Source organism: Ambystoma mexicanum, chromosome 4p (genome assembly GCF_040938575.1).
Source record: "Ambystoma mexicanum isolate Mex_15411 chromosome 4p, UKY_AmexF1_1, whole genome shotgun sequence".
Taxonomy (NCBI): Eukaryota; Metazoa; Chordata; class Amphibia; order Caudata; family Ambystomatidae; genus Ambystoma; species Ambystoma mexicanum.
Window position 1 is genome coordinate 69738130 of NC_090927.1, and position 72089 is coordinate 69810218.

The following is a 72089-nucleotide window of genomic DNA, read 5'->3' on the forward strand; positions in this document are numbered from 1 at the left end:
CGATAAGTGAAACAAAAATGATGAAACTGGTTAACATCATAAAACACATTACATTGAAATCAAGAAGTGAAACAGTAATATTAAAATTACTTGACATCATAAAAACACTACATTAATGAGTTCCTAAAATAATATAAAAAGCCATTTTCAATAAATAGCCCAGGTGGGTTATCAAACAGTTACAACGCCTAGATTGGAGTGCATTTACCTTAAAGAATATGCAAATCAATCAGTGGTAAAGTGCAATGTGCAAATTATCACAAAGAAAAATTTCAGACGGTGTGAACAAAGTCCATTGTGATAATATTGGTAATAAACACTACTAATCAATGGGCATGCATTGTGATAGTTTCAATTGTTAACACGGACAATCGCAGCATTCTATGTGCACTATGCTAATAACAGAAGACAAGAATCAACACATAGTAGGCTTTGGTTTTGTTTTTATTAAGATCGAGATAAAAACATGCCTATTTCATCTTTTCAGTATTTAGTCGGGTTGCAGTTCATGAAGATCAAATTGCAATTCCATAAAGCGAAGAAAATTTGCTAGGGCAAAAATCTGCGGTTTGTATGTCCCTGTCATCATTCTTAGCCATAAACCATCCATGCAATCTACAAAATCTGGATTTACAAATTTCAAAAATAGATCAGTGCGTTGTGCCTTAAAGTATGGGCATTCTAGGATTAAATGTTTGAGGGATTCCAGTTTCTCATTACAATTGGGAAATCTGCATTGGGTGATCCAACTGGAGTCCTTCTCAGTTGACCAATTTGAGACCCTTTCCCGAGTGTTAGTTGGTTTAGTTTAAATCTTAAATAAATGGTTCGCACAGCATGACATGGAAAAGAGAGGATGTATGGAAGGTGTGGAGTACGCTTCCTCGTATGTTTTGCATACTCCTTAAAAGTGTTATATTGACTGTGATTCAATTGTCGAAATCCTATCTTTTTCATATTTCTTTTTGACATAACCAGGTCGAATAAGCAAGTTTGATTGAGTTACCTCAAGCTCAGTAAGTAGAGTGTTCATCTGGTTTGTGTAAAGACTCAAGGATTTAACAGTTATTGAGAACCATAGATTTTAAATCGCAATACAGGGAATTTTTTGCAGGCTCCAAAGTTTTTGCGTAGATACATCGCCATTTGTAACAAGTAGATAAGGAAATCAGCCCAAATTCATGGCGGATAACCGTATTCGGGATAGACGTCGCCAGGCGTAGTGCCGATTTCAATAGTCGACCTTGGAGAGTATTCAGACATGCGTATATGTTACATAAACACATATCTGTGCAATATAGGATAACTGCTTCCACCTTCTTTGTTAAGAATTCAATTAGGGGCAGCATAGAATATTTGCAATATTTCTTAAAAATGACCTTCATTTGTAAAGGCAACGGACGGGCCTTTTCATTAAAAATGTCCGACCAATGTTTAAGAGACCTACCATTGCTTAATGTATACCCAAGATAGGTGAGCGTAGCACACTGTTTAATAGGAATATCATCTATCAGCCAGATAAAAGGTCTCAGTTTCTTTCCTGCTGTGAAAGTGAGGATCTTGGTTTTCTCGATGTTAGGGCTTAAATTGTGTGCAGCATCAAATTTTGTGAAGATTTGCAATTTCTTTTGGAGGCCATATGGTGTAGGATCGAGGAGGATGATATCATCTGCGAATGCAAGCCAGAGAAGGCGGATGATACCCACTTGTACAGCATATCTGTCTAGAGCGGCCCATAGAGGCCGTGTTTCAAACCTACATGCGTGGGAATTGTAGCAGTGGTCAAACCTTCTTTAGTAATTTTATCTGATAGGACGTACCAGTATGCAGTTTTTGTATCCAGAGAATGAACTCCCTTGGAATCCCAAATCTGTCCATTTTATGCCATAAGATGTCCCTGATGACTGTGTCGAATGCCGCCGACATGTCGACAAAGGCCATGTAGACTGGACTATGTGGGGTACTTTGACCCACTCAGCAGAATTCCCATCCATAACCAAACTGCGCTTCTGCAGTCAACCGCAAAATGGCTGCGCTGGCTCCTTGGAGCAATATTGCATAAAAACTGCGTTTTGCAGCAACAAAAGGATGGTTGCATCATCTTGCCAAACACCTATTGGGCGAGTTGGAACAGGGAGCACACCGTGAAAGGTGCCAGCATGTGTTCTTGGGTGTACCCAAAAGAAGCGAATCAAAGCAACGCTGCTCTGCTGCTTGCAAAAAGTTCCCATTGAAAAGGGAATGTTTTACACTAAAAAGGATGCTGTCCTGACGCTATTCTCATCTATTCCACATCACATTGCTTTTATCAAAAAGACCCTGCCATGCCCATCCATATTCACATTGTGCTCTAGCAGAAGAGAGCTTTATCCCTGCATGACCGGCTGTATCAGCCAAATGGAACGAAACTTCACTTACAGCTGCATGGGGAAAACACTTGACTTTTTTACAAAATGGCAAAAAACAATGCTTTAAAGAAGCCTTAGCTCTCTGTGCACATGTCAATTTCAGGGGGGACCTTTGCCTTGTACAGACTGTTTTGTAAAAGCAGCTGGCTAGGGCTACAGAACAATGTGGGAATTCAGATGGAAGAGAAAAACCGAATTTGAGAGAGAAATCCCAGTCAGCATTGACCATGTGTCAAAATGGGCTTTTGCAAAGCAAAAACAAAATGGCCTGTTTTAAAAGTACAATGTTGAATAAAAACTTGTCCTTGCCTAGCAATGTAAAGGGGTTTGTGCTGGGAAACAAATGAGAGGTTTTATTCAACAGGCTTTCTTCTGATTCAGGACAAAATAAAATAAACTTGAGAATTAAATGCATTAGCTGGCTGCTTTGGGATCTCCAGAACATGTTTTCCTACTTGCTAAACTGAGGCCTTCCCCCAAAACGAGCCACCATAAACTAAACTGGACACCGGGTTTGATTTTACCATTGAACACAGGTCAGGGTATAATCACCAAAATGCTGATGGTCTCTCCAGAAAGTAGGATCGACTAGAGGAAGGATATTCATCCAGGGGTGGATTAAATCCTCCTGTCCCTTAGTCTGGGGGGGACGATGGTTAGGGAGAATTCTTAGAAATGTGCCAATTCCCTCCACCTTAGAGACCCCAAGCAACTTTGCTGGATTTTGAGGACTTGAAGCTCTTTTTTCCCACTCTCTCATGTATTTTAATGTGATTTTGTACACTGTTTCTTTTGGTTATGGAGTCTGACAAACTCCATAGGCATCATCTTTTACATTGTGTCACACAGCACCTTCAGTGCACCCTATTCCGTGTTCCCCTGCCTCCCGCCCCAGCCACCCCCGCTCTGATTGGTCCCGAGGACTGTGTGTGCTAGGCCTAGCGGCCGTGTAGCTACACCAGGCTCCATTTGCCGTAAGGAAGCCCGGTGAGTGTGTGTGCCTTTTTCACCTGCCTGCAGCCCATTCCGGGCCTTTCCATCTCTGTTCAGGCCCCTTGGTGCCTTGGTTGCCACCCTGCTCCCACCCCGCACCCTCTTCCGTGTTCCCCTGCCTCCCACCTCCCGACCCGCCCACCCCCACTCTGATTGGTTCAGAGGACCGTGTGTGCCAGGCCTAGTGGCCGTGTAGCTGCACCAGGCTCCATTTGCCGTAAGGAAGCCTGGTGAGTGTGTGTGCCTTTTTCACCTGCCTGCAGCCCTTTCCGGGCCTTTCCATCTATGTTCAGGCCCCTTGGTGCCTTGGTTGCCACCCTGCTCCCACCCCGCACCCTCTTCCGTGTTCCCCTGCCTTCCACCTCCCGACCCGCCCACCCCCGCTCTGATTGGACCTCGAGCCCTTCATCACTGGTCCTCCCGGGGCAGCCCTCTACCCGTGCAGGCCTGTGGCTAAGGGTCCCAAGGCCAAGGGCAGCTCCAACAGAGGCGGCCCCAGTAAGTATCAGCAGGTGTCCGCAGGGGAAGCCAGTGGCCAGCCGTCAACCAGCAACAAGGACCAGTACGGTAGGGTGGCTTGGGTTGGGGATAGGTACAGCTCTACCCTAGATACCTGACCACTAGGCAAAACCAATGTTTATCAATGTGATCACCCCCGTTGCCCCAAACTGCATTGATAGCAGGACCTCTGTGCCCAAATTGCATTGTGTGATATCCAAACTGCATTGATAACAGGGCTTCTGTGCCCGAAATTGCATTATGTGATTTCCAAACTGCATTGATAGGCCTCTCTCCCACTATACAAGTGTCTCAAACTTAGCAGGGCCTCTGTACCCAAATTGCATTGTCTGATCTCCAAACTGCATTGATAGGCCTCTCTACCACTATACAGGTGTCTCAAACTTAGCAGGGCCTCTGTACCCAAATTGCATCGTGCGATCCCCAAACTACATTGATAGCAGGGCCTCTGTGCCCAATTTGCATTGTCTGATCCCCAAACTGCATTGATAGCAGGGCCTCTGGGCCAAACTGCATTGTGTGATCCCCAAACTGCATTGATAGCAGGGCCTCTGTGCTCAAATCACATTGTCTGATCTACAAACTGCATTGATAGCAGGGGCTCTGTACCCAAATTACATTGTTTGATCCCCAAACTGCATTGGTAGCAGGGCCTCTGTACCCAAATTGCATTGTCTGATCTCCAAACTGCATTGATAGGCCTCTCTACCACTATACAGGTGTCTCAAACTTAGCAGGGGCTCTGTACCCAAATTGCATCGTGTGATCCCCAAACTGCATTGATAGCAGGGCCTCTGTGCCCAAATTACATTGTGTGATCTACAAACTGCATTGATAGCCCTCCCTCCCACTATACAGGTGTCTCAAATGTAGTTCACTCTCAAATCTAGAACACTTGCAAATTTAGCTAACTCTCAAGTGAGACAGAAGCCACCAGTGAATTGCGGTGCTGGGTCACTCTGACTAGGGCCTCTCGCATCACAAGGCGAAAGTCCAAACTGCGCCCATCAAAGCCGCCCTCCAACCAGCAGAAACCCTCTCCAACCCCGACAGCCTGCTCACCACAGTGAACCGCGCTAAGGGAGACGGACAGTAAAGAGAGCCACCGATAACACCGAACTTAATTAACCCTTACCACCCCCCTTCCCCTCCTAGGACATCAACTGAACGAGTCGCAAACTTCAGCCGGAATACCACCTACAGACGGAGCCCAAACTAGTAGCGAACACTCCCTCACCCACCACTACACCACAAGACAACCAAACCAAAGCAGGACCAACTAGACGTCACCATACAAAGATTAAACAACTCTCAATCTTACAATGCAGCGCAAACGACCCATTCCAAGGAAAAGACAAAGAGATGAAAGAACAAACACTCCAGAACAGCAACTTGGAACAACCACCATAGACTGGACCCCCACAGACAGGAAGACAAACCGAAGCAACTCGGAGAGAAGAGAAAAATCCCTCTACCTAACTCCATACCTCGTAGACAACGGGCCACTACGGCAATCCAACCCAACATTAGAAGCAGCAACATCAAACAACCTAACACAAGCAAGTAGAAGAAGGAAGAACAAAACAAACAGACGACCCACGCAATAACCCCCTACATCACCAAAGCAAGAGGAACTTAAAATCAACAACCACAACTCCCGGAAGACGAACCAGATGTAAACACAAAAAACCCAAGACATAACCTAGAAGAACTCTTCGAAGATACTGACACCCTGAATCCCACAGCCCAACAAGTAACCGACCAAGAAGGAAACCTCAACACCAAGCGTAAAACGACCTCGACAAAGCCCAAACCAAACAACACCTCCAAACTTCACTGCAATCTAATAAATGCAAGATCCATATCAAAACACTCAACAGAGATCTTCGACCTACTCGACGACAACGCCATTGACATCCTGTTCACAGAAACATGGCTGGACAACAACTACAAAATTGCCTTCCGACCGACTTCAAATGCCTACAAATAAACAGAAAAAACAAAAAAGGAGGAGGCATCGCTATAGCATTCAAAGAACACCTGAAAATAAAAACTGACAAACCACTCGACATCCTCAACTGCGAAACCATGGTAATACTCCTAACAGCGAGCCCAAAAACCAACATCACATTCATCCTGGCATACAGACCACCGACATATGATGCAACATTCGTTGATAACTTCATATAAGCCATCACCAACTTAGCCATCAACCACAAACACCTAATCATCCTGGGGGACTTCAACATCTGGTTTGAAGACAGCCACGCCAACTCCTGAAACTCACTAATTGAACAACTCAGCACCATGAAACTACGACAACTAGTCAAAGGAGCAACGCACTCGGCAGGACATACCCTAGATGCAATTTTCGCCAAAGAAAAACTCATCACCACGGCACCTCCAAAACAAATACTGTGGAGCGACCATCTCATCATCCCATTCGTGATCACTCTGCCTACCCAAGCCTACATCCAACATCCAAAACTCACAACCACCACCAAAAGAAACTGAAAACACGTCAAAGAAAGCAACCTATTCGAACAACTGGAATTAACGAAGCCCTCAACTACAGAACTGGAGCTAGCTGACCTAGACGGGAAAGCAGAGATACTGCATAAATGGATCGCAGATACAATAGACAAGATCGCCCCAGAAAACCCGTTCACCCCATCAAAAAAAAGAGAAATGGCAAAGTGGTTCACCCCACTATTAAACGCCATGAAAAAGGAAAACAAAAAGATGGAATTGGAATGGAGGAAAGAATACAACCCAGGGAAAAAAACACTGTACCAGAAACAAATCCGTGCATACAAGAAGGAAATTCAAAAGGCAAAGAGAAGACATTACGACAACAGAATCAACAATGCCACCAACACACAAAAAGAAATGTTTAGCATCATTAAATAAATGAGAAACTCACCAGGCTGCGATAACACCCCAACCCCCTCAGAAAAACTATGCAACGACCTGGCAGACCACTTAAAAAAAAAAAAATCAATGCCATCTTACAAACCATACAAAAGCGACCAGCCAACCACAACATACAACCCAACCAACCTAACACAGAACCACAGCACAAACTCCAAAGCTTTCCTGAAATATCAGCAGAAGCATTCGCAATGCTGGTAAAACGTAGCAAGAAAGCGGGATCACCCATGGACCCCTGTCCCCCAGACATCTACAAATCAATCCTCGCGCAAGGATCGCCAGCAGAACACTACAGACACCTTCTAAATCTATCACTATCAACAGGGACTGTACCGAAGATCTTCAAATCAGCATACATCAAGCCACTCTTAAAAACACAAGTGGTGACGTAGATGACCCCTCCAACTACAGGTTGATCTCTAACATCCCCTACCCAGCAAAACTTCTAGAAACCTACGTATATAAACTAACCCAAGAACACGTTGAAAAATACCACCTGCTGGACCAAGCTCAAATCGGTTTCAGACCAGCGAGAGGAACGGAAACAGCGCTACTATCCATCTAGGACGACCTAAAAACTAACGCACACTCAAACACTACCTCATCCCTTATTCTGCTCGACCTCTCTGCAGCCTTTGGCACAGTTAGCCGCAACACCCTGACCGAAAGACTAGAAGACACAGGCATAACAGACATAGCACTATGCTGGACCAAATCATTCCTAACAGAACAGAAACCGTATGGATCAAGCCTTTCAAATCCAGTCCATGAGTTAACGACTGTGGAGTGCCACAAGGATCCTCACTATCTCCACTATATTTCAACATCTATCAGACTCCGGTCATCAGAATCTTCAAAAAATACAACATTACATGTTACAATTACACAGATGACACTCAGATCATATACAAAATCAAAGACACTGATGCCGACCATTCAACCCTAATCAACTGTCTAAAAGAAGTCTTCAACTGGATGGACGCCAACAACCTGAAAATCAACACAGGAAAGACAGAAATCATGATCGTATCCAAAGACCAAGAGAACAAAACCATCAGCCCGTGGTCTATGGAAATGGGAAACGCACCAACACCATCGAAGGTAGTAAAAAATGTGGGAGTCCTAATGGACAACACCCTAACCATGGAACCACAAATAAATGCAACAGTGAAGAAATGCTTTTTCCTCCTCCACATGGCAAAAAGAATTCTACCTTTCCTCTCCTTCACGCACAAAACACTCACTATCGTCGCCCTAATCATGTCAAAAATCAACTATGCAAACAGCCTTTACCTCGGAATACCAGAATACCTCCTGAAGAAACTGCAACGGATCCAAAATGCAGCAGCAAGACTACTCCTCAAACTATCCAGAAGAGACCACATCACTCCAGTCCTAAAAACACTACACTGGCTCCCAGTAAAACATTGCATCACCTTCAAAACCATGTGCATAACGCACTTGGCAATCAGCAGACAAGGAGCAGAATTCCTACATAAGAAAATAAGTCTACAAACCAACAAGACCCCTCCGATCAAGCAACGAAATCCGCCTGGAACTCAAACCATACCTTAAGAAAAAACTTGGAGGCACCTCCTTCTACCACTAAGCCGCAAAAACCTGGAACAACATCCCAAAAGAAATAAGAAACACTGAAGATCACCTAAAATTCAGGAAATCACTAAAAGCCTGGCTCTTCAACACCACAGACTTAGTCTGGAAACCAAAACCGGAAAAAGAATGGGATGACTAAATCGGAAAAGACACGGACATCACTGACCCGGGAGGGTAGCTCCCATGGCACCTGGACGGGTGACACCAGATAGACTGGAACACAGGCGGCACGCACGGAGACTGAGTCAACTACCCCAGACAATCCCACCAAAACTGTCGCCCACCCCTTAGTTATCGCCAGGTACCACAGTGGTGTGGAATTGTCGAGAATCTGGCAATCACCACACTACCTGAGAGGTTGACATTGGCAGGTGCACTAGCCACAGGAGTATGAAGGGAGGATAAGGGATCTAAGAGAGAGCATGTTAGAGGTGGGAGTCAGAGGAGTAAGGAACCTTGTATGCCAGTCGGATCCAGATCAGGACAGAGCCGCATCAGGGGAGACTACGCAAGCTGAGCTCCTCAACTAGGATAGAGACGCAAACTAACCAACCCTACTAACAATTTCCCTTTCTACATACACCTCTCAAACTCCAAACCAAACACAATCAAAACCTACAGCACAACAAACCGCACAAACTTCACTACATTGCAACAACAAAACAAAAGTACACATAGTCTTGCACAACAGTACATGACGACTACCAGCTGCAAACACCCCAGGCCCAGCCAACGGACCCACGGGGCTGAGGCCGCCAACAGCACATCACTGCTCTTTTGCACTTTTCCTGCTTCATCCCACTAACTCAACCTCCCCTCCTCTTTCAGAGCCGCCAGAGCGCCAGGGGACCACTCCGGTGGTGATAGTGCGTGGTACAAATGTCCTTTAACATTAACATTAACACATGCCTGCTAATCGCCACCTTTGAAAACTTTGAATGGACCCAAAAGCACTAAACAGCCCGGGCTCGGCAAACTTTTGTCAGGGCTGAGGCCTCTTACTATAGAGATTCTGGGACACGAACATGTGAAATGGGAAATCGCACTTCCCTGCAACTTCTACTGGGAGCTTCAAAGCTAACTCAAGAGCAGCCTTGTAAGCTATGCCCATTTATGGTGAACAATGCTGAACATTTGCCTCAAAACACGATTTGATTAATAAACTTTGAAGACTTTTATCTTTGCAACAGGGCTTCGCTGAAATGTAAAAGTTAACAGTGTAAATGTATATTTTATGGTTTTTAATTTAAGACGTGGTAGCCTTCACTGTCATATTGAGAACAGAATTGGCAGAGAATTGGACAGTCTGAGGAAAGTGTACATGATGCCACTATGAAATTCAATACTTGCATGATAATATGTACACATGTATAAAGTTATAGAATTTTAAGTAAAATATTTCCCACCAAAAATCGTGAATAACTATTAAAAAGGCGAAACAAAGTCCTACAACCGTGAGAATTGGACTGCCATGCTCTGCATAAAATATGTAATATGCCTATGTAATTTGTTAAGATGCCACAACTGTAAAAATGTACCATTTATGTCAAAACTGGGTTGTGGCAAAATTAACTGTGGGAGATTTTGGACATAGTAAACCCACATCATAAAGCTGATGTCAGGTCTCTAAAAGTCCAATAAGCTGAAAGGAAGACAATAACGATCACCCCTGTCCAATCCAGTTGTTAGGGGCGTACCCAGCCTAAGCCTGCCCCACCACATCATCCTATGATGTCACCATACCTTATAAATAAGGGTGGCTGACAGATCTCTAGACACACTCTCTCCTAAAATTCCAGAGCCTGCGTATCTGGACATCCCAGATCCACCTTTATAAGATTCCAGACTCCACTGCAAGGCCAAAGCATAGCTGACCTTATCCCAGCAAGGCCAAAGCATACCTGACCCTATCCCAGGAAGGCCTTGATCCAGAAATCCCACTAAAAAAAAAACAACCAGGGGAAAAGCTGTGGTACCCTTTTGGGGAGTATCCTTGACCAGACCAGCTTCTTGCCCACTACCTGCATGCCCGCTGTACCTTTAGTATCCGGTGACCGACCTGCCCAGCTGTTTGCTGCAAGGGGCGCCCGCTGTGCAGTGACCAGAACCCGGTTGATTGTTCCAAAATCTCAAACTCAAGTGTAGACTGTGAGTATTTCCTCATCCCATAGAAACACCTAGCTTGCCCCATCTTGACCCGTTGTCTTTGTTCCACTCTCTAAGCAACCCTATCCATCCCTTGGTAATTTGTCCAACTGTAAGAATTCTTTGTGCATCTTGTCTGTGATTTCCTAGTGTTGGCGCCATTCTTTCATTCACCCCATATTGTAACTCCTTGGCGATATTTGGAATAATTTAAATTAATGCCCACATAGATCTGAACGCGGGGGGGGGAAAGGCTTACGTTGCAAATTACCTTGGATGATCATACCGTGTCTTTCTTTAACCATCTAGTCTCAATAATATAGTTTAAGTAAAACCTGTCCTTTTTCTCAGACGATTTTCTCTTTCACTGCTTCATTTTACCAAAATTGAACCTCCTTTTTGTCATCCAGTTATTTAGCTAGAAACATCTTTTGCACCTCTATAATGTCACTGTGATGTGCATCTAGCCCCAGCCCAAAAACCACATTCCGATTTCAAGTATTTCACCCGTTATTCTTAAAAACCGTTTGTGTCATTTAAAACTGCATTAGTGTAAAATGCAACTTTTTCCAACGTGTGATTTCGCCTGCATTGTGCTCTTACTTTCACCTGTTTTTGAACTGTGTGCCTTTTATTGAGAACTTGCCTTGAGATTGCCAGTGTTTTTTTTATATATTCCTGCTATTGTGAGAAATCATATTTGCCTCATAGATTTAACCGCACATTAATTATTTATTTGTCAATTTCCGAGGGTCTTTTTATCACATTGCAAAGAGCTTTAAAATAAAATCCTTATTTTGTGAGGGAAGGTCGGATTTTGATCCTGTTTGCTGCACAATATCCCAGTCTCCCTGCTGCTTCTTTCTGTCCATTCCAAATTAGATTCACAGGGGTTTGGGAGGACATTGCAGGGGGAAATCTTAACTTAGGTGCTATCTACTTGAAGAAAAAAAGTGCTCCCATTTGTGCTTTGGATATGTTCTTGTAGAAGGTTAACCAAGTGTATTGCTTCAGTTTCCATTGTAATTATCACCCCGTTGGTGATTGCTGCCCAATATTAAAATTTGTATGATTTTGTTTGAATTTGAAAAATAAATATTGCATTCCCACCAACCAACCGGCCTGGTTCATGGTCCATTGTGACCCGGGGTATTTGAAAAAGGAGTTGTGAGACGGGTTGTGTGCCATCTCAAATTGAATTCATAGAAAGCATTCCAATTGTGCACTACATCCTGGGATAAGACCAAGGTGTGTTGCCCGATTGAAATCCTTAACAAACATGGGGGCTCGTAGCCGGGATTTGGGGTTTGTGTTGCCACCCTTGGCAGTTTAACACAGCAGACTAACCTTCAAGGTAGTAATACTTTGTGTGGTTGGAACACTGGGTTACACTGTAGAAGCGCCTCCCCAAAACAAATATTCTAAGTACCAGGCCTGTGTATAAAATGAAAGCTAAATCAACCCCAAAATAGACAAAAAGAAACAGAATACAGATTACCCTTGCATAAATAAATTAATAAAGAAAGAACATTTCCAAAATGACCAAAGTAGAGATCACTATGGCTACGGAGCACCTTCTGCATAGGTTATTTGTCAGAGGGGAATGGCCAGAGCAAGATGAAAAAGTCTGGCTATAAAAATGACACAACAGGTCACCGCCATGAACATGGATACGTGGCAGGGCGGGGGCCTATTGCATCAAGCTTTGAGCGAGTTATACATGACCCCAAAAATGAAAGAGGAGCATATTAAAATTGTCAGAGTCTCAGCCTACATGTATCTCCATATGGGAGTGATGCGGGAAAAGCATGAGGAAAATACAACTCTTGCGCAAAATCAATCTGAACTCTTAACTAAAATCCAGACGGAACAAAAATGGAGGCAGAATCTGATAATTACATTAAAACATTAAGAGGACTTGGCTGCCAACAGCAGAATAATGTAGACCAAGAGGCCCAATTAAATGCCTTAAGAATAGCGTGTCAAGAAAAGGTTGACTCTTTGGAAGAGATGCAACTGAAATTAAAACAAGTGAGCTACAATAACGTCAGTGCAGAGCAAATAGTCACTTTACAGGACCAGATAAAAAATTTGGAAGAGGAGAGTAAGGAATTAATAGATAGAGAGCTTCACCTCCAGGCAAACATTGATCAAGAACGTCAAAAACTAAATGCCATCAAGCAACAAAGGGATGACCTGGCTGAACAGAGAGGCACCCTAAATCAGGAGAAAGAGGGCACTATGTCAGGAAGTAAGCAATTTAAAAACTGATTTACAGAAAAGTGAGTTAGGCCTCCAGAAACTAAATGAACTCAAAACAGAGTATGGAAAGTTACTGGAGCCCGCCAGACGGGTAGAAGGTGCTCTGGAAGAGAATACCCAAACAAAAAATTCACAAACTCGGGAGGCGAGTCTCCTGCAACAAAAATTGGCTCAGGGTGCCCAAACTATACAGGCAGCACAAAGAGATAATGGGGCCCTCTGTGAGGTTAATGATGGGCTCCACAATCAAGTGGCAGGTCAAGGTGGGTCATAGAGGCCAGTATACCCCTGATAGCCGAGCAAAAGGCTCAGATCTTTCCCTATTACCAAGAGAGAGTGGCTGAGAAGGAAAAACTAGCGAGATTGGAGAAAGAATATCCTAGATCTAATACAAACTGGTAGAGAGGGACAGGGCAACACCTGATCATAGTATGATGACCTCTGTACTAAGGGACTCAAACCCATTCAATACTTTGTGCACTACTGACTTCATGGCTACCGGTTCACATGAGTCAGAAACCATGAGGCCATCAGAATTAAATAGGCCTACCATGATGGAGCTGACAGATCCGTACCCCCCAGAAATGGATAGAAGGGCATCCTTGGATAGATACAAAAATATAATGGCTGATGTCTCTGACCAGGAAACCTCCTATGAGGAGAAAGTTAGGGAATTCGATCTGCAGAATTACTACCTCCAAAGGGACCAGTTGGTTCGATTTGCACAAGAACAACAGGAAAATAGGCCCAAAAAGAGCATCCTGAAGACCTCCACCCAATCAGGGCAGTGGGGCGGGGGGATACTCTGCCAACCCTGGAAGCAGGGAGGAGTCAGAAGACTACTCTCCTGTGCGCCACAGGGGAGAAAAAACTAGGCCCTGCCATCCTGCGAGCCCCTCCCAAGCTCACAGAATCAGGGAGCGCCTAGAAGATCATGAGGGGACCTCAAACAGCATCGCCTCTGAGTCTGAGGGCGAATGGACTCAGGCGACGCAGCGAAAGAAGGCAGATAGTTGTGGCGAAAGACCCCATTAGGCAGATCAAGGCCATCAGGAATTTCATGACACTGTACAATAAAAACGCAAAATATTCTGTCTGGGAGCATTTGGAACTCTATGAGCAAATGATGGACACATTTCACATAAAAGATAGCCAGAACTGTATAGATTATGCCAAATGGACATTCTCTCCAGAGTACTCCAGCTTCTTTGCTGGACTGGAAGACCAAAAACATTCAAGATGGTCCACCTACAAGGCGGCCATCTTGAAGCACTTTTCCACCCATAGAAACCCCCAAGTGGCTCGCAAAGCATCCTACAATCTACAATGTGGAGAAGATCAGGCCCCACGAGAGTTTATGCAGGAATTAAAACGTGCCTTTGCCCAAACCACCAGGAGAGTGCACACGGATAGCAGAGAGTTTATTACTACCTACTTTCATGTGCTCCCAAAATACATTATGACCCAGAGGGATTTCCATGATAAAAGATCTCTGGACTGGGTGATAGAGCAGGCTACCCGGATATATGAAGTCCAAAAACCTGCAGAAAATAAAAATCTGGTTAAAAACTCCAAGCCAAGCAACACCCCTGCTGCGGCTAAGGTGGCGGAGGTGAAGGTTCCCACCATTTTGGATCTAGAAATGTGGGAGCCTAAAAATGCACCAATCCAAAACCAGCAAAACCAGAGGCCAAGAAAGCCTTCAGGCCAATCACAAACAGGTGGCAATCAGGGAGATAATCCCACCAATGGGACCCCTAACTCCCCTGATTATATAAGTCCCAGATACAAGAGCAACCGACCTATCATGGGGTATGTTTGGACTCCCCCAGTCCAAGGGGGGGATCCAACCAGGTAAGTACTGCCCCAGGAAACTTTCCTCCTAATTTCCCTCAGGAGGGCAGTAATCCCCCTAATCCTGGCCTAAATTTCTTTCCCCAGTATCCACAAAACCCTAACCTGCAGGACATCCCTCCTTTCTTTCCCCGCTTTCTGGAGCCCAGACAACCCAATCCGGGAGAGGAGAGGCCAAGGGTGGAGGGTTACCAAAATCAACAGTACCTAGGGTACTCCGGGAGAAGGGATAGTTACCCTTCCGGTGAACCCATGAGGTACGAACAAAGACCCCCGTACCAGCCGTAACGGGCGTCCCAACTGGAGCACTAAGTCCAGAACCTCACCCAGGATCTGGGTCGCGTGTTGAGGGCTCAGCAGAACCCTCAGAAGATCATGGCGGCTCAGAACCCCACAAACCAAGGGTCTGGCACACCAGAACAATGACGGGGCGAGAACCCTGACAACTCACTGGGTCCAGAGGAGTAGGCATGGGAGGAAGGAGGGGTAAAGCCCTAGTGGAAGCTTCCTTCCTCACCCGTGAAAAGCCCAGGGCACCCAGGAACCGGAACAAAAATCTCTTGCCCCCGGAAATCTGCAACCCAGGGAACAGAAGGTGGGTAGGAGAAACAGACAGTAAAAAGGCCCATTTTGTGGAGAAAGTTGGTGTCCTCCAGTTTATAGAGGAAGAATCCTTGGAGGATTCTGGGAAAAAAATCTTCTCCTTCAGGGATGGGGCAATTCCTCCCAAAGAAAAATGGCTCCCAAAAGGTCTAAATGAAGACTGGATGGGTGTGGAGACTGATTCAGCGTCACCCATCCCTGAACCCCAGAATTGTCATCCTGAGAAGAAAATAGTAATGGAGGGATCCTCCACACAAATTGGTTGTAGTGACTGCCACCCGGTAAGCAGGGGCAGCACAGAGCTAAGGGAAACGGGGGATTCAAAAATCTCTATTTCAGGATGCCACATTTCTATTACAGATTCCCAGACGCTGACACAGAAAATAGTCCAAAATGCCATAGGCAGGGTCCAAAATAAAGAAATTGAACACCCAGCTTGCCCAAAATGCACATTACCTTTGCCCACTTGAGGAAGAAGAGGGGATATTTGAAGCCCCTGTTCAAGTGCACGGGCAATGTGCAATATTTCAGCACTGGTGGACACTGGGTCCCAAGCCACTCTTCTGTCAAAAAGGGCCTTTGACCAGATAAATTCACCCCTCCTCCTGGACAACTCCAGAACTTTGACAAGAAGGAAATTCCTGTCGAGGGGACTGCCGATTTGGAAATAAAAATTGGGCGACCCAAAGTGACACCCGGTCATAGTCGTGACTCCAGAGGGAACACCCTGTCTACTAGGGAATGACATCCTGCGCAGGTTGTCCCCTCCTAATAGACTGTGTGAATAAGGTCCTCTGGACTCAGACTAACAGGCCAATAAAATTGAAGCAGAGTGTAAGCCATTTAAGTTTAAATGGCACATGCCACATGGTTGAACACAAATCTAATCATATTGAGTTTCATTTACAGAATAATCAAATACCTGATGTGAGAGTCATTGCTGTAAGACAACAAACTGGTGATGGGAACTCCTCTCCATTCCTGAAAATCAACCTTCCTTTCAGTTTTAAGTGGAATCCCACACTGGAAGGAAATACTTTGAAATGTTATCCTGCTTCACAATCTGAAAATCCAAATACTATAGTCAAAGGTGATGAGAAACTAGCTCAAAGTTTAGCTGATTTTCAGAAAATTAGACAACAGATGTTCATCCCTATTCAGTTAAATGAGGGGAAGGAGTCTGTTCTCGCCTGAGTGTATGTGAACAACGGAAAGAGCTTCATCAGCGAAGCCATGTTCTGAAAGCTCCCAAAAGATCCAGCCATTCCCACATTTAAATTGATGTATAAGTGGGAAATGGGCCTGGAAATTCCCCATTCCAAACATCTCCTGCCTAGCAGGTGTATGCTCAAAATTTCTATGGGTAACAAAAGCATAGAACATAATTGTTGGGTTGTGCGAGATGTCCCTGCTGCATTCTATTTAGGCGGTGACATTCTCAATTGGTTAGCCTTAATTTGGATCTGATAAATTACAACGCCTGGTCCCAACTACGCAGGCAACCCCATGGGCTCTGATGATTCTGAAAAAGCATTTTGGTCAGCTCAATTGCTGCTGTATGTAGTTGAAGTTCAAATTGGAGAGGAGGTCACCATCCCAGGACAGACCCGACAATTCCCACTTGAATTAAAATTAAAAGAGGACAGAAACACAAAGTCATGAAGCATATGTACACCTCATTGCCCATCTCCAACAGCAGGAGTTGGGGTTAAACCCAACACCATTAGTCAATGTAGAACGCAACATCATTCCAATAGTGGTGGATAACAGCGACCTCAGGAGTATCACTCTGGGCGCAGGCACCATTATTGGGATGGCGGTTGATGACCGACATTTTTCCATGGATCTAGGAAATGAATACTGATAGGACCAATCCCCAATGACTGTTTTGACAATGACAGTGACAATGACTTACCACCAGAAAGGATCTTCACCCGGCAAGGGGGGGGGGAATTTCCTGGTGTACTCTTCCTGCCCTTACAGGGAGGAAGAGGTGACCTGTGACATCAGGCAGGATGAGGTGATATTCAAGGTACACAATGACTGCCTCTTGTGCCTAAAACCCTCTGCCCAGGTCAATACTCTAACCAGAGACCTCTCCACCCAGCTGGAGGAGGCCGCTGAGATAGCAAAACCGGAAGTCTTTCCAGGCTTCAGGCAAATGGTTGAAGAGCGGGTCAACCTAGCTGATGCCTGTGAGACTCCGGAGCAAAAGTTGAAACAGGTGTTCTTAGATTTTTCAAGATCTCTTCGCTGTGGACTTGTACGACTGTGGTCGCACCGAAATCCATACTACAACAATTCCCACGGACTCGGGAATGACTCCAGTGTTTGTGAAGCAATATCGCTTGCCTCTCTGTTAGGGAGAATTCTCTTATAAGGCTTGTTTCCCAAACCTAGTGAGTCCCCCAGCAGCTTTGCTGGATTTTTGGGGTTTGTTTTTTTCTCCTGCTAAGAGTGAGACTCTTTTCCTCCCACTCTTAGACATGATTTGAGGTGTACTTTTGACTTGGTATGTGTTCATGGGGTATGGGGTAACTTCTTTCTTCTCCATAGGGCATCATCTCTTTTCTATGTGTGTGACACAGCACCTTAAATCCTCCTGTCCCTTAGTCTGGGGGGGGGACGATGGTTAGGGAGAATTCTTAGAAATGTGCCAATTCCCTCCACCTTAGAGACCCCCAGCAACTTTGCTGGATTTTGAGGACTTGATTTTTTTACCTGGAGAGAGTGAAGCTCTTTTTTCCCACTCTCTCATGTATTTTAATGTGATTTTGTACACTGTTTCTTTTGGTTATGGAGTCTGACAAACTACATAGGCATCATCTTTTACATTGTGTCACACAGCACCTTCAGTGCACCCTATTCCGTGTTCCCCTGCCTCCCGCCCCAGCCACCCCCGCTCTGATTGGTCCCGAGGACTGTGTGTGCTAGGCTTAGCGGCCGTGTAGCTACACCAGGCTCCATTTGCCGTAAGGAAGCCCGGTGAGTGTGTGTGCCTTTTTCACCTGCCTGCAGCCCATTCCGGGCCTTTCCATCTCTGTTCAGGCCCCTTGGTGCCTTGGTTGCCACCCTGCTCCCACCCCGCACCCTCTTCCGTGTTCCCCTGCCTCCCGCCTCCCGACCCGCCCACCCCCACTCTGATTGGTTCAGAGGGCCGTGTGTGCCAGGCCTAGCGGCCATGTAGCTGTACCAGGCTCCATTTGCCGTAAGGAAGCCCGGTGAGTGTGTGTGCCTTTTTCACCTGCCTGCAGCCCTTTCCGGGCCTTTCCATCTATGTTCAGGTGCCTTGGTTGCCACCCTGCTCCCACCCCGCACCCTCTTCCCCTGCCTCCCACCTCCCGACCCGCCCACCCCCGCTCTGATTGGACCTCGAGCCCTTCATCACTGGTCCTCCCGGGGCAGCCCTCTACCCGTGCAGGCCTGTGGCTAAGGGCCCCAAGGCCAAGGGCAGCTCCAAGAGAGGCGGCCCCAGTAAGTGTCAGCAGGTGTCCGCAGGGGAAGCCAGTGGCCAGCCGTCAACCAGCAACAAGGACCAATACGGTAGGGTGGCTTGGGTTGGGGAGAGGTACAGCTCTACCCTAGATACCTGACCACCAGGCAAAACTAATGTTTATCAATGTGATAACCCCCGTTGCCCCAAACTGCATTGATAGCAGGACCTCTGTGCCCAAATTGCATTGCGTGATATCCAAACTGCATTGATAACAGGGCTTCTGTGCCCGAAATTGCATTATGTGATTTCCAAACTGCATTGATAGGCCTCTCTCCCACTATACAAGTGTCTTAAACTTAGCAGGGCCTCTGTACCCAAATTGCATTGTCTGATCTCCAAACTGCATTGATAGGCCTCTCTACCAATATACAGGTGTCTCAAACTTAGCAGGGGCTCTGTACCCAAATTGCATTGTGTGATCCCCAAACTACATTGGTAGCAGGGCCTCTGTGCCCAAATTGCATTGTGTGATATCCCAACTGCATTGATAGACCTCTCTCCCATTATACAGGTGTCTCAAACGTAGCAGGGCCTCTGTACCCAAATTGCATAGTGCGATCCCCAAACTACATTGATAGCAGGGCCTCTGTGCCCAATTTGCATTGTCTGATCCCCAAACTGCATTGATAGCAGGGCCTCTGGGCCAAATTGCATTGTGTGATCCCCAAACGGCATTGATAGCAGGGCCTCTGTGCTCAAATCACATTGTCTGATCTACAAACTGCATTGATGGCAGGGGCTCTGTACCCAAATTACATTGTTTGATCCCCAAACTGCATTGGTAGCAGGGCCTCTGTACCCAAATTGCATTGTCTGATCTCCAAACTGCATTGATAGGCCTCTCTACCACTATACAGGTGTCTCAAACTTAGCAGGGGCTCTGTACCCAAATTGCATCGTGTGATCCCCAAACTGCATTGATAGCAGGGCCTCTGTGCCCAAATTACATTGTGTGATCTACAAACTGCATTGATAGCCCTCCCTCCCACTATACAGGTGTCTCAAATGTAGTTCACTCTCAAATCTAGAACACTCGCAAATTTAGCTAACTCTCAAGTGAGACAGAAGCCACCAGTGAATTGCGGTGCTGGGTCACTCTGACTAGGGCCTCTCGCATCACAAGGCGAAAGTCCAAACTGCGCCCATCAAAGCCGCCCTCCAACCAGCAGAAACCCTCCCGAACCCCGACAGCCTGCTCACCACAGTGAACCGTGCTAAGGGAGACGGACAGTAAAGAGAGCCACCGATAACACCGAACTTAATTAACCCTTACCACCCCCCTTCCCCTCCTAGGACATCAACTGAACGAGTCGCAAACTTCAGCCGGAATACCACCTACAGACAGAGCCCAAACTGGTAGCGAACACCCCCTCACCCACCACTACACCACAAGACAACCAAACCAAAGCAGGACCAACTAGACGTCACCATACAAAGACTAAACAACTCTCAATCTTACAATGCAGCGCAAACGACCCATTCCAAGGAAAAGACAAAGAGATGAAAGAACAAACACTCCAGAACAGCAACTTAGAAAAACCACCATAGACTGGACCCCCACAGACAGGAAGACAAACCGAAGCAACTCGGAGAGAAGAGAAAAATCCCTCTACCTAACTCCATACCTCGTAGACAACGGGCCACTACGGCAATCCAACCCAACATTAGAAGCAGCAACATCAAACAACCTAACGCAAGCAAGTAGAAGAAGGAAGAACAAAACAAACAGACGACCCACGCAATAACCCCCTACATCACCAAAGCAAGAGGAACTTAAAATCAACAACCACAACTCCCGGAAGACGAACCAGATGTAAACACAAAAAACCCAAGACATAACCTAGAAGAACTCTTCGAAGATACTGACACCCTGAATCCCACAGCCCAACAAGTAACCGACCAAGAAGGAAACCTCAACACCAAGCGTAAAACGACCTCGACAAAGCCCCAACCAAACAACACCTCCAAACTTCACTGCAATCTAATAAATGCAAGATCCATATCAAAACACTCAACAGAGATCTTCGACCTACTCGACGACAATGCCATTGACATCCTGTTCACAGAAACATGGCTGGACAACAACTACAAAATTGCCTTCCGACCGACTTCAAATGCCTGCAAATAAACAGAAAAAACAAAAAAGGAGGAGGCATTGCTATAGCATTCAAAGAACACCTGAAAATAAAAACTGACAAACCACTCGACATCCTCAACTGCAAAACCATGGTAATACACCTAACAGCGAGCCCAAAAACCAACATCACATTCATCCTGGCATACAGACCACCGACATATGATGCAACATTCATTGATAACTTCATAGAAGCCATCACCAACTTAGCCATCAACCACAAACACCTAATCATCCTGGGGGACTTCAACATCTGGTTTGAAGACAGCCACGCCAACTCCTGAAACTCACTAATTGAACAACTCAGCACCATGAAACTACGACAACTAGTCAAAGGAGCAACGCACTCGGCAGGACACACCCTAGATGCAATTTTTGCCAAAGAAAAACTCATCACCACGGCACCTCCAATACAAATACTGTGGAGCGACCATCCCATCATCCCATTCGTGATCACTCTGCCTACCCAAGCCTACATCCAACATCCGAAACTCACAACCACCACCAAAAGAAACTGGAAACACGTCAAAGAAAGCAACCTATTCGGACAACTGGAATTAACGAAGCCCTCAACTACAGAACTGGAGCTAGCTGACCTAGACGGGAAAGCAGAGATACTGCACAAATGGATCGCAGATACAATAGACAAGATCGCCCCAGAAAACCCGTTCACCCCATCAAAAAAAAAAGGAGCAATGGCAAAGTGGTTCACCCCACTATTAAACGCCATGAAAAAGGAAAACAAAAAGATGGAATTGGAATGGAGGAAAGAATACAACCCAGGGAAAAAAACACTGTACCAGAAACAAATCTGTGCATACAAGAAGGAAATTCAAAAGGCAAAGAGAAGACATTACGACAACAGAATCAACAATGCCACCAACACACAAAAAGAAATGTTTAGCATCATTAAATAAATGAGAAACCCACCAGGCTGCGATAACACCCCAACCCCCTCAGAAAAACTATGCAACGACCTGGCAGACCACTTAGAAAAAAAAAAATCAATGCCATCTGACAAACCATACAAAAGCGACCAGCCAACCACAACATACAACCCAACCAACCTAACACGGAACCACAGCACAAACTCCAAAGCTTTCCTGAAATATCAGCAGAGGCATTCGCAATGCTGTTAAAACGTAGCAAGAAAGCGGGATCACCCATGGACCCCTGTCCCCCAGACATCTACAAATCAATCCTCGCGCAAGGATCGCCAGCAGAACACTACAGAAACCTTCTAAATCTATCACTATCAACAGGGACTGTACCGAAGATCTTCAAATCAGCATACATCAAGCCACTCTTAAAAAACACAAGTGGTGACGTAGATGACCCCTCCAACTACAGGTTGATCTCTAACATCCCTTACCCAGCAAAACTTCTAGAAACCTATGTATATAAACTAACCCAAGAACACTTTGAAAAACACCACCTGCTGGACCAAGCTCAAATCGGTTTCAGACCAGCGAGAGGAACGGAAACAGCGCTACTATCCATCTGGGACGACCTAAAAACTAACGCACACTCAAACACTACCTCATCCCTTATTCTGCTCGAGCTCTCTGCAGCCTTTGGCACAGTTAGCCGCGACACCCTGACCGAAAGACTAGAAGACATAGGCATAACAGACACAGCACTATGCTGGACCAAATCATTCCTAACAGAACAGAAACCGTATGGATCAAGCCTTTCAAATCCAGTCCACGAGTTAACGACTGTGGAGTGCCACAAGGATCCTCACTATCTCCACTATATTTCAACATCTATCAGACTCCGGTCATCAGAATCTTCAAAAAATACAACATTACATGTTACAATTACACAGATGACACTCAGATCAAATACAAAATCAAAGACACTGATGCCGACCATTCAACCCTAATCGACTGTCTAAAAGAAGTCTTCAACTGGATGGACGCCAACAACCTGAAAATCAACCCAGGAAAGACAGAAATCATGATCGTATCCAAAGACCAAGAGAACGAAACCATCATCCTGTGGCCTATGGAAATGGGAAACGCACCAACACCATCGAAGGTAGTAAAAAATGTGGGAGTCCTAATGGACAACACCCTAACCATGGAACCACAAATAAATGCAACAGTGAAGAAATGCTTTTTCCTCCTCCACATGGCAAGAAGAATTCTACCTTTCCTCTCCTTCACACACAAAACACTCACTATCGTCGCCCTAATCATGTCAAAAATCGACTATGCAAACAGCCTTTACCTCGGAATACCAGAATACCTCCTGAAGAAACTGCAACGGATCCAAAATGCAGCAACAAGACTACTCCTCAAACTATCCAGAAGAGACCACATCACTCCAGTCCTAAAAACACTACACTGGCTCCCAGTAAAACATTGCATCACCTTCAAAACCATGTGCATAACGCACATGGCAATCAGCAGACAAGGAGCAGAATTCCTACATAAGAAAATAAGTCTACAAACCAACAAGACCCCTCCGATCAAGCAACGAAATCCGCCTGGAACTCAAACCATACCTTAAGAAAAAACTTGGAGGCACCTCCTTCTACCACTTGGCCGCAAAAACCTGGAACAACATCCCAAAAGAAATAAGAAACACTGAAGATCACCTAAAATTCAGGAAATCACTAAAAGCCTGGCTCCTCAACACCACAGACTAAATCTGGAAACCGAAAACCGGAAAAAGGATGGGATGACTAAACCGGAAAAGACATGGACATCACTGACCCGGAGGGTAGCTCCCATGGCACCTGGACGGGTGACACCAGATAGACTGGAACACAGGCGGCACGCACGGAGACTGAGTCAACTACCACAGACAATCCCACCAAAACTGTCGCCCACCCCTTAGTTATCGCCAGGTACCACAGTGGTGTGGAATTGTCGAGAATCGGGCAATCACCACACTACCTGAGAGGTTGACATTGGCAGGTGCACTAGCCACAGGAGTATGAAGGGAGGATAAGGGATCTAAGAAAGAGCATGTTAGAGGTGGGAGTCAGAGGAGTAAGGAACCTTGTATGCCAGTCGGACCCAGATCAGGACAGAGCCGCATCAGGGGAGACTACGCAAGCTGAGCTCCTCAACTAGGATAGAGACGCAAACTAACCAACCCTACTAACAATTTCCCTTTCTACATACACCTCTCAAACTCCAAACCAAACACAATCAAAACCTACAGCACAACAAACCGCACAAACTTCACTACATTGCAACAACAAAACAAAAGTACACATAGTCTTGCACAACAGTACACGACGACTACCGGCCGCAAACACCCCAGGCCCAGCCCACGGACCCACTGGGCTGAGGCCGCCAACAGCACATCACTGCTCTTTTGCACTTTTCCTGCTTCATCCCACTAACTCAACCTCCCCTCCTCTTTCAGAGCCGCCAGAGCGCCAGGGGACCACTCCGGTGGTGATAGTGCGTGGTACAAATGTCCTTTAACATTAACATTAACACATGCCTGCTAATCGCCACCTTTGAAAACTTTGAATGGACCCAAAAGCACTAAACAGCCCGGGCTCGGCAGACTTTTGTCAGGGCTGAGGCCTCTTACTATAGAGATTCTGGGACACGAACATGTGAAATGGGAAATCGCACTTCCCTGCAACTTCTGCTGGGAGCTTCAAAGCTAACTCAAGAGCAGCCTTGTAAGCTATGCCCATATATGGTGAACAATGCTGAACATTTGCCTCAAAACACTATTTGATTAATAAACTTTGAAGACTTTTATCTTTGCAACAGGGCTTCGCTGAAATGTAAAAGTTAACAGTGTAAATGTATATTTTATGGTTTTTAATTTAAGACGTGGTAGCCTTCACTGTCATATTGAGAACAGAATTGGCAGAGAATTGGACAGTCTGAGGAAAGTGTACATGATGCCACTATGAAATTCAATACTTGCATGATAATATGTACACATGTATAAAGTTATAGAATTTTAAGTAAAATATTTCCCACCAAAAATCGTGAAAAACTATTAAAAAGGCGAAACAAAGTCCTACAACCGTGAGAATTGGACTGCCATGCTCTGCATAAAATATGTAATATGCCTATGTAATTTGTTAAGATGCCACAACTGTAAAAATGTACCATTTATGTCAAAACTGGGTTGTGGCAAAATTAACTATGGGAGATTTTGGACATAGTAAACCCACATCATAAAGCTGATGTCAGGTCTCTAAAAGTCCAATAAGCTGAAAGGAAGACAATAACGATCACCCCTGTCCAATCCAGTTGTTAGGGGCGTACCCAGCCTAAGCCTGCCCCACCACATCATCCTATGATGTCACCATAACTTATAAATAAGGGTGGCTGACAGATCTCTAGACACACTCTCTCCTAAAATTCCAGAGCCTGCGTATCTGGACATCCCAGATCCACCTTTATAAGATTCCAGACTCCACTGCAAGGCCAAAGCATAGCTGACCTTATCCCAGCAAGGCCAAAGCATAGCTGACCCTATCCCAGGAAGACCTTGATCCAGAAATCCCACTAAAAAAAAACAACCAGGGGAAAAGCTGTGGTACCCTTTTGGGGAGTATCCTTGACCAGACCAGCTTCTTGCCCACTACCTGCATGCCCGCTGTACCTTTAGTATCCGGTGACCGACCTGCCCAGCTGTTTGCTGCAAGGGGCGCCCGCTGTGCAGTGACCAGAACCCGGTTGATTGTTCCAAAATCTCAAACTCAAGTGTAGACTGTGAGTATTTCCTCATCCCATAGAAACACCTAGCTTGCCCCATCTTGACCCGTTGTCTTTGTTCCACTCTCTAAGCAACCCTATCCATCCCTTGGTAATTTGTCCAACTGTCAGAATTCTTTGTGCATCTTGTCTGTGATTTCCTAGTGTTGGCGCCATTCTTTCATTCATCCCATATTGTAACTCCTTGGCGATATTTGGAATAATTTAAATTAATGCCCACATAGATCTGAACGCGGGGGGGAAAGGCTTAAGTTGCAAATTACCTTGGATGATCATACCGTGTCTTTCTTTAACCATCTAGTCTCAATAATATAGTTTAAGTAAAACCTGTCCTTTTTCTCAGACGATTTTCTCTTTCACCGCTTCATTTTACCAAAATTGAACCTCCTTTTTGTCATCCAGTTATTTAGCTAGAAACATCTTTTTCACCTCTATAATGTCACTGTGATGTGCATCTAGCCCCAGCTCAAAAACCACATTCCGATTTCAAGTATTTCACCCGTTTTTCTTAAAAACCGTTTGTGTCATTTAAAACTGCATTAGTATAAAATGCAACTTTTTCCAACGTGTGATTTCGCCTGCATTGTGCTCTTACTTTCACCTGTTTTTGAACTGTGTGCCTTTTATTGAGAACTTGCCTTGTGATTGCCAGTGTTTTTTTTATATATTCCTGCTATTGTGAGAAATCATATTTGCCTCATAGATTTAACCGCACATTAATTATTTATTTGTCAATTTCCGAGGGTCTTTTTATCACATTGCAAAGAGCTTTAAAATAAAATCCTTATTTTGTGAGGGAAGGTCGGATTTTGATTCTGTTTGCTGCACGATATCCCAGTCTCCCTGCTGCTTCTTTCTGTCCATTCCAAATTCGATTCACAGGGGTTTGGGAGGGCATTGCAGGGGGAAATCTTAACTTAGGTGCTATCTACTTGAAGAAAAAAAGTGCTCCCATTTGTGCTTTGGATATGTTCTTGTAGAAGGTTAACCAAGTGTATTGCTTCAGTTTCCATTGTAATTATCACCCCGTTGGTGATTGCTGCCCAATATTAAAATTTGTATGATTTTGTTTGAATTTGAAAAATAAATATTGCATTCCCACCAACCAACCGGCCTGGTTCATGGTCCATTGTGACCCGGGGTATTTGAAAAAGGAGTTGTGAGACGGGTTGTGTGCCATCTCAAATTGAATTCATAGAAAGCATTCCAATTGTGCACTACATCCTGGGATAAGACCAAGTGTGTTGCCCGATTGAAATCCTTAACAAACCTGGGGGCTCGTAGCCGGGATTTGGGGTTTGTGTTGCCACCCTTGGCAGTTTAACACAGCAGACTAACCTTCAAGGTAGTAATACTTTGTGTGGTTGGAACACTGGGTTACACTGTAGAAGCGCCTCCCCAAAACAAATGTTCTAAGTACCAGACCTGTGTATAAAATGAAAGCTAAATCAACCCCAAAATAGACAAAAAGAAACAGAATACAGATTACCCTTGCATAAATAAATTAATAAAGAAAGAACATTTCCAAAATGACCAAAGTAGAGATCACTATGGCTACGGAGCACCTTCTGCACAGGTTATTTGTCAGAGGGGAATGGCCAGAGCAAGATGAAAAAGTCTGGCTATAAAAATGACACAACAGGTCACCGCCATGAACATGGATACGTGGCAGGGCGGGGGCCTATTGCATCAAGCTTTGAGCGAGTTATACATGACCCCAAAAATGAAAGAGGAGCATATTAAAATTGTCAGAGTCTCAGCCTACATGTATCTCCATATGGGAGTGATGCGGGAAAAGCATGAGGAAAATACAACTCTTGCGCAAAATCAATCTGAACTCTTAACTAAAATCCAGACGGAACAAAAATGGAGGCAGAATCTGATAATTACATTAAAACATTAAGAGGACTTGGCTGCCAACAGCAGAATAATGTAGACCAAGAGGCCCAATTAAATGCCTTAAGAATAGCGTGTCAAGAAAAGGTTGACTCTTTGGAAGAGATGCAACTGAAATGAAAACAAGTGAGCTACAATAACGTCAGTGCAGAGCAAATAGTCACTTTACAGGACCAGATAAAAAATTTGGAAGAGGAGAGTAAGGAATTAATAGATAGAGAGCTTCACCTCCAGGCAAACATTGATCAAGAACGTCAAAAACTAAATGCCATCAAGCAACAAAGGGATGACCTGGCTGAACAGAGAGGCACCCTAAATCAGGAGAAAGAGGGCACTATGTCAGGAAGTAAGCAATTTAAAAACTGATTTACAGAAAAGTGAGTTAGGCCTCCAGAAACTAAATGAACTCAAAACAGAGTATGGAAAGTTACTGGAGCCCGCCAGACGGGTAGAAGGTGCTCTGGAAGAGAATACCCAAACAAAAAATTCACAAACTCGGGAGGCGAGTCTCCTGCAACAAAAATTGGCTCAGGGTGCCCAAACTATACAGGCAGCACAAAGAGATAATGGGGCCCTCTGTGAGGTTAATGATGGGCTCCACAATCAAGTGGCAGGTCAAGGTGGGTCATAGAGGCCAGTATAGCCCTGATAGCCGAGCAAAAGGCTCAGATCTTTCCCTATTACCAAGAGAGAGTGGCTGAGAAGGAAAAACTAGCGAGATTGGAGAAAGAATATCCTAGATCTAATACAAACTGGTAGAGAGGGACAGGGCAACACCTGATCATAGTATGATGACCTCTGTACTAAGGGACTCAAACCCATTCAATACTTTGTGCACTACTGACTTCATGGCTACCGGTTCACATGAGTCAGAAACCATGAGGCCATCAGAATTAAATAGGCCTACCATGATGGAGCTGACAGATCCGTACCCCCCAGAAATGGATAGAAGGGCATCCTTGGATAGATACAAAAATATAATGGCTGATGTCTCTGACCAGGAAACCTCCTATGAGGAGAAAGTTAGGGAATTCGATCTGCAGAATTACTACCTCCAAAGGGACCAGTTGGTTCGATTTGCACAAGAACAACAGGAAAATAGGCCCAAAAAGAGCATCCTGAAGATCTCCACCCAATCAGGGCAGTGGGGCGGGGGGATACTCTGCCAACCCTGGAAGCAGGGAGGAGTCAGAAGACTACTCTCCTGTGCGCCACAGGGGAGAAAAAACTAGGCCCTGCCATCCTGCGAGCCCCTCCCAAGCTCACAGAATCAGGGAGCGCCTAGAAGATCATGAGGGGACCTCAAACAGCATCGCCTCTGAGTCTGAGGGCGAATGGACTCAGGCGACGCGGCGAAAGAAGGCAGATAGTTGTGGCGAAAGACCCCATTAGGCAGATCAAGGCCATCAGGAATTTCATGACACTGTACAATAAAAACGCAAAATATTCTGTCTGGGAGCATTTGGAACTCTATGAGCAAATGATGGACACATTTCACATAAAAGATAGCCAGAACTGTATAGATTATGCCAAATGGACATTCTCTCCAGAGTACTCCAGCTTCTTTGCTGGACTGGAAGACCAAAAACATTCAAGATGGTCCACCTACAAGGCGGCCATCTTGAAGCACTTTTCCACCCATAGAAACCCCCAAGTGGCTCGCAAAGCATCCTACAATCTACAATGTGGAGAAGATCAGGCCCCACGAGAGTTTATGCAGGAATTAAAACGTGCCTTTGCCCAAACCACCAGGAGAGTGCACACGGATAGCAGAGAGTTTATTACTACCTACTTTCATGTGCTCCCAAAATACATTATGACCCAGAGGGATTTCCATGATAAAAGATCTCTGGACTGGGTGATAGAGCAGGCTACCCGGATATATGAAGTCCAAAAACCTGCAGAAAATAAAAATCTGGTTAAAAACTCCAAGCCAAGCAACACCCCTGCTGCGGCTAAGGTGGCGGAGGTGAAGGTTCCCACCATTTTGGATCTAGAAATGTGGGAGCCTAAAAATGCACCAATCCAAAACCAGCAAAACCAGAGGCCAAGAAAGCCTTCAGGCCAATCACAAACAGGTGGCAATCAGGGAGATAATCCCACCAATGGGACCCCTAACTCCCCTGATTATATAAGTCCCAGATACAAGAGCAACCGACCTATCATGGGGTATGTATGGACTCCCCCAGTCCAAGGGGGGGATCCAACCAGGTAAGTACTGCCCCAGGAAACTTTCCTCCTAATTTCCCTCAGGAGGGCAGTAATCCCCCTAATCCTTGCCTAAATTTCTTTCCCCAGTATCCACAAAACCCTAACCTGCAGGACATCCCTCCTTTCTTTCCCCGCTTTCTGGAGCCCAGACAACCCAATCCGGGAGAGGAGAGGCCAAGGGTGGAGGGTTACCAAAATCAACAGTACCTAGGGTACTCCGGGAGAAGGGATAGTTACCCTTCCGGTGAACCCATGAGGTACGAACAAAGACCCCCGTACCAGCCGTAACGGGCGTCCCAACTGGAGCACTAAGTCCAGAACCTCACCCAGGATCTGGGTCGCGTGTTGAGGGCTCAGCAGAACCCTCAGAAGATCATGGCGGCTCAGAACCCCACAAACCAAGGGTCTGGCACACCAGAACAATGACGGGGCGAGAACCCTGACAACTCACTGGGTCCAGAGGAGTAGGCATGGGAGGAAGGAGGGGTAAAGCCCTAGTGGAAGCTTCCTTCCTCACCCGTGAAAAGCCCAGGGCACCCAGGAACCGGAACAAAAATCTCTTGCCCCCGGAAATCTGCAACCCAGGGAACAGAAGGTGGGTAGGAGAAACAGACAGTAAAAAGGCCCATTTTGTGGAGAAAGTTGGTGTCCTCCAGTTTAAAGAGGAAGAATCCTTGGAGGATTCTGGGAAAAAAATCTTCTCCTTCAGGGATGGGGCAATTCCTCCCAAAGAAAAATGGCTCCCAAAAGGTCTAAATGAAGACTGGATGGGTGTGGAGACTGATTCAGCGTCACCCATCCCTGAACCCCAGAATTGTCATCCTGAGAAGAAAATAGTAATGGAGGGATCCTCCACACAAATTGGTTGTAGTGACTGCCACCCGGTAAGCAGGGGCAGCACAGAGCTAAGGGAAACGGGGGATTCAAAAATCTCTATTTCAGGATGCCACATTTCTATTACAGATTCCCAGACGCTGACACAGAAAATAGTCCAAAATGCCATAGGCAGGGTCCAAAATAAAGAAATTGAACACCCAGCTTGCCCAAAATGCACACTACCTTTGCCCACTTGAGGAAGAAGAGGGGATATTTGAAGCCCCTGTTCAAGTGCACGGGCAATGTGCAATATTTCAGCACTGGTGGACACTGGGTCCCAAGCCACTCTTCTGTCAAAAAGGGCCTTTGACCAGATAAATTCACCCCTCCTCCTGGACAACTCCAGAACTTTGACAGGAAGGAAATTCCTGTCGAGGGGACTGCCGATTTGGAAATAAAAATTGGGCGACCCAAAGTGACACCCGGTCATAGTCGTGACTCCAGAGGGAACACCCTGTCTACTAGGGAATGACATCCTGCGCAGGTTGTCCCCTCCTAATAGACTGTGTGAATAAGGTCCTCTGGACTCAGACTAACAGGCCAATAAAATTGAAGCAGAGTGTAAGCCATTTAAGATTAAATGGCACATGCCACATGGTTGAACACAATTCTAATCATATTGAGTTTCATTTACAGAATAATCAAATACCTGATGTGACAGTCATTGCTGTAAGACAACAAACTGGTGATGGGAACTCCTCTCCATTCCTGAAAATCAACCTTCCTTCCAGTTTTAAGTGGAATCCCACACTGGAAGGAAATACTTTGAAATGTTATCCTGCTTCACAATCTGAAAATCCAAATACTATAGTCAAAGGTGATGAGAAACTAGCTCAAAGTTTAGCTGATTTTCAGAAAATTAGACAACAGATGTTCATCCCTATTCAGTTAAATGAGGGGAAGGAGTCTGTTCTCGCCTGAGTGTATGTGAACAACGGAAAGAGCTTCATCAGCGAAGCCATGTTCTGAAAGCTCCCAAAAGATCCAGCCATTCCCACATTTAAATTGATGTATAAGTGGGAAATGGGCCTGGAAATTCCCCATTCCAAACATCTCCTGCCTAGCAGGTGTATGCTCAAAATTTCTATGGGTAACAAAAGCATAGAACATAATTGTTGGGTTGTGCGAGATGTCCCTGCTGCATTCTATTTAGGCGGTGACATTCTCAATTGGTTAGCCTTAATTTGGATCTGATAAATTACAACGCCTGGTCCCAACTACGCAGGCAACCCCATGGGCTCTGATGATTCTGAAAAAGCATTTTGGTCAGCTCAATTGCTGTTGTATGTAGTTGAAGTTCAAATTGGAGAGGAGGTCACCATCCCAGGACAGACCCGACAATTCCCACTTGAATTAAAATTAAAAGAGGACAGAAACACAAAGTCATGAAGCATATGTACACCTCATTGCCCATCTCCAACAGCAGGAGTTGGGGTTAAACCCAACACCATTAGTCAATGTAGAACGCAACATCATTCCAATAGTGGTGGATAACAGCGACCTCAGGAGTATCACTCTGGGCGCAGGCACCATTATTGGGATGGCGGTTGATGACCGACATTTTTCCATGGATCTAGGAAATGAATACTGATGGGACCAATCCCCAATGACTGTTTTGACAATGACAGTGACAATGACTTACCACCAGAAAGGATCTTCACCCGGCAAGGGGGGGGAATTTCCTGGTGTACTCTTCCTGCCCTTACAGGGAGGAAGAGGTGACCTGTGACATCAGGCAGGATGAGGTGATATTCAAGGTACACAATGACTGCCTCTTGTGCCTAAAACCCTCTGCCCAGGTCAATACTCTAACCAGAGACCTCTCCACCCAGCTGGAGGAGGCCGCCGAGATAGCAAAACCGGAAGTCTTTCCAGGCTTCAGGCAAATGGTTGAAGAGCGGGTCAACCTAGCTGATGCCTGTGAGACTCCGGAGCAAAAGTTGAAACAGGTGTTCTTAGATTTTTCAAGATCTCTTCGCTGTGGACTTGTACGACTGTGGTCGCACCGAAATCCATACTACAACAATTCCCACGGACTCTGGAATGACTCCAGTGTTTGTGAAGCAATATCGCTTGCCTCTCTGTTAGGGAGAATTCTCTTATAAGGCTTGTTTCCCAAACCTAGTGAGTCCCCCAGCAGCTTTGCTGGATTTTTGGGGTTTGTTTTTTTCTCCTGCTAAGAGTGAGACTCTTTTCCTCCCACTCTTAGACATGATTTGAGGTGTACTTTTGACTTGGTATGTGTTCATGGGGTATGGGGTAACTTCTTTCTACTCCATAGGGCATCATCTCTTTTCTATGTGTGTGAGACAGCACCTTAAGTGCAGTGACACAGGGGTGTCATAGTGACCCCCAAACATAGACTCCATACCCTGGGACTGACTACTGTCTCCCAGGGCATGTAAAGTCACCATTGGCTTTACTAGTCCAAATCTGTGAACAGAACCAGTACAAACCGTCACATTGTGAAAGTACTGGGTAGGGGTAATTCAATTGCCCCTGGGTCTGTTTTCAAGGGGGGCACTGTCCAGTCCCCCTTTGTCGAGTTTCTGACTGGTGGCAGTGGTTACCACGCAAAATATTCTTTCGGAATATGCTCTATGGGATTTTCCCATTGATTTTAAACGCTCCACTTTTTGGTGCAATGTTAAAGATACCGCCGGGTTATTTATTTAATATTAATTCCCCGGTTGGGTCTTTTTGCCAGAACTCGGTTCTAAAATGGCGTTTGTGTCCGTCTCTGTGACTCTGACCAAGGTCGAGCCCTTTGTTCCACTATTTTGGCGGGCTTCTCCACAGAAGCCCTCCACGTGGTGCCACTCTGACAGGGTTCCATAGTAGGGATGGAGGGGGGATTAGGCACCCTGGACTGCGTTGCCTCAGCAACCCAAGTCGCACTCTCTTCTGATTGGCCCACTGGTGAGCCGCCCGGCTCACCCCTTAGCATGTGTGATTGACAGCTAGGCTGATGAATGGGGGTTTTGCTGCATAAAAGCAGGGCCTTTGGGACTGGAACTTCAGAAGTCGCCACAGGACCTAAGAATCCGACGAGGAAGAAGTTGAGCCACCTGCAACCCGACAACACCACCGGTGAAGCCCTGCTGCACGAACTCACCACTTTCCAACGACAGGGAAGATCTTCAACTGGAGAGTCTTTCCCCCTTTGAGCTGGTGGGACCAACCAGTTCACCTTCTTTCGCTCCCAGAAGCGTTACTTGGTCGAATCGCCCATGCCAAGCACCTCGGCGGCCAGATAGCCAAGCTCACCACTTTTGACCGCGAATAAAAGGACCGCACCTTTTAATCGGGAACTCCGCGGCTGGTTTCATCCCTGGGCCGTGCAACGACTCCAAACTTCCTCTACAACGAGATCCTCTCTTCCTCTGACTGGAACACCGAGCTGCCACCACTACCAGGAACAACTGCCCCCGCTGGAGCTTCCTTCCCATTTAAGGTACTGTGTCCTGCCTGGCCTCCCTTTCTACAGAGTGCTCAAGGTGTCCCCTAAATCCTTGACCTCTATACTGGGTTGGCCCCAGACCTGCTAAACTTTGCCTTTCTGAACTATTTCAAGCCTTTTTGACTTTTCTGCAAAGACTTTGAGTGCATTTCCACTGTGTGATCTTGGGCACATTCCGCCTTGCTCTCTCTAAGAGTAGGCCTGGCCTATGAACTTTTTGCTCTACAGTAGACCCTGCCTTTCTTGACTTGCTGTGGTTTCTTAAGTGTTGATATTGTGTTATTTCCATACTCTGCCTTTTCTCTCCCTTTTTAACTCACCTCTGTTTTGCAAATAAGTGGTGTCAACTTAGACTTGTCGAATAATTTATCTAGGGAGGTGTATATACTTATAGTGACTGTGTTTGAACTTGCTTGATATATTAGTGCCAGTGTATTTCCATAAGTGTGTTTTTAAATAAATAATTATATACTTTTATACCAAAGCTCTGGTCAGTATTTGCTTGTGCTACTGTATTTTTGTACCTAATGTGTATACTCTATATACTGCCTACTCTTCTTGAGAGAAGTCTGACTGCTCAGCCACAGCTACCAGGTAAATCTGGGTGGTGCAGACTGCTACCAATTGGGTTTACTGCCAACACCTGTAGTCTTAATCTTCTTGCAGTGCTCCCTAAGGGAACTGTACAGGATTCCGCCTAACACTCTCGCATCCATGGAGTCCCTGACGGAAATAATCAAAAACCTTGAGTCCTGTGGGATAATTCGTCCAGTCCACAGCACATTTAATGATCTGGTGCTGGGGATCTTAAAACCAAATGGCCAATGGAGACTCTGTACTGATCTTAGGGAGCTAAATAAACTGGTCCACATGTCTCGTTGGCCTCTCCCATACATCGACCAAGGTCTGGCCCAGATCCAGGGGTCAAAGGTATACACTGCCATTGACCTGACAAATGGGTACTGGACCGTGTGAGTAGGGAGGAACAATACAAGCTGGCCTTTACCTTCGAGGGTAGCGGTACACATGGACACAGACTCCCTTCGGATACATAAACTCCGGAAACTAAATCGACATCTTCCTACATAAGGCCATGCCCGACTTGGGTGAAAGGGGTAACCTGGCCTATGTGGATGATGTCCTGATAAAAAGCTCAACTGTGGAGGAACACATAGCTGAAATCTGTTATGTTCTGACCCAGTTGAGGGTTGCCGGAGCAAAACTGTCCTTCCAAAAGGCACAGTGGTGCAGGACGCGTGTCAACTTCTTGGGGCATGAGATAACTCCTGAGGGTCTCTGTCCCCAAGAGAAGAAAGTGAAAGCACTCCTAAAACTAAAAAACTCCACAACTCTGTGTGATCTAAGAAGCCTCCTTGGACTGACTCATTACAGTAGAAAGTTAATTGAGGATTACGCAGAGATCACAAGACCCCTTATCCATCTGTTGAAGGGGGGGGGTCAAGTGGGAGTGGAGTTCAGAAAAAGCTGAGGCAGTAAAACCACTCAAAAGAAGTCTCTCACACGCACCTTGTCTAGCTTACCGTGTCAAAAACAAGGAGTTCTTGTTGGAGACAGGGTTCTTGAATACATGCTTGACGGGTCAATAAAGTAATCTCCTATGCAAGTAAGACTTTATCCTCTGTGGAGAAAAAATTCAACGATTGTGAGAAGGCACTCCTGGCAACGGTGTGGGCATTAAAAAATGACCACCCATTCATCCAGGGGGAACACATCATAGTGGAGACTCCACACCTGCCTCTGCAATACCTCCAAGGTGACAGAATCCGGGCCGGAAATGTGAGTAATTCAAGAATTACTTCCTGGATTTTGTCAATGCAAGGCTTTCCTGTGGAGGTCAGATATGGCCAAAACAAGAAGCGTCCCCTCGCGCAAGGTCTGGCTGACTTGCATGATTGTGCCAGAGAAAACTGTCTCGAGGGCGAAAGTCATAAAACCCAGGACAACATGGAGGCGTACCTGAATTCCCCGCACAAGGTCTATGAAGAAGACCAGTGCGAGGGAATGCTCACAGTTTATGCGGACGGGTGCTCCTACCAGGTTGACAACAACGGGGAAAAGGAACTGGTGGCCGTCATTGGGAATGCCTGGGTGAATGATGCCCCGGAACCCTCCGCTGGGTACAAAATCGGTCCCCACAGTCGTCAGGTGGCGGAGTTGGTGGCAGTTCATCAGGCCATCCTCACTGCCGTCCAACACCAACTCCACGAACTGGTCATAATCACCGACTCAGATTATGTCCGGAACGGATTTGTGGAACACCTGGTTAATTGGAAAACCAGAGGCATGCTATGTGCTAATAACAAACCGCTTAAACATGGCAAGCTAATACAAAATATTGATGATCTGGTCACCTCTAGTGGGATGACATCTATTGGAAGAAGATCATGGGTCATTGGGATGACCATCTATTGGATAAGATCATGGGTCATTCTAGAATAGAGGAGTCAGTCAAAACTGGAAACAACCTAGCTGATCAGTTGGCCAAAACCGGAGCCTTCCAAGGGGATCTCCTTGAGCTCGAGTCCCTGTTGATAGAAATCCAGGTCACTGCTATCACTAGGTCCCAGGCAAATGCTCACAATGAACTCTCAACTGCCCAGTGGAGTAAGGAGATCCCAGATGCTGATTTAATCACGGCACAAAAAGGGGATCCGATTATTGGAAAATGTTATCAACACATTGAGGACCCTGAGAACTTTCCCCTGACGGATACCGATTACATTGGCAAAGAGGACCTCAGGGTGTTGAAGTGTCCAAAAATGTTCAGAATCCAATACGGTTTGTTGGTAAGGAGATCCATTTCTGGCTGTGACCAGTGGGTGGTACCCACCTCATTCCGAAGCCTGATGCTTTTTCTGAAGCCCGATGCTTAGTCACGCCCATTATGCAGCCGCAGCTGGTCATCGGGGGTTTCACACTACTTTAGAAATCTTACGAGAGGTTGCATACTGGCCACACATGAGGCAGGACCTCGACCAGTACTTGAAGGGGTGTCTTGTGTGTGCACAATTTCAGCCAACTTCACTCACAAACCGAGCTCCCCTCCAGAATAGCGGGATGACACTGCCATGGTCAGATTTACAAGTAGATTTCATCGGGCCCATGATTTGCTCCTCTATGGGGAACAAGTACATGTTAACCGTAACATGCTTGTTTACCAAATGGGTGGAATGTCTCCCAGCCGCAAATTGCAAGGCAGAAACAGCAGCTGCCCTGATGATCAACCACATATTCTCGTGTTTTGGCCTTCACCAAAGGATTGAGTCAGATCGAGGCAGTCACTTCACCAGCGAAGTGATGACAAAGATGTGGGAGATACTTGGGGTAAAAAGGAAACTTCACATTGCATACCGCTGTACTCTAGTGGGGGAATTGAGAGGTACAACAAAACAATTGTGAGCATTCTAAAAAAGTTTGTGGAAGATTCTCGGCCAATTTGGGACATCCGATTACTGCTTGTCCTGATGGCCATCATATCTACACCTTCTTCTGCGACCAAGATGTCTCCATTTGAGCTAATGACTGGATGAAGGATGGTGCTACCTCAGCATCTGCTATGTAGAGCACAAGAGCAGACACTGATAAACGCCTACACAACTCATGAGTATGTTGAGAATCTAAGAAAACACCTCAACATGCTTTTCCGTACACTCAGCACAATCTGGAAAAATCTGCAGAGGGGATAAAGACTCAATATGACTTAAAAACAACCAAAAACGAATACCAAGTAGGAGACGGGGTCTACTTGTACAATTCCAAAGGAACCAGACCAAGGAGCGGACATTTTTCTCCAGCTACCGCGGACCTTTTGAAATTGTAGATAAAATTTCACCTGCCTACACAATCCGCATCCCCAAAGGAGAACTGACAGAAGAGAAATGGGTCCATATTTCAGTTAAAAAGTTGTTACCCTAGGCACACTTTGCAGCTTATTGAGGAGCCAAGAGAAAATCAAATGGAGTAGACATCTGGAGAATGAGAACCAGAAAAAAGAACTGGAAGGGAACAGATAGGTTTATAGGTATGTTTAATTAACATGGAGTATTTTTCTTCATTGTCAGGACGAATGGGATTCCCCAAAGTTCCAGCCAAATCCATAGTTATCCGCGTCTTGTGAGTGAGCATTTGTCATGTTGTCTAAATACTGTCATTATAGCAATGCATGTGTGTCCCACTGCTGTCAATCTTCTTGGAGGGCAGTCAGTGGGAAAATGTACTAACCGGTTCGGCCTTCATAGACCAAGGAGGACCTCCCTGGGGCCCTGGAAAGGAGAAATTGAAGAAAAAGCTGTGGGTATTGCTTCTTACTCAGAGAGACAGCGGGAGGATCGTGGCATACTGCTCCCTGATGGAAGGACTCCTAACTGATTAACCCCACTTTGCCCTACTGATGAACCCCACTTTGCCCTACTCGCCCTCGACAAAAGGTTTCAGAAGAGTCAAGGGGGGGAGGGCAGGGTGTGGGATGTGGATTTGTGGGGTACTTTGACCCACTCAGCAGAATTCCCATCCATTCAGCGACAACAGGATGGCTGCATCATCTTGCCAAACACCTATTGGGCGAGTTGGATCAAGGAGCACACTGAGAAAGGTGCCAGTGTGTGTTCTTGGGTGCACTCAAAAGAAGCGAATCAAAGCAGCGCTGCTCTGCTGTTTGCAAAAAGTTCCCATTGAAAAGGAAATGTTTTACATTAAAAGGCTTTCTGCTGCCCCAACACTTTTTTCATCTATTCCACCTCACATAGACCCTGCCATTCCCATCCATATTCACATTGTGCTCAAGCAGAAGAAGAGCGCTTTATCCCTGCATGACAGGCTGTGTCAGCCAAATCTGAGAAATCAAAAGAAGCTTCACTTACAGCCACACAGAGAAAACGCTTGACTTTTGAGTTACAAAATGTCAAAAATCAACGTGGCCCGATTTTCCACCCCCTCTGCCTCAAGTGTTTGTTTGAAGAGCCGCGGGGAAGCTGTAGCTGCGTGCGCTCTCCACAGCATGGGGGAAACGCAAGGTTTTCAAACAGTCTTTTGAGGCAAATGCTCAGCATTGTTCACCATATACGGGCATAGCTTACAAGGCTGCTCTTGAGTTGGCTTTGAAGCTCCCATAATTCGGCAGTCTGAGTAAAGTATACATGATGCCACTGTGAAATTCAATACTTACATGCCTTATGATGATATGTACACATGTATAAAGTTATAGAATTTGAAGGAAAATTTTTTTCCACCAAAACTTGAGAAAACCTATTAAAAGGGTGAAATAAAGTCCTACAACCGTGAGAATTGTACTGCCATGCTCTGCATAAAATATGTAATCTGCCTATGTAATTTGTTAAGATGCCACAACTGTAAAAATATACCATTTATGTCAAAACTGGGTTGTGGCAAAATTAACTGTGGGAGATTTTGGACATAGTAAACCCACATCATAAAGCTGATGTCAGGTCTCTAAAAGTCCAATCAGCTGAAAGGAAGGCAGTAACGATCGCCCCTGTCCAATCCAGTTGTTAGGGGCATACCCAGCCTAAGCCTGCCCCACCACATCATCCTATGATGTCACCATGCCTTATAAATAAGGGTGGCTGACAGAACTCTAGACACTCTTTCTCCTGAATTTCCAGCGCCTCCGTATCCTGACATCCCATATCCACCTTTGCAAGATTCCAGACTCCAGTGCAAGGCCAAAGCACAGCTGGCCCTATCCCAGCAAGGCCTTGATCAATAAATCCCACAAAAAAACCAATAACCAGGGGAAAGGCTGTGATACCCTTTGGGGGAGTATCCGTGACCAGACTGGCTTCTTGTCCGCTGTACCTTTAGCATCCGGTGACCAGACTTGCCCAGCTGTTTGCTGTAAGGGGCGCCCGCTGTGCAGTGACCAGAACCTGGTTGACTGTTCCAAAATCCCAAACACAAGCGTGGACTGTGAGTATTTCCTCATCCCATAGAAACACTTAGCCTGCCCCATATTGACCCGTTGTCTTTGTTCTACTTTCTAAGCAACCATATCCATGCCTTGGTAATTTGTCCAACTGTCAGAATTCTTTTTGCATCTTGTCTGTGATTTCCTAGTGTTGGCGCCATTCTTTCATTCACCCCATATTGTAACTCCTTAGCGATATTTGGAATAATTTAAATTAAATCCCACATAGATCTGAACGCGGGATGAAAGGGTTAAGTTGCAAATTACCTTGGATGATTGTACCGTGTCTTTCTTTAACCATCTAGTCTCAATAATATAGTTTAAGTAAAACCTGTCCTTTTTCTCAGCCAATTTTCTCTGTTTAACGGCTTCATTTGACCAAAATCCTTTTATTTTGCAAATCTCATTCAGTTATTTAGCTAGAAACATCCTTTCACCTCTATATTGTCCCTGTGATGTGCATCTATCCCCCAGCCCAGAAACCACATTCAGATTTCAAGTATTTCACCCGTTTTTCTTAAAAACCGTTTGTGTCATTTAAAACTGCATCCGTGTAAAATGCAACTTTCCAACGTGTGATTTCGGCTGCATCATGCTCTTACTTTCACTTGTTTTTGAACTGTGTCCCTTTTGTTGAGAACTTGCCTTGTGATTGCCAGTGTTTATATATTCCTGCTATTGTGAGAAATCATATTTGGCTCATAGATTTAACTGCACATTAATTATTTATTTGTCAATTTCTGAGGGTCATTTTATGCCATTGCAAAGGGCTCTTATTTTGTGGGGGAAGGTCGGATTTTGATTCTGTTTGCTGCACAATATCCCTGACTCCCTGCTGCTTCTTTCTGTCCATTCCAAATTCGATTCACAGGGGTTTGGCAGGGCATTGCAGGGGGAAATCTGAACTCGGGTGCTGTCTACCCAGAGAGAAAAAGCGTTCCTATTCATTTGTGCTTTGGATATGTTCTTGTGGAATTTAGAGTAGATGTCATGGGCAGCAATATGTTTTTCCAGGAGAAACAAAAGTAGTATCGAAAATACTTTGGCAGTAGCGTCGGTTAGCGCAATGGGGTGGTAATTTTCAGGTCTAGTGGGGTCATCTTTTTTGTAAATGGGCACTATAATCGCATTCACCCAAGATTCTGGCAAAGTAGAAGTTGCCAAAATAAGATCGAACTTGAATTTCAATATACCGGCCCATAAAGCAGGATCCGATTTGTAGACACATGGAGGAAGGCCGCCAGGGCCCGCTGTTCTAGATGGGTTGAGTTGACCTTTCGCCCATTCTATATCCAGGAGAGACATCTGGACAAATGGAATAGGGACAATGCATGGAGTCGAATAGCATATATCATTACATTTTGGCGGTAGACTGAATTTGTGCCTTATGTGATCCACCAAGCATGCGCAGAGATACAGGAGTCACCCATGGACTCATGAGCATTTTAATGTTCTCTTGATTATGGGAATCTATTCGGATCCTTTTGAGATTATTCTTATATGTTTGCATTATTGATTTATTTTTAGCCAGGTAAGTCTGGTGTCCATTGGACATTGTTATCATCTTTCTGAGTTCCCTATTCTTAGAGCATTTCAGGATTTTTGATCCTTTGATCAGATTTTCTTTGGATCTTTTGCATTCCAACATTAATATCTGAGATAATTCTAGAAGTCAGTGCCTCATAGTAGATCATACAAAATATATCAAGAGTGGCACTGTTCCGAGACTAAAATATAGATTTATCAAAAAGATTGACCAGGGAGGAGTATTATGAAACTTCAATAGAATTACCAACAGGTGGTCAGAGGAATATATGATCTTGGTGGTAGATGATATGAAGTTATTTACACCTATTGCCAGGCCACCCGATGAACGACGCGTTAGCCCGTGGATGGCATTTGCACAAAACATATAACCAGATAGCACAAAATGGATTGATTTAATAGTCTCTTGTACAAAAATTATATCTGGTCTGGAGTCTGAGGGAAGACGACTAAAGTAATGAATCAGGTTCTTATGGCCACATGAGTTCCAGGAAAACAGAGAGAACTTGGCGCGTGAATCGCGCTATGACAATTTCATATCAGGTGCAATAGATATGAACGTTTTCATAAGGGGCTCCACCCAGGACCAATCTTTAATGGACCCTGCCATCGCCAAAAATTTGGCAATATTGGTATTATTCCCTTGGTCAGAACCAGTTCTTGGTTTCTTAATGTCGTCCTCCCTCTTTATTTCTGGGTCTTGGAAATTGAGAAACTCGAGAGGATCAGTTTCTGCTCCAAATGAGTGCAACTCATAACCCAAATCGTATAAGTCAGACCTATACGACCATAGCAGCTTTTGAATAATTGGTGAAGCTAAATAAGTTAACATTCTGTAATTATTGACCTGTGATAGCGAAATCCTGTCAAAGTCCCGGGATAGCAAATTGTGTAATGCTGGAACCTGATTGATAAGATCCAAAATAACTGGGCGGTTCATTCGGGTCTTTCCTAGGATGTCACTGTCCCCTACCCATCCAATAATGTTGATTGGAGTAGGGGGAGTTTCAGACCTGGGTGGAACATCCTAGGGTGCCATTTGAGGAGATGTTTATCTGTGAGTGGGAATGAGTCATTTCGTTAGGTGGAGAAATCGAAACCGGGTTCTCCTGATGCAAGTTGCTAACATTGATATCTCTAGGTTCTCTGGTCGAAAGAAGTGAACTCAAGGTCTTAATATTGATGTATCCATCTTGAAGAGCTTGTTTTATTGTAGTTAATGTTAGCGAGTGTGAGTCAAATGTAGATTGTTGTTTCAGACAGGTACAACTTATGGCGTCACCCATAGAGGTGCCGATAGTTATTTTAGTTGATTCCACCATGACACTACCTTCAGGTCGGGCTGATGTACAAACCGAACCGATCAGGGGAATTGCTGTAGGGCGTGGGTGGTCAATAACAACCTCAGCATATGATCTGGCAGGGGGTTTTGAAATTGAGAGAGAAGGTTGAAAGTGGTCTACAACGTCTTGTTTCAAAGGAGTGGAGGAAGTAGTTGACCGCGTAGCCAGATGTTTGACACTAGAGATTGCGACATGTCAGATTTGAGCGTGATCCTTGGCAATACATTATCTGTTCCTAAGACTATACTAGCTTGTGATGAGCCTTCATTAATGGGTATGACTTTTAGGGTTTCAGATTTATTCTTGGTGTTAATGGATGTCATAGAACTCGCCTTAATTGGTAAGATATTGGTTCCTTTAGGCAATAAGTGCAGACGACTCTCTTCTGATAGTTGAGCCAGGTCTGTTGTCTCCTCATCAATTGGAGGAATTTGAGGATTGTTTGGTCCCGCCTTCCGTGGAGGCATAGAGACAGGGGGCGCTGGTGGGGTTTTCTTAACGGGCGTGTCCTTAGATTTCTTTCTAATCGCTCTCCGTTTCTCTGCTTTTCTCATAAAGCGAGTATGACATCGCGACAGAGGCATTGCTGAATAATTAGATTTTTTAGCATCAAGTTCAGCACTCTCAATTAGATCAGTGAGTGCTGTGGGGCTATCGGGATGAGAGACATGATTTCCAGTTGGAGAGCTGGCATTACTCTGGGGAGTGAGGGATTCTGGCCCATTAGTGTATTTCCCCTCCAAGAGCCGAGTATGAATTTGGGCTTTGATGTCCTTCATCTCCTGGATTGTGTGCCTCATTTCCTTTGAAAGACCTGCCACCATATCCACATCGGGCCCTGGGTAACATTTACAGCAGAAATCTCAGAGGCGTTGTTGTCAGCATGTGGATAGTTGGAATGTGCGCCTCCAGACCCTGGAACCATTATTTTGGTCTCTGATGCTTGGTTCATGAGTTGGGGCCTAGATGGTGCAGTACAACAAGAGAGGATTTTCTCTTTAAGATCCTCACGAAATACGTTGTCCATTTGTCTTCAGTTCTCCCTCACCATCAGAAAGCCCTCTAGACGATTAATTTTGGTTAAGATATCAGCAATAGAAGTTTTGATTTCCCTAACCTCTAAGTGGGTTACATCGTTCCCTTTGCCTAGAAGGTCTAATATTCTTATGATTACTGGGAAACAGTTCGACTCCTCCATTTCCTGCTGGACAGTTTGTTCAGCGGGTACGGGGGAGTAGAGATTTTTTGGGTACAATGAAAGGAGTCCTTTTTTGAGTGGCTAACCCCCCCCCCCCCCAAATTATTGCTAATCTGCAAATTTGAAAAAGAGGAGTTGCAGGGCCCGTCATTGTTATCTGGAATATTGATGTCAGTTTGGATGGGAGATGACGCGGATTAGGGGTTGTAGGTAACAGCAGGCCCATGCAATCGTGCCCCAGAATGAAGCAGTGGTAAGCTTTGATATCTTTACTGAGGGATTCTCCCGTGAATACAGGGGCACTTCGTCCATCCCATTTAAGAGGACCTGGTGTGGTGTGCAAGAACCAAGAGAAAGCCTGATCTGTTTATCTAGTTCTTCAACTACAGCTGGACCTAGAATAGAACAGTCATTAATAGGATTAAAATGAAAGTTCATTGGTTTCGGGAAGTGGGAAGAGCTGTCAAATGGTGTTGCATTGGCCACCATCATGTGCAACATGGATTTTTCGTGCATATTCACTTCTTTGAGCGAATAGGTGTAATCCTGGGAGTTTGGGAATTAATCAATGGGAGCATGAACTTGGGCTATAGCGTTATGTGTATTCGGTAACTCACATGTAGTGCCTTCACATAAAGGTGTTTGTAACAACGCGGGTTCTCTCCCATCTGGATTGTTCAGCAGACTCTCTCGAGACAGGGCCTCCCCTCCACGTTCCATGAAGGGTCAGTGATGTCACTGATAAAAGTACCGTCCTGCGGAGTGCGAGCACTCCCAACGGTGTTAGACGGAGTCATTGCTTCGATGCATCTACCGCTCCGTAGCACAGCTCCACCCATCATTGTTATACTAGTCTTAGCAAAGACTTGTCAAGAACGCACTGTGATATAGTCACGGGGTATCAAAGATTGTGAACACAAGAGGGTAACAGTAATTGTAAAAAATCGGGAGAAGGGGGAAGTACCTTCTTTAAGTAACCATAGTTTTTAGAAAATAATCCTCATTGAAGTATTGCAGAGAGCAAATCAGAAGGGTTCAATATGAGTCTTCGCTCTAAAAACCCTCCACCCGCAGCCCCGCTGAACAGCTAAAGGACACTTGCAGACACTTCCGGTGCACGCGCCCGGAGTATAGGATGATAAGTCCAATGGGAGAGAGCCAGGAGGGTGGGGCTACAGGCGGATCTAGGAAGGAAAGAGAAGAGAAGAGAAGCAAAGCTTCATTTACAGAAGAAAGCCCTGAGGCACCAGCAGTACAGTCTCAAACACGAACACAATGAATGTCTCTGAACAGAGACTTGTATATTTACTCAAAAGTCCAGCCCAATGGGCGACGGAGCGTGGTTCCACGGCAGTCGATCTTCATCTTGCTGAGGGCGCTCGCTGCAACTCATAGCAGTTTCAGGCAGCAAGTAAATTTCAGGCAACAAGTACGAAAGCCCAATGGCCCAGCCAAACAGCCAAAGGACACTTGCAGACACTTAAATTAACCTAACCATTATCAATACTGTTCTGAGTGATCATTCTATATTGATGAATAGAGTGATATGTCGACTGTAGAGACAGTACAAGGCACATGTCCACAGTCTTGTTTGTTAACACTGCTGGTAACCGGGTAAAGTGGACCCCAAGGATAGATGAGATTTTTAATGCTGAGCTAATTGATTTACAGGAATCCTTGTTGGACGAGCGCAAGGCAGATCTGTATTCCTCTAGTATTTTCTCCAATTTTATGCTTAGGAATATAATTCAAGGAGTTGGATTATCTAATAAGGTCCATAAAAGCACTACTTCTTACCAAGCACATGTTTTTGATGAGCTGGTTCAATTGAAAAATCAAGAACTGAGAATTTCTTTTTTTTTTTTATTTTATTTAAAGTGCATTAGCCAAAATTTGCTTTTTAACACATTTCATACACAATGTATTAACATGAACAATAAAAACAAACATTTGCAATTTCTAGATAAAAATAAAAGAAAAGAAAAGAGTAAAAGATCTAACCAACAACATTTTTTCCTAAAACGAGAAATCAAGTTGTTACTAACTTCAATTCCTTTAAAACTCTACCCACTTCAATTGATAAAGCCATCTCATTACCGGAGGATAGTCTCACCCAGAAATCTTCAGTATTCAAATGAGACTCCTCATGAACAAATCTGCCAAAAGAACTGACCCTGATACTCCAAGTCCCAATACACTTAGAAAGTAAATGCTCAGTAGTCTGCACTTCCATAGTTAAGCATCTATCACATGTTGGTGCAATACCCCCTTCTTTATCCCTTATAGCCAGTAATTCCAGGGTAGGGAGTAGATTTAAGCGGAATCTCAAAAAAGCAGATCTAAACCAAAAACTGGGGGACTTCTTAAGATAAGCCGGAAGAAACGATAAACGCTTATCTAACAGTGTCAGTGAGGCTGATCTTGTAGTTCTCCGCATCTTATCAATCGTGTGAATCCAATCAGTCACTTTCTATCTTTCCTTTACTTTTAGAGGATTCTGTAAAAGGGACTCTATATCCGAGTCACCGCCAGACAATAGTGCTAAGCAAGTTAGTTCTAGCCTACACAAAAAAGCATTATCTCCTTGTTCCCGCTCTACATCAATTGAGAATTTCTATGACGGCTTTAAATTAAAGAAATGTATTCAGAGTGCGGATATCGACAGGAAAAAGTGAAACCAAAAATCCCAAAATTGGTTTAAGAAACATAGGGCCACCATCGCAAGGCCAGTGCTGTAATGCTAACCCTTTTTGTCTAAGAGGCAGTCTTGTGATTTCTGGAACCTTATTAAAGGAAATACGAAGGTACAAGCTGTTGATCAAACCCCATAGCAGAAATTCACTGTATGCAATATTATGCAGAGCTACATCTTGAGACGTTTGGGGTTGACTTTTCCTTAAATGTTTTGTACAAAGAATGGTCTATGGCTTCCAATCGTTATACCCTTTTGTTCTTAATTTTTTACTATATTACGTGTTGCTACTTTTCCAGAGCAGCAGCTGGTCCATATGGGGGATCTGATTTTCAAAGTATTGTGAACATAAATAATCAGACTAGTCAGAGGCGTCATCTTGATAAGAAGCTGCCAGCTTCCTGAACAAATTCCAATAGTTAAGAAAGACCAATTGACATGATCCAAGTAACCCATTTTAAAAATGTTCCGACGGTCGGCCTAGTCAAAGCGCAAGATGATCTTTGCAGCCTTTATAGATCTTGTGGATGCTTTTGATAAGGTAAATGGAACCAGGCTATCGTGGAAACTGTCTAAATGGGGTATCCCTAATTCTCTTTGGCTTCTCTGATGGACCTTCACACTGACGCCTCTCTGCAGATTCACCTGAATGGTCAAGGTACTTTTGGGTTCATTACTAGTTTGCCAGTATACAGTAAAAATGCTGGTAATTCGGTTTACTGGCACTTTTACCATTCAAGCTAATTACGAGTTGGCTGTAACACCGTTGCCAGTATTGATGGCGCCGGCACAACCACCTATGCAAATATTGGCGCCTGTAATGCGAGCAATGGAATTTCCGATGGCTCAGCCACCAACACCAGTATTACTAGCACAACGGTATAACCGGACAGATTACAATTTTGGAAATGGCAGTAATATAGGCATTTGTAGCGAGTAATACCGTCAAAACCAAGGCAGAGGTACCTACACCTCATAGCTGGCAGTAAATGCAAACAGTTGATGGAAATGAGGCCACAGGTGCACTCAGTGCACACAGGAAGAGTACGAACGGACCCCCACCTTCCCTCAAAACACTTCCCTTCACAATGATGGGAGGGGGAGGAGGAGGAGGAGTTCCATGCGAAAGGGCCACCCTGTGGACCCTCTCGGAGACACAAATCCTCACCTTGTACCGCCTCAACAGGCAGACGATTACAGAACTCCTCACCCACATCCAGGAGGACATGGGGAGCAGGATTGGCATTGGGACAGCCATACCACTACTGGTCAAGCAGGTGCTGGTCCTGCACTACTTGGCCAAGGGTACATTCCAGCACTCAGTGAGCCATCTGCATGGTATTTCGCAGCCTTCCAGGCCCAGAGTGCTGGTTCAGGTCCTGGAGGCACTTCTGTGCCATGTGGGCCAGCACATTGCCCTCACCACCACGCAGGCACAGGTGAATGCCACCAAGGTACGGTTCTAGATAATCAGAGGCATGCCCAATGTGGTGCTGATGGCTCTGGATTGTACACATGTGGGGCTTGTGGCCCCTCAGTCCTTATAGGAGGTCTTCAGGAACCAGAAGCAATTCCATTCACTTAATGTCCAGGTCACTTTTGATGTCGACCTCACCATATCCCACTGCTGTACCCGGTTCCCAGGATCAACCCATGATGCAATGTTCCTGCGGAACATCACACTGCCGACATACATGGAGGGGCACAGAGGGCAACGGACCGGGATATTGTTTGAGGAGATGTCCAATCCCACTTACCTTGCTGTATGAGTGACATGCAAATGGGGCAGGGGCAAATGTCGTGATTGCATGTCCTGACGAGGCCCTGTACATGCAGAAACCACCAGCGCACCCCACAAATGACAGGCTGGAACACACAGGAGGAGTGCATGACTGGAGATGCAGTAGTCACTGTCCAGACCATGCAACCAGGCCAGCTACATACAATGCACTATAGGTACCAGAATGCAACACCACACATTCCACAACACACATGGGCAGCAAAGTGGTTGGTTGGGCCAGTATGTCTAGGGGCACCCCCAAGATCCAAGGGATAAGATTGAAGAGGACATTGTACAACAAGAAAAGTGCCCATGGTTGACTTCCATTCACAGTAAAACCACATAGTACAATGCTACACAAATAGCTCTGTTGCCCCAAACACTTGGTTCCCCTGAATAGCCTGCCCAGGCACGAACACCCTTGGCGCAGGGCCCACAAACACCTATGGAGCCCATGTGGTGCCCGGAAGATCTCTCTCCTTGGCTGGGGCCTCCCTCTGGAACAGCCTCTTTGCCTCTCTCAAACTTGAGCAGGACCACCTAAGGTTCCAGGCGCAACTCAAGACCTTCCTTTTTGCTTCTGCTTTCTCTCTCTCCCTCCCCTGCTGATGTACTTGCTTGCGGCGCTAACTGGTTACCTGGCCCCCCTCTGAATTTTAATGGGCACCAGACTCCTACACGACCAGCAGCCCCATGCACTGCCTTTGGGGGTACCGGGCACTTGGGGACTGTATCTGCAACCCTACAGACCCCTGCCTCCCTGCACTTCTTGAGCTTTGTGCTTTGCCCTATTGCACATCCCTCTCGGCCCCCCTGGCACTTCTCCTCTCCCTTCCCCTTTGATACTCTGTATGACAAAGGCCTAGTAAGATCGTTTGTTTGTCCTCCCTTTGTCTCCCCTTCGTTGTCTTGTCACGCCTAGAAACACTTGTGTACAGGCGCATTATTAATGATTTATCATATAATAACTCCCCCATACATGGGATGATAAACTGCCAAACTGAAACTGAGTGACATGTCTGAAACTGAGTGACATGTCCCTTGCATTTGACATGGCATGCTCTCAGATCCCCATGCAATCTACGCCATCACGGATGCCACAGACGATCTGCACATGTAACCCAGAATCACAACAGGCACTATGCATGGGAGCAATGCACAGGCCCAAACAGCCCACCGTAGCATGCTGCCCTGCCAGTCAACGACCCTAAATGCAATGTGTGGTGGCTATCGGATGTACCATGTACCATGTCAGACTGGAGTCCCTCCCCCCGTCCTGTCATTGCTTCGAGTGAAAATGAGTTTTATGTGTCAACGTGCATCGTGAAATGCCCTACATGAAAACCGCTTCTGAACACCCCAAACACCCACTTCAATACACCCTTCCCAAACACACGCCGTGAAACACCCTGGCAGTGTCTAACTGTTACTTCCAGTGCATCTTGGGCATGGGGCTCTTCACCCGGTCCAGGCCAGTGAGGAGGCGCTGTGAGCGGCACCTTGGGGTTCCAGGTAGGGAGCCCTCTGTGGGTATCGAGGCGGTGAGCTCTGACCCCTGAGCCCAGATGTACAGCAGGGTCAGTTAGATGGCCTGGTTGATCGCCCTGATGAGAAGTCAGAATGCTCCTGCACTCTTTGCCAGTGTGACTATGACGGCTGTGACATGCCCAAGTGAACGAGCCAACATACGGCTACATCCCTGCACGCACTTGCGCCTGCTGCGCATCACCTGCAGCTGCTGCCTGCCAAATCTACCATGGAGGCCTAACACAGGCGTGCATTGCTGCCCGACACATTGGGCCCTGGCAGAGATGGTGGACTGTGTATGGACCCGGGGCTGTAGCTTGGTGACAAATATGATATGTCATCCTCCCACTCATCAGTTGTGGGAACATGGACCCTGCCAAGAAGGACTGGTGGTTGTACTGCCCGTGATTGTGAGGTAGGCGTGCTGGAACCCGGGCGACTACTGGACACAGGAGGGATGGCGGCACTGTGTCCCAGGACAGTGGCTGGATCTGGCCTAGCAGTGGTGGCTTCGGTGACTGCCATGTCACCTGGCTGGCTGGTGGAGGGACCACTTGGTGCTGCCCTGGGGATAGCAACATCAACAGGACTTGCTGGGGGTCCACGACAGTGGTAGGTGGAGGTGATGGCAAAGGTGGCCTGGTAGCTTTGACCCTGCTGTGAAGGGGTCTGGCCTGTGCAAGGATGGGTGCAGCTGGTGTTTCAGATGTAGAGGGTCCGGCCCCATCACTGTTTGTGGACTGTGTACCTGTTGGGACAGTGCTGTTAGTAATCCTGCAGTCATGTCTGCATGCTTGCATTGTGCTCATGCAACATTGTGTTTCCTGGAGCTGCACATTTAATGTGGATGACTTAGGTGTTTTGGCACCAATGTGTGCTCCTACATGTAGGTGGTGGTAGTGCACATTGCCTGTTGTGGCTTCGGCGTGGCATCAATTCATAACATGGACTATCTTGTCACCCATTGGTGCTTCACATGTGTCCATGTGTCAGGATGCACATTTCGGCTATGTGCATGTGCATCACTACATCTGTGTGTGTGTGTGTGTTGGCCATTTGCTGTGATTAACATGTGTTGGACCAATTCTCGTGCCCATTTGGTGCTTCTCTGCTGGGGGATGTATACATTTGAACAGAACATTTGCTCATACATAGTGTCTGTTGGACTTGCTGCCATTGCCTTAGGCCCCTGGGCCAGCCTCCACGCTCCCTATGCCCTCCATGTGGAGAATGGAGCTGGCCGTCTCTTCCCAGGGCATGAGGTGGAGGGGTTCCACTGTGCCTCCTACTGTTCTGCGCAATGAGGCTGCAGACCCTTGCTTTCAGGTTGTCCAAGCGCTTGGCCAGTCCCTGGCACTGCAGGGGACAGTTCTCACAGCTGTCACCCTTGCCATAACTTCTGCTCATATGGCAGACTTGCTCTGTACACTTGTGTCCTCTGGCTGCTTCCAGAAAGGGCCTCTGCATGCTCTAACACTGCATCAGCCAATGCAGTGAGCTGCGCCTCAGTAAATTTCGGCTTGCAGAGCCAGAGATCTGGTACAGAAGACTTTTTGGGCTGGGACATGCTGTTGGCAACACTTTCGTGACTGGATGGCAGCAGAAAAAAGGAGATTTGGAGTAGGTGGTGATTTAAAGGATCGTTCCGGGACTTTTTTTTTATTGTCCCTACGGGTCGGCCATGTGTTTGTAAGCATAAATCGGTAGATCGTAGGAAACTTTCCTATGGACCTTACCCGACTTTTCGCCCATTATCGCACTCGAAATCAGCCTCCATTTTGTGATAATCCTATCATTCCGCCGCATCGACCTGGCTCACCTGCCTTTGCGGCACTAAATCAAATCCCCCGCCCCTGAAACAGACTTTATCAAAACATTCATATTCCCCGCCTCTATCCGTGACGTGACTGTGCTGCGTAGGCAAACGCGCCCAGGCGTCTTCTACGCGACTCCACACAGAACCCGGAAACCAACACAGATCAGCTCACAACACAGCGCGCCACAATTCGGAATATGAAACTGTACTTTGAAATCAAACCGCAAGATTGTAAATGTGGTAAAGTACATTTATTGGACATCAAATGTTTTGAGAATATTCAGCGATTTGCATTTTTATTTGCTCATGTTCCAAAAAGTTCGTATTGAGGAACGCGATGGTCCTTTCCTGTACACAGGGTCTTAGAGCATCTCACAATACAGCACCACAATTCGGAATGTGAAACCGTGGTTTAAAAGCAAACGGCAAGATTGTACATTTGGCAAAGTACGTTTATTGGACATCAAATGTTTAGAGAATATTCAGCGATTTGCATTTTTATTTGCTCTCGATCCAAATTAGTTCGTCTTGAAGGAAGCGATGTTCGTGTGCAGTACACAGGGTGTTGGTTTACGATAAAAATAAGCTCTTCGGTCGCACTGATAATCGCATGGCTGTTCCAACAACGAGGCACTAGGCCACCACAACGGTAGGTATGTTGCATCTAACCGTTAGTACCGCGTAAGGGCATACTTGTACTTGGCGATCGTCCCATAAAATGGTCAGGGTGGTAACGTTGTTCACGCGGAGAAGCAACTGGCGGCTGTAGAAGCCGTCCGCCGGTGTCTGGTACTCGTGACACAGACAGTAGTGAATGATGTACCTAAAAACATAAAAAATGAAATTAGTCTCACCATCAGATCCTTATTAAAATCATAGCGAGGACAGCGCTACTGGGTGTACACAAGTGTTTAAAGGCGTGGCGAGGCAGGGAGGGGGGGGAGTGGAGTACAAGGTAAGTAGCATAAAATAATAAATAAATAGGGCCAGCTGGTGGCAAGTGCAAGGTAAGTGCAGAACAAGTGCTGGGAAGGGGGGGCTGTAGGATACTGAGACAGTCCCCCAGTGCAGGGGTTGACAGGGAGGCAGTGCAGGTGGAGAGTGGAAGGGCCCAGGACCGAGGTCGCAGACAGTGGACCAGTTGTAGCAGGGGAGAGGGAGAGAGAAAGCAGAAGCAAAGAGGAAGGTTTTGAGGTGCTTCAGTAAAAGCAGATGTTTCTCCTCAAGATAGTGCGCGGTAGAAAACAATATGCCACATAGAACGAACAAGTACAACTGAACCCGTCTTTAAAGCCACTGTATAGTAATGAAATTGCGGTATAAACTCATCAAAAGTTACTTACATTATATTTGCATTTTCCATTGTGTCTCTGTGTAGGGCAGACCCGAAACACCACTCCTTCTTTGCCGACGTTACTTCTTCTAATGAACGTGGCTCATCGTTTCGTTTCTGAAATTTTATTCATTATCTTTTCTTAGTCTTTCAGGATGGTCCCGGCCTGTCAAGGTCAAATCACAATAGAACCTTATATTGGGTCGTGGGCCGTTCCGCCACCCGAGCAAAACATCAAAGCAGCTGACCTTCACTTTGAGCGAGCACACATTTCTAGTTAGCTGCGGTTAGTTTTAGGGACATCTTGTCTGCGTGCCTTTTTTTTTATTGTCCCTATGGGTCGGCCATGTGTTTGTAATACGGAAACATTCTATAATTTTTGTAAAAATGATTTATATTACTGTTTGGTTTAATTGCAATGGGCCTGCAACATGAGGAGACTCGAGAGAACAGAATCAAATTACAATCATTTAAACCGTGATGTGTATTTCTCAATGAGCTCTGCTTTAGGTGGACATGGAACAGAGGCAATGTTGGGTGGCAATGCAGTTGTCCCCTGCATAGGTTCGTTCACCACTCCATGTATGTGCCTATCTAGGACGTCAACGATAAGTTTCTCAATAAACTCATATTGCATATCCTCAAACACTGGTTTGATCACCCATTGTTTACTTCTTTTAGTGAAGGCCTTATTGTAGCGAAGCGTCCCTAAAGTTCCGGTCGTCCTACTTTGTTGACGGCCAACATTATGGTTATGTGCCAAGACCGCTAAAAGAGTCCGATTTATCATGCCCTCCATGCCAAAATGCAATCGTTTTGGCCTGTACTTGAGGCACATATTGTGGAACACCTCCAAATCTCCTGTGTGGCAGAATTCCGTGAGTCCCCTCAAAGCTTTTGTTATAGTTTTATCAAATACAATCTTTTCAATGGCTTTGTGAGTGGGTGATGAAGGAATCAACCACTTCTTCTTCCGTGCCTCCTCTGTGGACAAATGGCCATGTTCACATTTGTGGAAATGTTCATTTGTCGACCATCGATGTACGTTGCTACAGTGCAAAATTACTGACCGCCATTTTTCCAGTAGAATTTCCAACGACCCTTCACATGTTTTTGAGCTCCACCAAAGATGGTTGCTGATTGACTTGGACCACTGTGAAATACCTTGCAATTCCTTTTTTTTACCTGCAGCCGACAATTTTTTATTGATTGATTTTGCAAGATGCCAAACGTCAAATTGGTGATTTATATTTTTGTACTGTTCTCTCATTGTCTTGGCAATTGAAATGTGTCTGTCCGTGGCTATCAGGTCGATCACCATTCCCCGCGATTGTAGTTCTTGCAATGATGCTACAAAGCCAATTTTCTCCATGGCCACTGAGGATGTACTTTGTGACACCTGCACGACCACCGAACTCACAATTTTCTTACTTTCCATGTCCTGAAAGTGGTAGGTGCAGTACTTGGCTGAAAATCCTGGGCTGTCGCACTGTCCATCACCGGCTAGCCTGAAGCGTTTGCCCGCGAATGTACTTTCCATTGACATTTTTTCCATTCTCCAAGCTTCGCTGATGGCTGGAAATAGATAATCGGTTTGGTATTTGTAGAACTGACTTTTCGCAATGAAATGGATTCCCACAAACTGAAAGAAATACTGTAACTTTTTAAAACTTGAACCACTAAAAAGTGCGGCCGCTGCACAAAGTAGATTGCCTGCTGGCAGTTGCCCCAGCATGGGTTGTGCAGACCATGCGAACGGATGATATTGTGTACAGGTGGCATGTATTTTAAGGTTAGTGCCTCGAATTGCACGAGTCACATTAATCAATGGCTCCCCACATACTTCCCCACCAACCCAATGCCCACATTTCATCATCATAATAATATCCATCAAACAGCTATCGAATACAATGAATTTGGCCTCTTTCCTTATACTGTCACTCTGCATCCCAGCTGGTTCGGCCTGTAACGTTGAGGACATGTCACTCGCATGGAAGGTACAATCTCTGATATCGTCTTCCGCTATGCTGAGTGATATTGATGGTGTTTCATTGTCGTCCACTTCATTCTCTTCCATTGCAACATCTGTTCCTTGTCCGGAGATGGGAGAAAAAAACAATGTCTTCAACTTTCGCGCGCTCTTATTTTTTGCGGGTGTGGATTCTGTGAATTGATCTCCGACTGCATCCAAACTACCAGGAGGACATTCACTATCAATGGCTGGTGGTGGTATAGCTCCGTTGTCAATCACTTCATATTCTTCCCATTGGCACGATGCATCTCCAGTCTCAAGTCCCTGCCAAAAGGTTTGACAAGCAACATCTCTCGTTCGCTTCACTGTCTGTGTAGATCTAGTTCTTACACCCACTCGCAACTAGAGGACAGATTAGAAAAGGGATGTTCAGTTTAAACACAACTTACAGTATTGAACTATTGACAGTGAAAGACAACATAAAATAGTGAACAGGACACTAACCTTCTTTTGCTTTCTTTTCTTTAAAACTTTCTTGCCTCGAACTTCAACATCTGGACGCTGTTGCTCCGACTCGTGTGTGCATGTCTCCACTTCCTCTCGCGCTGCAACGACTATATTTTCATGATAAGCACATCCATCACTCACTGAGGCTCCATCGACTCCCTGAAACATAAAACTTTCATTAGTATGTATAATAATATTGAAAACACAAAATGTACTTGGGGACCAATACCCATACGGACATCTCAATAGCAAAACACGAATGAACGCATTGTGTAGAACATTCAAACGACAATAGTTCACGCATTGTTGATCTAGTTAGATTGAACTGTCAAGATCCATACCTCGGGCTCCGCATAGACTTCCATTGATGATATTATTGAAGATGACGCTTCAGCAACTCCCTGAAACACAGTAATTGCATTAGTATGGTTTTCTATTTTGTTTAAAAGAACATAAACTTTCTGCAGGCGTCAACGGCTCATCTAAATAGACCTGCACAAATGATCAGTTGTCTAAAATAAATAATGGATATCTAAATATGATTCGATTTGCTCCATCGTTGGAAGTGTCACCACCCAGAGATCTGCATCAACTACTAGGGGTGATGTTCTTGTTGAAGAAGCTCCGTCAGCTCCCTGAAACATAGTACTTGCGTTAATAAAGAAGGAAGTATAGCGGGTGTAATCACGTCATTTGATCTCGCATGATTGATCTGTCAGTATCCATACCTCGAAATGCATAAGAACATCAAGGGACGCTGTAACTGCGGTGCACACTTCTGCAAGCTGTTGCGCCGACCCGTAACTGCATGCTCCCCCTTCTTCTTGGACTAATGCTCCATCGACTCCCTGAAACATAGGACTTTCATTAGTAATGAACACAATATTGAAAAAAGAAGACACATAGGAGGGCGACGACAGAAGGACATACCAATGGCTAAAAACGAAAGAAACATTGTGTGTAACAATCACGCTACAAGAATGCAAGATCTGATGATCTCCATCGATGGAACTGTCCGGAAACGTACCTCGAGCATCTGAGTGACATCTACGGTTGTCGTCAATGCGTTGGACTCCTCAGCATCTCCCTGAAAGACAGTACTTGCATTATTTTGGATAACAATAATTATAACTGAAAACAAAGACTAGAGGACGAGTACTGTGGTGTACCATTAGGTAAAATAATTACACGATCAATTAAAACTATTGATTTACATGCCTAAAACAAGTCAGTGTCAGAGTAGCTAAGTAAGATTACCCGATAGGCGCTTGAAGTGGCTGATGACTGCAATAACGACACGGATGGAGAATCTTCCGCCTTCATATTGAGTGGATACATAAATGGGGAAATTATTGTTAGCTAATGCTACACACTACCGCAAGGCCGAGAGACAAATACGTAAACTTGACTCACCAGTGGAGGGATGTGGACGAATAGAGTGGGAATAGCGGTTGAGAGCAATTTTCGCCTCGCTCGCGGTGTTTTCTTCTTTATTAGCAATGATGTGGAGTACATGTCTGGGCTAAAGTGCCTGCTGCAGATGCGGTATCGATCACCCCTCTTGTCCGCAAAGACTTCTAGGACTCTACTTTCTAGCTCAGAGGCTGGATATCCGCAATATCGGACCCATTCTCTTATCTGATCTATTGTCTTAGGGAAAACATGCATTATAGTATCTTCAGATTTGTTATGGGTCTTCGAAGGGCAACCGCCAATGGAACAGGCAGGCATTATGGAAAGTTCTGAAAAGTAAAGATCAACAATTCTCTATGAATACCAATGTGTTAAAACATTAAATGACACATAAAAGGTTCAATGCAAGGTCCGTTTTGGTTCTTGGAACTATACACGTTATTCACATGCGGATAAGTATTTCAATAACTTTCAAAAAATAGAAAAAGTAATTTGACTAAACTCAGAACATGTGACTAGTTCCTTGCATGTACTGTCGTGAACGAAAAGAAAACATGGATGCAATTTGATGACTACTAGCAAATAGATATAAATTAAAAAATTGGACGCAAAATGATTATGGTACATGGACTTACCTTGACGAACAAACAGTTAGATGCAGGGATCAGAGTAGTTTCTTGTCGTAGAACAGGGAGCAGTTCACAGGTTGCAAACTGACGAGTTTGCTCAAAGTGGTCACGGAAGTTCACAGAGACGAAGAGCAGATAACCAGCACCTTCACGGGTTGACTAGCAAAGCGCAAAGAAGTTCTCATTAGAAATATGAAGTGGGTTATAAAGAATTCGAAACAGGGGTGTGTTTGTGAATGAATGACGTGTATATGTCGTGGCATTATGCGGATTGCAGGGGGGCGTCCAGCGTGAGGGGGGATGCTTGGCAGGAGACACGGGGTCTGGAGGTAGACATGGGAACAACAACCCATGCTCTATAGACCACTTTGAAGTGTACATGGTCTTTGGCACCTCTTGGCCTTTATCGCTCCCTGACAGCTCCACTTGCCAGCAGCGCAAGTACCCCGGTGCGAACTGCCTTTGATAGGGCGGGGGGTGGATCGGGGCGGTGGTCGTGCAGACAAGACACAGGAAGACTTGTGAATGGAGACACACTTATGTGGATTGCAGGGGGGCGTCCATCGTGAGGGGGATGCTTGGCAGGAGACACGGGGTCTGGAGGTAGACATGGGAACAACAACCCATGCTCTATAGACCACTTTGAAGTGTACATGGTCTTTGGCACCTCTTGGCCTTTATCGCTCCCTGACAGCTCCACTTGCCAGCAGCGCAAGTACCCCGGTGCGAACTGCCTTTGATAGGGCGGGGGGTGGATCGGGGCGGTGGTCGTGCAGACAAGACACAGGAAGACTTGTGAATGGAGACACACTTATGTGGATTGCAGGGGGGCGTCCATCGTGAGGGGGATGCTTGGCAGGAGACACGGGGTCTGGAGGTAGACATGGGAACAACAACCCATGCTCTATAGACCACTTTGAAGTGTACATGGTCTTTGGCACCTCTTGGCCTTTATCGCTCCCTGACAGCTCCACTTGCCAGCAGCGCAAGTACCCCGGTGCGAACTGCCTTTGATAGGGCGGGGGGTGGATCGGGGCGGTGGTCGTGCAGACAAGACCCGTTTGCCGCAGGGCCTCACCAAGGAGAGGCCATCTAATTGAATGTAAGAGGATGGCTGCAGGATCTACTACATGGAAGGCAGGGGGGTGAGTTTATAAATACCTCACCCTCCCAGGAGAATATATGGGGGTCATCTCTGTACCCGGTGCCCAAAAAGAGGATTTATTATGATCAACCATATTTATTATTTACCCATAACCATGTTTTGTATCAATAAAATCCAACAGCTTTTTATTGCCAACGCTTGATGCCAACCCACAAAATAACATATGTATGTCTGCTGCATATGGGTTCAACGGTTATGTGGATTGAAGGTGGGCGGCCAGCGTGAGGGAGGATGCTGGCCGGAGACATGTGGTGTGACAAGACAAGGCACTGGAAGGCTATTCAACGGAGACACACTAGATTCATTTAAAAAATCAAAACAACCATTGTTAAAATATATGTTGTGCTTTATTTTAGATTTTAATTAAACATAAATAATAAACATTACACATTGTAAAGTTGAGGTTGCAGCACATCGAGGGAAAATCCGCGGTATTGTCCACTGTCACTGGGGAAATGTTGTCTAATGGCAAGTACCGCACAGGCAGGTATTACTCTCCGAACGCGGTGTCCGAGCCTCCCGTGAAGCCACCAAGTGAAGCAACGATAGGCCACCAGCCTGTACCACCTGTGAAAAAAAAGATGCAAACTGTATTAAACTGACCAAACTTTCTTATCAATGTCGATTCAGGTAACACATGTCATTTTTCTTAGAAAAAAATTATATCTAGAAAATGCACTATATGGAACCAATTTACATGCGTTCGAATGATATGTAAATGTAATTTTATATGTGGGAGACGACCATGAAATAGTGGTGGCATCACTGACATCACAAACAGAGTATACTTACTCGTTACTCGGATTACGCGGACGAACAGTGCCACGAAGTTCGTGCATAAGCACCATCATCATCCTCAACACTGTCCGTGAGAGGCAGGCTTCCCTGAACTCTGGCAGCTCGGTGATGCATTGCGGACTTTGCTCGCCTTCCTGCAGACTTTGCTCGCTTTCCGAAATGTAGGCCAAGCACCCGGAATTTTCACGGCAGCAGCAGTTCTCCTCCTCAGTTGGCATTAGCTCGCACCGATTGCACGTGCACCAGGTGGAGACGCCGTCCATGCGACATGGTCCAGGCTCTTCATCCGTTGACTGGTCCTCCCAACTGCCGTCCGAATCCCCATCGTTTTCGCGTGCTTGCCTTTCCAGTAGTTCCTCCTCGGTGTACTCGGGCTCGTACATATACGGCATTATTGTGGCCATTGTGCGGTAAAGATAGTAAAATAATTTACAGAGATGGTACAGGTGTTCACAATGCCTAGAAGCGGCGAAGGTAGCTGACCAGAGCACTGAAACGAGTCACAGAATACTCAAAGTAACACAGAGAGAGGAATGGAATCGAAAATATGCTGCTGTGTGTTGTGAAACGGTGTGTTTATACTTATTGGGGAAAGAGGCGTCCTGCCATTTCCATGGCAACACGTCAATAGCTGAGGCGCAGCGATTGTTGACACGAGACGTGCTTGAAATGGGCAGTACGCGTCTGCTGATGTCAGGCTCAGGGGCGGGGGATTTGATTTAGTGCCGCAAAGGCAGGTGAGCCAGGTCGATGCGGCGGAATGATAGGATTATCACAAAATGGAGGCTGATTTCGAGTGCGATAATGGGCGAAAAGTCGGGTAAGGTCCATAGGAAAGTTTCCTACGATCTACCGATTTATGCTTACAAACACATGGCCGACCCGTAGGGACAATAAAAAAAAAGTCCCGGAACTATCCTTTAAATATGGCTGCCGGCAGGCTTCTCGTTCTGGCGGTGACACCATTTCTGGCGCCGATAATGCAGGCAGTCATCAGTATTACCAGAACTAATCGTCCAGTGATATTGACCCATGACTGTTGACGCCAGTAATACCAGCGTGCAGGTATTAGTTTCCTGCAGGTGGGTGTGCGCGCCCCCAAGTACTCGTAATATAGCGTTAATGGTATCACTGTCACACCAGTATTTCTGCTGTTTAACCAGCGAAATCTTAATGAGCCTCTTTGTCTGGTATTGTCCCCACATTTAATGGCTTGAGACAGGGTTGCGTTCTAGCTCCTTCCTTCATATAAGTATTTCGGATCTGGCTGAAAGAAATAGCCTTTCCTCTTACTTTTGGGGAGAATTGTAATCTGGTACAACGGCAGGGGAGAGGAAGAAAGAAAGAAAGCGGCAGCAAAAAGGAAGGTCTTGAGTTGCTTCCAAAACCGGAGGTGGTTCTGCTCCGGAAGGAAGGCTGTTCCAGAGGAAGGCCCCAGCCGAGGAGATAGATCTGCCCCCACCTCTCTGCTTGGAGAAGCGTCTGACCCTCAGAGTTTCAAGGTGGATGAGCAGAGAGCTTCAGAAGGAAGATGTTTTGGAAGAGAAAGTTGGAGGTAGAGCGGTCCCAGGCCACAGAAATCATTGTGGACAATGCAGAAGGTCTTGAACTTGATCCTTGCAGCAACGGGAAGCTAGTGAAGAGGGTTCCATGTGTTACAATTGCGGCAAAAATGGCAGTTGACACAAAATATCATGGCAAAAAGGCCATGGTTCTGCCGCCACAATCCATGTAAGGGATGCGGGGGACACCCCTGCAACCCCTGACCCATTGTACCATTTGAGGGGAGCTGGGGGACACCACTGCATCCCTGCTCCCCTCAAATGGTATAATGGGGTACACCTTTACCGGCTCAAACAACAGCATTTTTGCCGTGATAATTTTTTGTACAGGTGTAATTTTTGCTGCAATTGTATCACTGCATACCGTGAAGAGATTTCAGAGCTGGACAGATACAAACCCTGGGCTTGAGGCCAAGGACAAGTCTTGCAGGCTTGTTCTGGATAAGTTGTAGAGGCAGGAATATTTAGAAAGAGGCTGCTGCACTAGTCAGAGAGAGAGAGCGAGTGGGAGAGAGAGTGAGTGGGAGAGAGAGCGAGTGGGAGAGGAAGAGAAAAAAGAAGGGAAAAAAAAGGAAAAATACACAGGAGAGAGAACACACACAGGTGTCCCAATGGGGTGGATCTAAGTCTTACTGGCATTAAGGCAGAGTTCATTGGCGGCACACCATTCCAGAATTGCGGCCAGACAGTCTGGTATGAAAGCAGAGATGGCTGAGGAGAGCCGAGTGTCATCCGAACAACTTTGAAAATTGGACCTGAAAGTAGCGATAGCAGTGGGTGAGAGGTGCCAGGTAGTGGTTGAAGAGCCAGGGAGAGAGGGTAGACAATTGGGGAACACCACAAGTAGAGGGAGAGAGAGCCAGAAGAGTGGAAAGACCCCAGTTGGACCTGGGAGGGTCGGTCAGTGAGAAAGGATGTCAACCAGGCCAGGGCCTGATCAGTAATACCAAGGTTGTAGCTAGGGTGTTCGGGAGAGCAGTTTCCATGCTTCTGGCAGCTCTGAAGCCAGACTTGTGGTCATAGAGGCAACCAACAGATTCAGTATGTAGATTAAGCTGGGAGATGGCCAGCTTTTCCAAAAAGTTTGCCCAGGAAAGGAGTGATGGAGATCGGGTGATAGTTAGCCAGAGAAGAAGGATCGGCCCAGGGCTTCTTTAGAAGGGGATGCACAGGAGTGTGCTTGAGGGGGAGGGGAAAGTTCCAGTGCAAAGGAGTGATTGCAGACATCGGCCAAGGCTGGAGCAAGGGTGTTGATATGGTTTTTGTTGGTTCTAGGTAGCAGGGGAGAACCTGCTTTGACGAGACTTTCATAGATCAGACTTGTCTACAAACATCATCACGGGTGAGCAGGGGAAAGGAGGAAAAAGGAAGAGGAAAGATAGCCTCAGACGGGCCAGGAGTGGTAGAGGCAGAGGAAGAGAGGGTTGCCAGGAGGTCCTGAGTTTTAGTAGTGAAATGAGCGGCCAAGTCCATGCAGTGGGCTTGGGAGGGAACAGGAGAGGTAGAGACTGCAGCAGGATTGGCCAGCTCCTTGCAGATTTTGAAACGTTCGGCCAAGTTGTTAGATGCCACTGAGATGCAGGCTTAGAGAGGTCAGAGAGTCTGTACTGCTTTTAAAGCAGGCGGCAGGCCAGTTTGTCAGGGGGTGCATCCGATGCCCTCCACTTCCTCTCCGCCACCCTACACTTGCATTTAAGGGCGGCAGGGTTGGATTTGTACCAAGAGTTGCACTTCCATTTAGGCTTCAAGCAGATTCTAATGACCGGGACAAGGACATCCAGAGTGTTAGAGATAGAGAGATGAAGGTTAGAGAGGCCTGTGTCAGAGTCAGCCAAAGGTGCAGGAGGAGGAGAAAAAGTAGCGGCAAAAGCCTCAACGGACACACGCTTCATGGGGCAGATGGCGGAGAAGGTAAGTGGCAGTGCTGGAGTCAGCTTGTGTGGGGAAGAGAGAGGTGGGAAGAAAGGAGAAAGTGTTCACTCAAAGAGAGAGGAGTGATGAGAGGGTTAGAGAAGGGGGGTCTGAGGAGATCAGAACATCTAGGGTATGCCCTGCAGAGTGAGTCGGGCCAGAGGAAAAAATAGAGAGCGAGAATAGAGAGGTTGTGCAAGAGTCCTTAAGAAGGGCTGGTAGCATCCAGGTGGATGTTCAAGTCTCCGAGGAGAAGTTAAGAGGTAGAGCCAAAGAACAAGGAGGAGAGGTCAGACCAATCACAGAGAAAGATGGCTACACCCCCACCGGGACTATTGGTTTTGGGTTTGGAGAGGATCTTGTAGCCATTGCAAAGGAGAGTGTCGAAAACCTGTGACAGAGCTGGCTGAGAACCAAGTCTCGGTGAGACAGAGTACATCCAAAGGAAGCTCTGCCAGGAGACAGTAGATGTCAGAGGAGTGTTTGACAGCTAAACAAGAGTTGAGTGTAGCGATGTGGAGCAGGTTTCCACATTTGAAGGACTTCCAGGAGGTACACCATGCGGAAGTGTTGGAGGTGCAGAGGCGTAAGGAAGAGAAGGCAGGGTAGTCGGAGAGGCAGAAGAGAGTGGCAGAGGGAGGCAACCGGGTGGCCAGAGAACAAGCAGGTGATGCCAAAGAGGAGGCAGAGGAAGGAGGCGGCAGAGGAGCCAGAGAGGGGTAACAAGGGATAGCAGGAGAGGAATGGAAAGGAAGTTAAGGCGCAGGAAGCGTCTATCAAAGAGGCAATTGGCCTGACGGCCCTGGACCAAGACGGTACTTTTAAGTAGACATTAATAATGGTCTTAGAGGAGTGGACTGTGTCATGACCCCTATCTGTGACCCCTATCCGTGACCCCCTCAGTTGCAATAGCCCCATGGCAGCAGTGAGGCTACAGCCCCCCACAGTGACTCCAAGGGTCTTAAAAACCCAGCAACAGCAGACATGGAGACAGGCTTATTATCAAGAATAAGGAACGCCCACTTTGGGCCTTAACCCAACATGGAGGTCCTTCCTGCAGCTCAGTTCCATGAACTGAAGCATGCAGACTAGTGTTTTGGGTGTGGTCGAACTGGAATCCACACTTTGCGTTATTCTGCACTCCTGCAGCGTAACGCTCACCGTGTCCAGCTCCCGCTCATCTGCTTCTCCCGGCAGCTTGAATCTGCAGCATCAACCTGGATTCCACTGGCAACCTGCCCGAACAAGAACAGTATTACTAAGAAACACTTACCTGTGAGTAGCAGCCCCAACATCCATCTGCGCATCTGTCCGCGCTCGGTGGCTCACCCATCTCCGGAGCACTCCGCAACTTACAAGAACAGCATTACAAAGGGACAATTACCTGTGAGTAACAGCTCCTGCATCCGTCCGAGCTCGGGGTCCTCGCCATCTCCGGAATGCTCCGCAACCTGCAAAGTAAAGGACAGCATTAACAGCGGGTTTTAACATTGCGCTACGCTAATCTGCAATGGTGACGGAGAAACAAGCAAAACACCATTAATCACTTACCTGTATACCCGGTCACAGAACGGACTGCATTCCGGATCATCAGCACGCCGCCTCCTGTGTGAAGGAGAGAAAGGAATACAGGTTAGCATCGGGCTCGCATTGTGCGGCGCTGCGCTTCGCGCTAATCTACTTACCTCAGCCTTAACCATCCGGTGCTGCGGCTCCGCAACAGCAACAATCCCTGTGGAAGACAGAAAGAGACATTAAGAGCAAAAGGAGCACCGAAAAGCACAGGGTACGAAAGAAGACAGGAGAGGGAATAAAGACTGAAAGACTCACCTGAGCACATTGAACAAGTCTGTGTCATAGCCGGACTGGACCTGATACAAGGGCAGAGGACCAGTGAAGCAAATAGGCCCTCAGAACGCCCACAACTAACTGAGACGCAGGACGGAGAGCTTAACGCACAAGAAAATAAGGTGATGCATAACCCAAGGGTAAGGGACTTGGGCAGTGGGAGGTGGGAACCCCCATCACTGGCTCAGTATCTAAACCCCCATTCTCCTGTCATAGGACCTGTCTACCAGCCAACATACAAACAAGTAGAAAGGGGTCCAGGACAGCGCACAGCCTCCCATCCAGTATCGAGTGGCGTCCCCGTGGATATCAGGTGAGCGTAACAAATGGGGGCCAGGAGGGCCTCCCACTGGGTGCCACCATTAATGGGAGAAGAGGAAAAAGGAGAGAGAACAGAGACCATATGGAGGGTCCATAGGCCTGGAGAGGGAAAGACAAAGAGTATGTCGGTAAGCGTTTGTCTGGAGGAAGCACTAGTATAGGTATCAGCAATAAGGAGGCCTGAGTTGGAGACCAGGTTGTGCCTTTTGAGCTTCTTCCTGCCACACTTGGTGAGAGGGATAGGATAGTCGATAGAAAAGCAGTTAGAAAAAATGGGTGAGACTGAGGGCACCATAGGGACTGCGGGGGAGAAAAGAGGCGCAGAGGGGAGCCAGGGGAGGGGAGGGCACATGGGAGGGGGAGACAGGAGGGAGGTGCAGAGGGCACGAAAGGGAGAGGGGCACAACAAAGAACAAAGACAATGGACCTACAAATCAGATGCAGTCCAGAACCATCAGCAAAGAAAAGAGCACAACAGGGAACCGGGAAGTAGAGAATCCTGATGTAGTACAGCATCAAGGCAAAGCACAAAAGGGAACCTGAAAGTAAAGAATGCAGATGCAAAACACAGAAGCCAGCAGGGAACCTAGAAGTGAAGAATGCAGGCAATTGCAATGTGATGCCACAACCCGTGGATAGCAACTCAATATCATGAACCGTAGAGAGTAAACCGTCAACAAGTCACAGAACACAACAGGATCCTAGAAGAAGAATGCAGGCAATGCAAAGTAATGCCAGAAAAACAGTGAAGCATGAGATGGTGTCAGAAAAGTAGTCAATAGGTCGAAGAATGGAAGGGCTGAGATGCGAGAGGAAGGAAGGGAAATGCAGGGGGAACGGAACAGGATGCAGTGAGGTACAATGCGAGGGAGTGCACACGGCTAGAGAAGTAAGGGAGCGCACGCTGCCAAGTTGTGGGTTGAGTATTCGAGCACAGCAGAATACAACACACCCAGATTCGACTTACCTGATCAGTCGGAGCAGGTTGATGGCTGCAGCCTATGTGCTACCACGGCGGACCCCGGCAGACACCACTGGAGCTGTCCTTAGCCTCTGGTCCTTGGCCGAGGGGGCTGCCACGGCAGGGGGTGCCTTGGGTGGCCGATTTTAAAGGACCCGCCAACCAGTGGGAGTGCGGTGGGAAAGGGGGGGGCAACAAACAAGGAAACAACTGGGACAAAGGGAGGGGGGAGCAGGCACACACGCGCTGCAGAGCAAGAAAATAACTTTTACAACTGTGCAACTTACTGTGCCACGGAACACCTGTCCTCACCCCAGCACCGGAGAAGTTGACATTGTCTGATGATGGTGGGGATGGCCTGTGGAGACAGAGGTAGAAACGCATGTTGGTACATGCTTAACTGCTGTCTGAGCAGGGGGGTTCGGCCCTGGGTCCTCCTCGTCCTGCCCTGTTCTTTGCGCGAGACGTCCAGGCGAGAGATGCCCTTGATAGAAAAGTTAAGAGCAGAAAGGAAGAGGCAGGGCTAAGAAGTTTATTGGTGAAAGGCCAGGTGACCTAGATCCACTTGGACCTGCTCACCAACTGCAAAGGAAAAGAGGATGGAGGGCTGCTTAAGTAGGCAAAAAGAGCGGCAAACTAGGAAGGCACCAACAGTTTAAAGTGAGTGACAGGTGGGCGGGGGCTTAGGCCAGTTGACCTAGCTCCACTTGCACCTGCTCACCAACTGTTTAAAGACTGGAGGGGGATTTCTGTACTCCTGCCCTCTATATGGCACAGCAGAAGCACAGAACACCCTAGCCAAGATTCTCTATGCGGTAGCGAAGGTCGAGCAATCAAGGCTTGAGCGCTCAGGAGGTGATGCCGGCTGGTTCATAAGTTTAGTTTAGTTTAGTTAAGTACAGTGTAGTTCCCAAGCCCCCACAAAGGAATGCTCACACGCTATGTTAGTGATAACACAGTTCTTTATATAAATAAGGTTCAAGTTATATATACACACACAATAACACACTTTGTGCTCCAGCAATACTATAATGATAAATGTACACTTTCTATGTGGTACCACAATTACCCTTTGGGCCTCATTACACGGTAGGCTGTAACCATGGCGCTATTAGCGCCATGGATGCCGCCGGTATTTTACTGTGTCCGCCTTGGTGAATGGCGGAATTACCGCCCTACTCCAAGGTGAGCGGGGCGGTAATTCCCCATTCACCAAGGCTCTTCCCCATTCCCATTTTTGCCCCCATAGGGCATAATGGGAATGGGGAAGGTGCTAATTACGGTACCGCAAATTGTGGTACCGTAATTAGCTCCGAGGTCCCTTTGCGGCACCCAACTTTAAAGGCTGGTAAGACCAGCCGTTAAAGTCGGGTCCCGCAAAGGGAACTCGTAGTAAGGCGGTAGGGGTTTACCGGTACCGGTGCCCCTTTGACTCCATTAAAATGCACCAACTGCTGACAGTTTCAAATGGCATACAAATCAATAGCAAACGGTATCATCCATAAACTTGGGAGGAAAACAAGGTGGTTAAACAATTGGCAGAATACTTGCCCCAGCCAAAGACACAATTCTGTGTGGGGATCCCCCGACCTGGGCAACCTGTAAATAAGATATACTGACAAGCCCAGTCCATATATTATTTAGCAGAGTCTTGTTCCATTCTAGAAATGTTCTACTACCCCAAGGTACCTGGTCTAGCAGAGTTTGTCGATGAGTTGTCGACGGATCCTTCTTGAGTGAACTCCCTTTACGGCAGGAGCCACGGATTGTCGAGATTCCTTGAAGAATAGGTGAACGATGTTGTCGATCAGTCAAAAACGTCCTGCAACGGTGAGGCGTGCGGTACAACTTGATGACAAGTGTTTGTTGCTGCAAAGAGAACAGTGATGAACTGCATGCCCAGCAAGGGCATCGGGTCGTCGGTGCCTGGCGTTGGCGAACGGGACTAGACCACGCTGGCTTCCGGATCTTCGTTGGTGTCTTTGAGGTCTTTGGGTGGTGGGAAACCCACTGGTGGATTTTTCTCGGTCGTCGACTACCTTGACTTTCTCTGGCAGGACAAAAGCGGTCGACGGTGATGAACAAGGGAGTCCTTGATTCAAAGGGCCTCATTACACGGATGGCGGTAATGGTTAACGGTCACCGTTAATGGTAACGGTGACCGTTAACCATTACCGCCTTACTACGAGGTCCCTTAGCGGGTTGGTGCTTTAACGCCTGCTTTTTGCAGGCGTTAAAAACCAACCCGCTAAGGGAACTTGGTGCTAATTACGGCACCGCAAAATTGCGGTGCCGTAATTAGCACCTTCCCCATTCCCATTATGCCCTATGGTGCAAAAATGGGGAAGGGCAGTGGTGGAAGGGGGAATTACCGCCACGCCAACCTTGGAATGGGGCGGTAATTCCCCCTTCCACCAAGGCGGTGCCGGTATTTTACCGGCATGGACCAAGGTGCTAATAGCACCTTGGTCCATATGCTAATACCGCCATCCGTGTAATGAGGCCCAAAGTGTCTTAGGCAATGGAGCGTTGCAGCTCCGGTCAATGATGTTATATCGATACCTCTGAATCTCAGTCGACTTCATCAATGTCCGGCGCTTCACTTCAATCACATCGGCGGTCCCCGTCGCCGGTCGCCAGCCTTTCGAGGGTCTGACTTCCAGGGAGCCTTTGTGCACGATTGTCCCTCGTAGCTTGAAAAGAGGTCTCCTAGCCAGGTCCTCTCTTGGATCAGTTCCTTGACAGTCATGCAGCTTTCAGATTAGTGAAGGACAGCAGCAGCAATTCTTCTTCTTCCAGCAGGCCTCAAGGTTAAGCATCAAGTTTCGACTTCAGCTTCTGAACAATTTCCATCAGTGAGAGGTCCCCAGATATACTGTTGGTCTCTCATTCACTCTGCTGGGTCACACTCAGGCAACCAATCATGCAGAATGGCATTCAGGCAGGCAGCTAATCATCAGGCTCACAGTGCATTCAGGACATTCCTTTCCATCCAGACACTCACACGGAATGTAGATTTGGACAAGCACCCATCCATTCAGCACTCCACAATGCATTCATACCAGTTTCTGGCAGGGCTGTCTGTCATTGTGTCACTCACACAGATACTAGACACCCATAACATGAAATGCGTATTTGTCACACACTCCATTCACCCAAGTCCCACCCCACGGGCGTACCCACAACATAAGCCATTGGGAAGGCTCCGGCCAGTCTGGTCTGGACTTCCCCACAATACCATATATGGAACTTCCACCCAACAGTCAGTCAGGGGGAAGGGACAGAGTCAGGGCTTCCCGGGACTTCGGGAAAACAAAGTAACAGGCGATAGAAAGCAAGAGGCCACGGGGGCCATCTTGTCCCTATGGGGAATCCCCTGATTCCTATGGCAGGGTCTGGGTTTCCCAAAATGGAGGATACTCAGAGCACCTGTCAAATTCAGCGTGGAGCTGCCACAAGCCCATATATAACCTGCTCTGTGGGCCACACACAGGTGCCCAAAAACATACACTAGGGGTACCGGGTTGTACCCCCATCCATGGGTGCCATAAGGGTATCCCAAGGGTCTGTTCACCAAACCAAAAAGAGGAAGAATCGCACTGCCAGGAGTCCCACATGAACTCCTGCGCGGAAAACAAGGCAGAACACACCATAAAAAGGAATAAAGGGCAAAGATACGGAGGCCCTGTCCCTCTGATGCATTTACAGCATCACAAACTGCCAATTATGAGACCACATAATTCAATTTTTATAAACCAATCAAAATCAAGGGCCATTATTTTCTTAAATACATGCAAATGTTGCTCCTTTTCCTGGAGACCTCGTTATTCAACTAGAGGTGGTTGATAAATGTGTTTATCTGGGACCCCATTTTGGGTAGGTCTCTTAGATCATCCTTGTTTCTAAGGCTGTAAGTAAAAGTAGTGTTATTTTTATCCCAATTGATATGCACACTAGGCATTTCGGAAATAATCACCACCTGTGATAAAATACTATAAAGCTAAAGTGATACCAGCGGTAACCTATGGTTCCGAAATTATACATATGGAAGGCTCGACCAAATGGGATAAGCTAGAGGCTCTGTTATGGGAGAGTGTTTTGGGTGTTCCCAAATCTGTACCTATAGCAGTAATAAGGTATGAGTTGACTCGTTTTAATTAGAGCAGTAGTAAATCGGAACACCATGCAGGTATATTGTACGATCTTTGCTTCTCTGCAGACCTCCTTATTTACTGATATTAAGCTTGCTGTTAAGTGAATTTAACATGCAGCTAAGATCTGGGGGGAAAATGCAGGGACCTCCTTAGTACTGCTGACATCACCCTGGCTGATTGCTTGGAAAATCTTGGTTCTGTCAAGACGAAATTCTACATCTTGTTTGTTTACGAGGCTGGATAAAGGGGGAAAACCTCTGGGTACTCTTCCTAGTTACCTTCTTAAGTTCTTAAGTTCCCAAATGACATATGGCAAAAACACTTAATGAGAATTCTGTTTTATATGTTTCCGACACAAGCAATTCTGGGTGCATGAAGGAAGATCCCCAGAACAGGGAGGTGCTGTAGATTGTGTGAATTAGGGTTAGACACTCTGCAGCACTTGGATTTACAATGTTGTTTCCTTATAAATTAAAGGGTGAAATATTTTGTGTATGATAATATAATATTGACTTTCTAGGGATTGACGTCTGATGAGTATTCTATCTGGCTCTCAAGCATGGCACATTTTGGCTGCACTACATTTTGCACTGTTTGTGATTTATTTATTTACAACAATAAAGGTTTTCAATTAAATATCAGGGGTATTCAATTAAATATCGAGGTGTCCAAACAAAGACCTTAGAGGATGGAGGCTATGGCTGTTCACTTTGGAGGCTCTGGCGAGGCCTGAGGACCTGGGATGATCGTGGTAAGGTGTGGGGAAGGTCCCAACAATAGAAATGTAACGGCAGGCTGGGCTGGGGAGTTGGAGGGGGTGTGGGAGGCTAAAGGAGGATGAAGCCCTCTTCCGCCCTCCAAGTCGGGTCCTCGACGTATCTATCTGATGTTTTGTTTGATGCTCAAGTTGGAGCTTGTTTGGAGGCAGGAGGCAGGGGGGGACCGTTGAATGTTAAAAAGTTGATCGTGAGGCAGGCACCAGCATTATGGAGAAGTAAGAGAGGAGGCACACGAGATGGGGCAGCAAGATGACGTCTTAAACCTAGGGGTCTATGGGGGTCGGTGTAACTGTACCAAACGGGAAGGAGGACACCATAACATTGGGCACATGGAATGTTTAGGGTCTGAATGCCCCAAATAAGAGAGAGGCAATCCTGGGCAAACTGAGAGATACGTCAATGGGCCTCATTACGACCCAGGCGGTAAGTTACCGCCTGGGCCGTGACTTTATCACCATGGCGTAAACTACGTTTACGCCATGGTGGTTGGCGGACTTACCGCCCCATTCCGACCTAGGCGGGGCGGTAAGTCCCCAATCCCCATTTACCCTTCCCCATTCCCATTTTTGCCCCATAGGGCATAATGGGAGTGGGGAAGGCGTTAATTACGCCACCGTAAATTACGGTGGCGTAATTAACTCCATGGTCCCTTAGCGCCATGGATTTTAACACCTGCTAAAAGCAGGTGTTAAAAGCACCATGGCGCTAGGGGACCTCGTAATTGGCGGTAAGGGGTCGGCGCAGCTAACGCTGGCGTTAACCCCTTACCGCCAGGGTCGTAATGAG